This window comes from Arachis stenosperma, chromosome 7, assembly GCF_014773155.1.
Source record: "Arachis stenosperma cultivar V10309 chromosome 7, arast.V10309.gnm1.PFL2, whole genome shotgun sequence".
In the NCBI taxonomy this organism is placed as follows: Eukaryota; Viridiplantae; Streptophyta; class Magnoliopsida; order Fabales; family Fabaceae; genus Arachis; species Arachis stenosperma.
Genome location: NC_080383.1, coordinates 77,850,940 through 77,923,028, shown reverse-complemented (window position 1 = coordinate 77,923,028; position 72,089 = coordinate 77,850,940). Strand labels below are relative to the sequence as shown.

The window sequence follows — 72,089 nt, the reverse complement described above, 5'->3', positions numbered from 1 at the left end:
TTATTCTTTGTTTTTCTTGCCACATTGGCTTTTTCTTCTTCTTTTTCTTTCTGTTTTATTTTTGTTCTCAAGGGCTTTTACTTTACTGATAAGAACCTTTATAACAGCAAGCTAGCTCACACTTCAATGAAAATGACACTATGCAGCAATTATTTCATGAGTTATACATTTAATCAAACACATTCACCACCGTTAACTTCCATTCTAACTTATGCAACATTGGATATTTACTTTCTAATTCAAACAATTCTCTTTTATTCAAGCATATGGGAAACAAAACAAAATTCAGCTAGGTGATGAATGACAAGCATCATGCAGATCAGCATTCTTATCAAACAATTTCACTTGCAACTAGATAAACACTTTAACAGGACATACAATGGTTCCCAGATTCAAAACACTTCACAGCAGCAAGGATTAAGTTTAGATACAACCTTTGAAGTTGCAGCCCTTTAATTCTTCCTTCTGTTGTATCCTCTTTGAGTTAAGATGCACAATATCTTCAATGGCTGGCTATTGTCCTGCATAGTTCTCAAAGGTTGCTTGCTTCTCAAGCCTTTGTGCAATTGGTTAGTCTAAAAATGATTATGGCTTTTTGAACTTACTTTGGTGTATGAACACCAAACTTAGTACCTTGCCACTAGTTTTCATGCATCAACTTAACCATATGTGAAACCTTGTGTCCTTGCTAAAGGTTATGGAATTAAAACTAGAAAGCAGTTAGATAGTTGGATAATTTGTTTGATTGCTTGGAGCTTGCATTATGCAAGAGGTGAGAATGTACTTTTTAAATGAGATGTTGGTGGAACACCAAACTTAGAATTCTTCATTCTCCCTTAAATTGTTTTGGTGTGTAACACCAAACTTAGCTTCTTGCGATACATACTAATTATTCAACACTTTATTGAAAAAGCTATGAAAAGAAAACTACCTCAGGTTGGGTTGCCTCCCAACAAGCGCTCTTTTATTGTCACTAGCTTGACATCCTCCATTCTGTTGATCATGAAAATTGAAGATCACAGTGCCTTAGCTTGTCTTTCTTTACCGTGAATTTCCTTCCGGTTTCCTCTTTGATGACCTCTATGAGTTCCTGTGGAAGGATCTTAGTCACAGTATAGTGATCAGACAGCTGTGGAGACACCTTCATGGTTTGAATGTTTATCATTACTTTATCCCCTAGTGAAAATTTCTCAGTAGGGATTTTCTGATCTTCTTTAATTCTATCCTCTGTCTCTCCTTGTAAGACTTCCTTGTTGTGTTTTTCTTGGCTAGTACTTTCTTTGTCCAAGGTTTTCTTACTTTCCTCTATGATCTTTTTCCATCCTTCCCTCTTTGTAGCATTTTGGTTGTTAGTTGGTTTGTCTTCAGTGGCTCTGGGAAAGGTATTTGCCCTCTTCTCACCCATTTCTGCAAAGTGCTTAGCCAGTTGTTCCATCTGCCTTTCAATTCTTCTGATTGAAGTTTCCTGGTTCTTTGTTATCTCATCTTGGTGCTTCATCATTCTCTCTATTAAGATCTCCAGGTTAGTGATCCTCTGAGAGTCTTGTGAGATTGGTTGGTTGTGGGATGTTAAAGGTTGGAAGGGTAGGTGTTGTGGTGGTGTGTAGTGGTTGCTGTTAGCATAATGGTGTTTTTGCTGGTTTGTGAAGTTGGGGTTGTTGTAATTGAAGTCCCTTGGTACGTGATTTTGGTGCTCGGTCCTTCTCCAGTTGGAATGAGTCTGGAAGTGTATGTTTTGTGAGTATTGGCTTTGATTGGCATTAGTGGATGAGTGATGTTGGTTGTTTGTGGTCATGGGTTTGCCCTGGTTAAAACTTCTTTGTTCTTGATGTTGAGACTCCCCCATTCTCAGATAAGAATGGGGCCTCCATGGTGGAAATTGTGCATTCACTGCAGCAGACTGCAGGCAATCGATTTTTCTATCTCTCAGCTCCATGTGTTGCTGTGTTTGATGGTGCATTTGTTTGTTCAGGTTCATGAATGCATTCACTCCTTCAAGATTCATCACTTCTTTTTCTGAAATTGCATTCAGTGGTTTCTCGAATGAGTGTTGGTTGTTGACTCCTTTGTCATTGAAATTTTCAGTTCCTTGGGCAGTTGTTGTCGCTTTGAGTAAGCCATCTGAGAAGTAGTCCACTGCTTTTCTTGTTTCTGGGGTTAATCCTTCATAGAAAGCTCGGAAACCCACTTTGTCAGTTGCTTTCTTGTATCTTTCCCATGCCTTGAAGAGTGGTTCTTCTTCTCCTTGTGTGAATGGATGTTCCCCCTCTTTCAGCTTGATGATCTGTTGGGATGAGGAGAATTTGGCCAGAAATTTGGTAACCAAATCGTCCCAACTAGTAATACTTCCTTGGAGAAAGGTTTTGAACCATTGTGCAACTTCACCCCTTAGTGAGAAGGGGAACAACAAGATTTTATAAGTGTCATGATCTAGACCATCGGTTTTGACAGCACCACAAGTCCTCAGAAAAGTAGATATGTGCTGTTGAGGATCCTCCAATGGATTTCCGTCATAGGAACAATTGTTCTTGATTAGTGTAATGAGTGGTGGCTTCATGTCATGATATTTTTCGTCTGTAGAGACTTCTTTTCCAATGATACTCTTTCCTCTTACTTCTCTTCTTTCCTGTGGCATGCAAACAATCACAAGGAACAAACAGCAGCACTCTTGAGAATTGAGTGCAGTTAGTTGAGACTCTCAAACAGTTAGTGAGTTGATAGAGGCAAATTTTCAAACAGTTAGTGTGTTAGTCAAAAACTAAAGAAACAGAAAAGAAAAAAATGCTTGATCTAGACCTCCGCTTCACTTAATCATTGTCAATCTATTTCAATCCCCGGTAACGGCACCAAAAACTTGATGTGTGGAAAACGATCCAACACAAAACTCACCGGCAAGTGTACCGGGTCGCATCAAGTAATAAAACTCACGGGAGTGAGGTCGATCCCACAGGGATTGAAGGATTGAGCAATTTTAGTTTAGTGGTTGATTTAGTCAAGCGAATCAAGTATTGGTTGAGTGATTTTGTATCCAACAGTAAGTAAATAGCAGGAAATGTAAAGGGAGATGGATGAATTGCAGAAATTAAAGAGAATTGAAGGTAAAGGTGCTGAATCTTAAAGAACAAGAAATTAAATGACTAAAACTTAAAGTGCAAGAAATGTAAATTGCAGTAACTTAAAGTGAAAGAAATATAAATTGCTTGAATGGAAAAGGGATTTGAGGACAGGGAATTCAGAATTTAAGCAAGGGAAATTAAATTGCAGCAATTAATAAAGCAAGAGATGAATTGAAAGTAACTAGAATTCAAACAGAAAGTGAAAATGTAATTACAGCAGTGGTTCAGCAGAAGAACCAAAAAGAGAATTAGATCTCAGGACTCCAAAGACTAGATAGCAAAGTCTAGATCTCAATTGCCTTCCCAGATCCAAGTTCACAAAGCAATTAAAGAGAAATTGAAGATTGAAGCAGTAAAGGAAATTGAATTCAACTCAATTATGCAGTAGGAAAATCAAAGAGATCTTAAATGGAGATTGAGACAGAAGTTCCTCAATTCTTCACACTCAAGACTCAAACAAGAAAAGTAAAAAGTGCTCAAGCAAGAACAAGGAAGAAGAGAGATCAATTCTCCTTCCCAATTCTCTCAGATCTCAATTCAAAACTCTCAGAAAATGAAGTCTAAAGATGTAAAAATTCAAAAATCAAAAGAAAGGTTCTAATTACATCAAACTATCTCCTATTTATACACTTTCTATTCTTGAATTTTTGGAATTTGGATGGGCTTTTGATTTTGTGAAGAAATGAATTAAATTGGATTTTTAATCCAATTTTCAGCCCATGAGAAAGTATCTTCCAGGAGGCTGCCCTGCCCTTGTGGAGGATAGAGCAGGAATTGGTGCATGCGGCCTCATTGCGTGCATGCTTGGTGCGTGTGATGCGTCAGGATGCTGCCCTGCCCTTGTGGAGGGCAGGGCAGAGTTGCCATGGTGCGCTTGCCTTGCTGCCCGTGCGTGCTTGCTGTGCGCCAAGCTCATGCCCGTGCCAATTTTGTGCGCTGGTCATGCACCACAAAATGCTGCCCTGCCCTTGTGGATGGCAGGGCAATGTTGCCACTTGGTGAAGTCCCAAGTTCGAAACTTGGTGGAGGCACACGCTGCTCCTTTTTCCTTGGTTTTCTTGGCACCAAAGTAACGCCTAGTTCCTTGCTTCCTCATGGTGCCGTGTTCGATTCTTGGAGATTGAAAGCAAGCCAATTTTTGCTTGTTTTCCTTGTGTTTGAGCGCTACTCCTTTCCTCCTTGTTCTTGGGTTCGAAACCCATAGGAAACACTAGGAAGCAATTTCCTTTGAATTATTTTTCATGAAAGCCCGATATTGCTCTTGAGGAGGGCAGGGCAGAGTTTTTGCTTCCTTTGGTCCTTGGCATAGAATTGTGCTCTGCTCTTGTTGTAGGTAGGGCAGTGATGCTTTTAAAGGCTTGGTTCATTATGCTGCTCTCCTGGAGGGCAGTGTGCTCTCGTGGAGGGCAGTGTTTGCTTCCTCCTTCTATATTGCACCACACTTCTCCTCTCTTGGCCACACTTCTTAAGCCACGTTTTTCTTCTTTTCCTCCTTTCTTCTCCTACAAGAAACCAAAACAACCAATCAAAGTATCTCTAAACTCATAAGGTTTATAATTCATTAAAAATCAATAAATTTTAACTCAAACCTCATGATTTAGCATCAATTTAATGGTGGTTGTTTGATTTAAAGAAGTTATGCATTTTCATTCCAAATTACTTACTTAGGATGCAAGAAAGTGCATAAAGACTTGTGAAATAAGTGAAATTAGCTTGAAAAATGGGTATATGATGACTTGTCATCATTAAACGCCAGAATGTGCACCATTCTGGGCGTTTAACGCCAGGATGGCACAAGAGGGAAGATTTTGTTTTTAATTTAAATTTTTTCAAGATTTCAAAATTTTTTTTTCAAAATCAATTTCTTTCTTTTTCAAAAATACTTGCTAACAATTAATGATTTGATTCAACATTTCAGATATGTTGCCTTTTCTGTTGAGAAAGGTTTAATGTCTGAATCATATCTTTTCTTTTTAGTCAAGTCGTTGATTTTTAAAATCAAATCTTTTTAAATTATTTTTCAAATCATATCTTCTCAATCATATCTTTTTAATCACATCTTTTTCAAAATAGTTTTCAATCATATCTTTTTGATTTCTAATTTCAAAATCTTTTTCAAAAATTACTTTATTTCTTTCCCAATCTTATTTTTCGAAAATCAAATACTATTTTTCAAAATTTTTTTTTAATTCACTTGAATTTTCGAAAATTTCTTCCCCTCTTCTCACATCCTTCTATTTATGGACTAACACTCCTCCTCAATGCACAATTCGAACTCCATCATACTTGATAAGTTCGAATTCTTCTACCTCTTTCTTCTATTTTTCTTTTCCTCTGACACCTCAAGGAATCTCTATACTATGACATAGAGGATTCCATATTTTCTAGTTCTCTTCTCTTTCATATGAGCAAGAGCAAAGACAAAAGCATTCTTGTTGAGGCTGACCCTGAACCTGAAAGGACCTTGAAGCAAAAGCTAAGAGAAGCTAAGGCACAACTCTCTATAGAGGATCTAACAGAAATCTTCAAAGAAGAAGACATGGCAGCCGAAAACAACAATAATGCCAACAATGCAAGGAAGGTGCTGGGTGACTTTACTACACCTACTCCCGACTTCTATGGGAGAAGCATCTCTATCCCTGCCATTGGAGCAAACAACTTTGAGCTTAAGCCTCAATTAGTTTCTCTAATGCAATAGAACTGCAAGTTCCATGGACTTCCATTGGAAGATCCTCATCAGTTTTTAGCTGAATTCTTGCAAATCTGTGACACTGTCAGACCAATGGGGTTGACCCTGAGGTCTACAGACTTATGCTATTCCCTTTTGCTGTAAGAGACAGAGCTAGGATATGGTTGGACTCACAACCTAAAGAAAGCCTGAACTCTTGGGAAAAACTAGTCAACGCCTTCTTGGCAAAGTTCTTTCCACCTCAAAAATTGAGTAAGCTTAGAGTGGAAGTCCAAACCTTCAGACAGAAGGAAGGTGAATCCCTCTATGAAGCTTGGGAAAGATACAAACAATTGATCAGAAAGTGTCCTTCTAACATGCTTTCTGAATGGAGCATCATAGGTATCTTCTATGATGGTCTGTCTGAACTGTCCAAAATGTCATTGGATAGTTCTACTAGAGGATCTCTTCATCTGAAGAAGACGCCTACAGAAGCTCAAGAACTCATTGAAATGGTTGCAAATAACCAATTCATGTGCACTTCTGAAAGGAATCCTGTGAACAATGGGACGAATCAGAAGAAAGGAGTTCTTGAGATTGATACTCTGAATGCCATATTAGCTCAGAACAAAATATTGACTCAGCAAGTCAATTTGATTTCTCAAAGTCTGTCTGGAATGCAAGCAGCACCAGGCAGTACTAAGGACGCTTCATCTGAAGAAGAAGCTTATGATCCTGAGAACCCTTCAATGGAAGAGGTGAATTACATGGGAGAACCCTATGGAAACACCTATAATTCTTCATGGAGAAATCATCCAAATCTCTCATGGAAGGATCAACAGAGACCTCAACAAGGTTTCAACAACAATAATGGTGGAAGAAACAGGTTTAGCAATGGCAAGCCTTTTCCATCATCTTCTCAGCAACAGACAGAGAATTCTAAGCAGAGCTACTCTGACTTAGCAACCATGGTCTCTGATCTAATCAAAACCACTCAAAGTTTCATGACTGAAACAAGGTCCTCCATTAGAAACTTGGAGGTACAAGTGGGTCAGATGAGTAAGAAAGTTACTGAACTCCCTCCTAGTACTCTTCCAAGTAATACAGAAGAGAATCCAAAAGGAGAGTGTAAGGCCATCAACATGGCCGAAATAGGAGAGGAGAAAGAGGCAGTGATCGCCACTGAGGAAGACATCAATGGACGTCCACTGGCCTCCAATGAGTTCCCTAATGAGGAACCATGAGAATTTGAGGCTCATAATGAGACCATAGAGATTCCATTGGATTTACTTCTGCCATTCATGAGCTCTGATGAGTATTCTCCCTCTGAAGAGGATGAGTATGTCACTGAAGAGCAAGTTGCTAAATACCTTGGAGCAATCATGAAGCTAAATGACAGGTTATTTGGTAATGAGACTTGGGAGAAGGAACCTCCTTTGCTCACCAAAGAACTGGATGACTTGTCTAGGCAGAAATTACCTCAAAAGAGACAAGATCCTGGGAAGTTTTCAATACCTTGTACCATAGGCACCATGACCTTTAAGAAGGCTCTGTGTGACCTAGGGTCAAGTATAAACCTCATGCCTCTCTCTGTAATGGAGAAGCTAGGGATCTTTGAGGTGCAAACTGTAAGAGTCTCACTAGAGATGGCAGACAATACAAGAAAACAAGCTTATGGACTTGTAGAGGATGTTTTGGTAAAGGTTGAAGACCATTACATCCCTGCTGATTTCATAGTCCTAGAGACTGGGAAGTGCATGGGTGACTCCATCATCCTTGGCAGACCCTTCCTAGCCACAACAAAGGATATGATTGATGTTGACAGAGGAGAATTTATCATTCAAGTGAATGAAGAATCCTTTGTGTTTAGGGCTCAAGGATATCCCTCTGTAACCATGGAGAGGAAGCATGAAGAGCTTCTCTCAAAACAGAGTCAAACAGAGCCCCCACAGTTGAACTCTAAGTTTGGTGTTGGGAGGCCACAACCAACTTCTAAGTTTGGTGTTGGGAGGTTCCAACATTGCTCTGAGTATCTGTGAGGCTCCATGAGAGCCCACTGTCAAGCTACTAACATTAAAGAAGCGCTTGTTGGGAGGCAACCCAATATTATATTTATCTATTTTTCTTTGTTATTTTATGTTTTCTGTAGGTTGATGATCATGGGAAGTCACAAAATCAATTGAAAAAGCAAAAATAGAATGAAGAACAGAAAGAAATACAGCACACCCTGGAGGAAGACCATGCTGGCGTTTAAACGCTAGTAAGGGCAGCAAATGGGCGTTTAACGCCCAGTCTGGCACCATTCTGGGCGTTTAACGCCAGAAAGGGGCACCAGACTGGCGTTAAACGCCAGGAAAGGGCAAGAAGTTGGCGTTAAACGCCAGAAATGGGCACCAGCCCGGCGTTTAATGCCAGAATTGGCATAAAGAGCATTTTTGCTTGCCACTTGGTGCAGGGATGAATTTTCCTTGACACCTCAGGATCTGTGGACCCCACAGGATCCCCACCTACCCCACGACCCTCTCTCTTCTTCTTTACCCATTTACCAATCACCTCAACCACTCTTCCCCAAAAACCCCTCACCTATCAAATCCCACTATTCTCTTCACCACTCACATCCATCCTTCATAAAATCCCACCTACCTCACCATTCAAATTCAAACCACTTTCCCTCCCAAACCCACCCTTACATGACTGAACCATACCCCTATCTCCACCCCTATATAAACCCATCTTCACTCCTTCATTTTCACACAACCTAAACACTACTTCGCCCCCTTTGGCCGAACCACAAAGCCATCTCTATCTCCTTTATTTCTTCTTCTTCTACTCTCTTCTTTCTTCTTTTGCTCGAGGACGAGCAAACCTTTTAAGTTTGGTGTGGTAAAAGCATTGCTTTTTGTTTTTCCATAACCACTTATGGCACCTAAGGCCGGAGAAACCTCTAGAAAGAGGAAAGGGAAGGCAAAAGCTTCCACCTCCGAGTCATGGGAGATGGAGAGATTCATCTCAAGGGTGCATCAAGACCACTTCTATGAAGTTGTGGCCATGAAGAAGGTGATCCCTGAGGTCCCTTTTTAACTCAAAAAGAGTGAATATCTGGAAATCCGACATGAGATCCGAAGAAGAGGTTGGGAAGTACTTACCAACCCAATTCAACAAGTCGGAATCTTAATGGCTCAAGAGTTCTATGCCAATGCATGGATCACCAAGATCCATGATCAAAGTGTGAACCCGAACCCAAAGAATTGGCTTACAATGGTTCGGGGGAAATGCTTGGATTTCAGTCCGGAAAATATAAGGTTGGCATTCAACTTGCCCATGATGCAAGGAGATGAACACCCTTACACTAGAAGGGTCAACTTTGATCAAAGGTTGGACCAAGTCCTCATAGACATTTGTGAAGAGGGCGCTCAATGGAAGAGAGATTCAAGAGGGAAGTCGGTTCAACTAAGAAGGCATGACCTCAAGCCCGTGGCTAGGGGATGGTTGGAGTTTATCCAACGCTCAATCATTCCCACTAGCAACCAGTCCGAAGTCACTATAGACCGGGCCATCATGATTCATAGCATCATGATTGGAGAGGAAGTAGAAGTTCATGAGGTTATAGCCCAAGAACTTTATAAGGTGGCGGACAAGTCCTCTACCTTGGCAAGGTTAGCCTTTCTTCATCTCATTCGTCACCTCTGTTATTCAGTTGGAATTGACATAGAGGGAGACACCCTCATTGATGAGGACAAGCCCATCACTAAGAAAAGGATGGAGCAAACAAGAGATCCTACTCATCATGAAATCCCTGAGATGCCTCAAGGGATGCACTTTCCTCCACAAAACTATTGGGAGCAAATCAACACCTCCCTAGGAGAATTGAGTTCCAACATGGGACAACTAAGGGTGGAGCACCAAGAACATTCCATCCTCCTCCATGATATCAGAGAAGATCAAAGAATCATGAGAGAGGAGCAACAAAGGCAAGGAAAAGACATAGAGGAGCTCAAGCACTCCATAAGATCTTCAAGAGAAAGAACAAGCCGCCATCACTAAGGTGGATCCGTTCTTTAATCTCCTTGTTCTTTATTTTTCTGTTTTTCGAAAATTATGCTTATGTTTACCTATGTTTGTGTCTTATGGTCATTAGTGTCTTAGTGTCTATGCCTTAAAGTTATGAATGTCCTATGAATCCATCACCTTTCTTAAATGAAAAATGTTCTTAATTGAAAAAGAGAAGAATTGCATGAATTTTAAATTTTATAACAGATTAATTGTTTTGATGTGGTGGCAATACTTTTGTTTTCTGAATGTATGCTTAAACAGTGCATATGTCTTTTGAATTTGTTGTTCATAAATGGTTGGCTCTTGAAAGAATGATGAGAAAGGAGACATGTTACTGAGGATCTGAAAAATCATAAAAATGATTCTTGAAGCAAGAAAAAGCAGTGAATACAAAAAAAAACGAAAAGAAAAAAAGAAAGAAATAAAGTTGTGATCCAAGGAAAAAGAGTGTGCTTAAGAACCCTGGACACCTCTAATTGGGGACTCTAGCAAAGCTGAGTCACAATCTGAAAAGGTTCACCCAATTATGTGTCTGTGGCATGTATGTATCCGGTGGTAATACTGGAAGACAGAGTGCTTTGGGCCACGGCCAAGACTCATAAAGTAGCTGTGTTCAAGAATCATCATACTTAACTAGGAGAATCAATAACACTATCTGGATTCTGAGTTCCTATAAAAGCCAATCATTCTAAATTTCAAAGGATAGAGTGAGATGCTAAAACTATTCAGAGGCAAAAAGCTAAAAGCCCCGCTCATCTAATTAATACTGATCTTCATAGATATTTTTGGAATTCATTGCATATTCTCTTCTTTTTATCTTATTTGATTTTCAGTTGCTTGGGGACAAGCAATAATTTAAGTTTGGTGTTGTGATGAGCGGATAATTTATACGCTTTTTGGCATTGTTTTTAGTATGTTTTTAGTATGTTTTAGTTAGTTTTTATTATATTTTTATTAGTTTTTAGTTAAAATTCACTTTTCTGGACTTTACTATGAGTTTGTGTGTTTTTCTGTGATTTCAGGTATTTTCTGGTTGAAATTGAGAGACCTGAGTAAAAATCTGATTCAGAGGCTGAAAAGGACTGCAGATGCTGTTGGATTCTGACCTCCCTGTACTCGAAGTGGATTTTCTGGAGCTACAGAAGCCCAATTGGCGCGCTCTCAACTGCGTTGGAAATTAGACATCCTGGGCTTTCCAGCAATGTATAATAGTTCATACTTTGCCCGAGATTTGATAGCCCAAACTGGCGTTTCAAATCAGCTCAAGAATGCCCGGCGTTTAACGCCGGAACTGGCACAAGAATGGGAGTTAAACGCCCAAACTGGCACAAAAGCTGGCGTTTAACTCCAAGAAAAGTCTCTACACATGAAAGCTTCAATGCTCAGCCCAAGCACACACCAAGTGGGCCCGGAAGTGGATTTTTATGTCATTTACTCATTTCTGTAAACCCTAGGCTACTAGTTCTCTACAAATAGGACCTTTTGCTATTGTATTTTGTATCTGGGGATCATTTTAGATCTTTTGATCATCTTTGGATGTCTAGTTCTTAGATCATGGGGGCTGGCCATTCGGCCATGCCTAGACCTTGTTCTTATGTATTTTCAACGGTGGAGTTTCTACACACCATAGATTAAGGTGTGGAGCTCTGCTGTACCTCGAGTATTAATGCAATTACTATTGTTCTTCTATTCAATTTAGCTTGTTCTTATTCTAAGATATCACTTGTTCTTCAACTTGATGAATGTGATGATCTGTGACACTCATCATCATTCTCACCTATGAACGTGTGCCTGACAACCACCTCTGTTCTACCTTAGATTGAGTGGATATCTCTTGGATCCCTTAATCGGAATCTTCGTGGTATAAGCTAGAATTGATGGTGGCATTCAAGAGAATCCGGAAGGTCTAAACCTTGTCTGTGGTATTCTGAGTAGGATTCAATGATTGAATGACTGTGACGAGCTTCAAACTCCTGAAGGCTGGGCGTTAGTGACAGACGCAAAAGAATCAATGGATTCTATTCCAACCTGATTGAGAACCGACAGATGAATAGCCGTGCTGTGACAGAGCGAGTTGAACATTTTCACTGAGAGGACAGGACTGTAGCCACTGACAACGGTGATGCCCAACATACAGCTTGCCATGGAAAGGAGTAAGAAGGATTGGATGAAGACAGTAGGAAAGCAGAGAGACGGAAGGGACAAAGCATCTCCATACGCTTATCTGAAATTCTCACCAATGAATTACATAAGTATCTCTATCTTTATGTTTTATGCTTTATTCATAAATCATCCATAACCATTTGAATCTTCCTGACTGAGATTTACAAGATGACCATAGCTTGCTTCATACCAACAATCTCCGTGGGATCGACCCTTACTCGCGTAAGGTTTATTACTTGGATGACCCAGTGCACTTGCTGGTTAGTTGTGCAAAGTTGTGATAAAGAGTTGAGATTGCAATTGAGCGTACCATGTTGATGGCGCTATTGATGATCACAATTTCGTGCACCAGTGTCACAGATCATCACATTCATCATGTTGAAGTGCAGCGAGTATCATAGAATAAGAATAAGCTGAATTGAATAGAATAATAGTAATTGCATTAATACTCGAGGAATAGTAGAGCTCCACATCTTAATCTATGGTGTGTAGAAACTCCACCGTTGAAAATACATAAGTTATGGTCCAGGCTTGGCCGAATGGCCAGCCCCCATGAAGGTCTAAAATCGCATACACTGATTAAAGATCCATCAAAAAAACTAGACTACAATAGTAAAAATTCTTATTTATACTAAACTAGTTACTAGGGTTTACAGGAATAAGTCTAAATGCAGAAATCCACTTCCGGGGCCTACTTTGGTGTGTGCATGGGCTGAGCTTGAACTCTACACGTGCAGAGGCTTCTCTTGGAGTAAAACGCCAAGTTGTAACATGTTTTTGGCGTTTAACTCTGGTTTGTAACGTGTTTCTGGCGTTTTACTCCAGAATGCAGCATAGAACTGGCGTTGAACGCCAGTTTGCGTCGTCTAAGCTCGAATAAAGTATGAACTATTATATATTGCTGGAAAGCCCTGATGTCTACTTTTCAAAGCAGTTGAGAGCGCGCCATTTGAAGTTCTGTAGCTCCAAAAAATCCATTTCGATTGCAGGGAGGTCAGAATCCAATAGCATCAGCAGTAATTTTTCAGCCTGAAATCACAGAAAAACACACAAACTCATAGTAAAGTCCAGAAATGTGAATTTTGCATAAAAAATAATAAAAACATCCCTAAAAGTAGCTAGATCCTACTAAAAACTACCTAAAAACAATGCCAAAAAGCGTATAAATTATCCGCTCATCACAACACCAAACTTAAATTGTTGCTTGTCCCTAAGCAACTGAAAATCAATTAGGATAAAAAGAACAGAATATACTATAAATCCCAAAATATCAATGAATATTATTTTTAATTAAATGAGCGGGACTTGTAGCTTTTTGCTTCTAAATAGTTTTGGCATCTCACTTTATCCTTTGAAGTTTAGAATGATTGGCATCTATAGAAATTCAGAGTTCAGATAGTGTTATTGATTCTCCTAGTTAAGTATGTTGATTCTTGAACACAGCTACTTTTTTGAGTCTTGGCCGTGGCTCTAAGCACTTTGTTTTTCAGTATTACCACCGGATACATAAATGTCATAGACACATGACTGGGTGAACCTTTTCAGATTGTGACTCAGCTTTGCTAAAGTCCCCAGTTAGAGGTGTCCAGAGCTCTTAGGCACACTCTTTTTGCTTTGGATCACGACTTTAATCACTTAGTCTCAAGTTTTTCACTTGGACCTGCATGCCACAAGCACATGGTTAGGGACAACTTGATTTAGCCGCTTAGGCCTGGATTTATTTTCTTGGGCCCTCCTATCCATTGATGCTTAAAGCCTTGGATCCTTTTTACCCTTGCCTTTTGGTTTTAAGGGCTATTAGCTTTTTCTGCTTGCTTTTTTTTTTTCTTTTATAATTTTTTTTGCCATTTTTTTTCCGCAAGCTTTGTTCTTCACTGCTTTTTCTTGCTTCAAGAATCAATTTTATGATTTTTCAGATAATCAATAACATTTCTCTTTTTCATCATTCTTTCAAGAGCCAACAATTTTAACATTCATAAACAACAAGATAAAAAAATATGCACTGTTCAAGCATTCATTCAGAAAAAAAAAGTATTGTCACCACATCAATATAATTAATACTAATTTCAAGGGTGAACTCGAAACTCATGTACTTCTTGTTCTTTTGAATTAAAAACATTTCTCATTTAAGAAAGGTGAAGGATTCATGGAATTATTCATAGCCTTAAGATATAGTTACTAGACACTAATAATCATGTATTAAAGACACAAACATAGACAAATATGAAGCTTAAAAACCAAAAAACAGAGAGATAAGAACAAGGAAGTTAAGGAATGAGTCAATGATAAACGAATTTTTTGCCGGTATAGAAATTATCAAGTAATCAATCGTAGTATAGTCTAAACCGACGCAAAATCCATCATCAAACAATTCTACAATCTATAACCAAGAGTATTAATCCCGAGTCGTTCTTCCCTAGGAATGCTACAAGGATGCATGCTATTGGTTAAGTGATCTTTCGTGGCTTGAAGAGTGTGGTATAAAAGTGCTAATAAAAGAAAACAACAATCAATCAATATCAAAAGCCTTGGCCAAGGTTGAACTTTGGAAGTTCCATCACTATAGCTTCCTTCAATTGTGATAACAAAGGAGTGTTGCTTCACTTAGTTAACCCCTAATCATAGAGGGAAGTCAAGTGAAAGTAATTAACTCAAGTCACAAGTCCTAGTCTTACCCTAGGAAAGTCTAGCTTTAGTGCACTCTAAGTCAATTAGCAATTCTCAATTATTAATCAACAATTGACATCCATTATTCAAGTGTCTCCAATGACTCAACCATTAGGCCAAGTGAGGGAATGCTACTCCATATCTAAAGTTGGCATTTTCTCAAACATTTGGAGAGCAAGAATGAAGGACATAGTAAAATTGAGAAAAAGTTTAGAATCAAAGTAATTCAACACAAGAGATTAACAACAATCAACAATGAACAACAATGAAAATGAGATCTTCAATGAATTAATAGAATCCAAAACAATAAAGTTAAACCTAAGGTCTATGAGAATTGAACAATTACAAACACTAATTGAGATTAGAGAAGAGGATCTACAACATGAACAAAGTAAATTGAGTGTTGTAATAGATCTCACCAAGGAATGGTTGAGAAGTGAGAAAATGAAGATGAATTCTAGAGAGAGGTTGGAGTCTCTCTCTCTACAAATGTAACTAACTAAAAATATCTAAGAAAACTTGTAAAATGAGTCTATGGATGTGTATGTGTGTTAATCCCCTTCAATCCTTGGTTCTTATATGCAAATTGGCGCCAAAGTTGGTTGCTGAAACCTTCCAAAATCGTCAGGCACGTGTTGCAATAACAAAATCACGTGCGGACTACGACGCTTGCGCGCACGGTACGCGTGCGCGTCCCTGGCTTATTCCACAATGTGTGCGCGAGCGCCTTGTGCGCGTGCGCGTGCTTGGCCGAGATTAATTCTTTGGCTTTTTGTGCTTCTCTCCACTTGCATGCTTCCTTCCTTGCTCCCTTGATCCATGCCTAGCCTATTTCAACCTGAGATTACTAGCAAACACATCAAGGCATCTTATGGAATTAAGGATGAATTAGAATTCATCGAAATAAGGCTTAGAAAGCATGTTTTTACACTTAAGCACAAATACGGGAGAGATTACAAAACCATGCCAATTCATAGGTTAAATGTGAGAAAAGGTTATCAAAATACTCTAAATTCAGTACAAGATAAACCCTAAAATTGGGGTTTATCAGTCAACCTTAGTGATGGTGCCACCTTTTTCTTGAAGGACCAATGGTGTTCTTGAGCTCATCTATGTCTCTTCCTTGCCTTTGTTGCTCCTCCCTCATAGCTCTTTGATCTTCTCTAATTTCATTGAGAATGATGGAGTATTCTTGGTGTTCCACCCTTAATTGGTTCATGTCATGACTCAATCCTTCTAGAGAAGTGTTGAGTTATTTCCAATAGTTATTTGGAGAAAAATGCATCCCTTGAGACATCTCAAGGATTTCTTGATGATGAGCTTCCTCATGCGTCTCTTGAGATCCATGAATGGGCTCTCTTGTTTGCTCCATCCTTTTCTTAGTGATGGGCTTGTCTTCTTCAATGAGGATGTCTCCTTCTATGACAACTCCAGCTAAGTAGCATAAATGGCAAATGAGATGAGGAAAAGCTAGCCTTGCCAAGGTGGAGGGCTTTTCGGCTACTTTGTATAGTTCTAGAGAGATGACTTCATGAACTTCTACTTCCTCTCCAATCATGATGCTATGGATCATGATGGCCCGATCCACAGTTACTTCGGATTGGTTGCTAGTGGAGATGATGGAGCGTTGGATGAACTCTAACCATCCTCTAGCCACAGGCTTAAGGTCCAGTATTCTCAATTGAACCGGCTTGCCCTTTGAGTCTCTTTTCCATTGAGCTCCTTCCATACATATGTCCATGAGGAGTTGGTCCAATCTTTGATCAAACTTGACCCTTCTAGTGTAGGGGCGTGCGTCTTCTTACATCATAGGCAAGTTGAATGCCAACCTTACATTTTCCGGACTGAAATCTAAGCATTTCTCTCGAACCATTGTAAGATAATTTTTTAGATTCGGGTTCATACTTTGATCATAGTTCCTAGTGATCCATGCATTGGCATAGAACTCTTGAACCATTAAAATTCTGACTTGTTGAATGGGGTTGGTAAGAACTTCCCAACCTCTTCTTTGGATCTCATGTCGGATCTCTGGACACTCATTTTTCTTGAGCATTAAAGGGACCTCAGGGATCACCTTCTTCTTGGCCACAACTTCATAGAAGTGGTCTTGATGGGCTTTTGAGATGAATCTCTCCATCTCCCATGACTTAGAGGTGGAAGCTTTTGTCTTCCCTTTCCTCTTTCTAGAGGTTTCTCTGGCCTTAGGTGCCATCAATGGTTATGGAAAAACAAAAAAAAACTATGCTTTTACCACACCAAACTTAGAATGTTGCTCGTCCTCGAGCAAAAGAAGAAAGAATAGATTAAGAAGAAGAAGAGATAGAGGAGAGGGAAAGTGGTGTAGGTTTCGGCCAAAAGGGATAAGAGAGGGTGATATTGTGTGAAAATGAAGAAGGATGGGGGGTTTATATAATGGAGGGAGAGGGGTAAGGGTTCGGTCATTTAGAGTGGGTTTGGGTGGGAAAGAGATTTTAAATTTGAAGGTAGGTGGGGTTTATGGGGAAAAGTGGGTGGACGTGAGTGGTGAAGAGGTGATGGGGAAGAGTGATTGAGGTGATTGGTGAATGATGTTTAGGGAAGAGTGTTATGAAAAGGTGTGAGAGAGAGGGAGAAGGTAGGTGGGGATCCTATGGGGTCCACAGATCCTGAGGTGTCAAGGGTTTCTTATCCCTGCACCATTTAGGTGTGTAAAATGCCCTCTGTATGCAATCCTGGCGTTTAACGCCAGACTGATGCTTGTTTCTGGTGTTGAACGCCAGCTCTATGCTTATTTCTGGTGTTTAACGCCAGCTTTCCTCAGGGTGCAATTCTGGCGTTTAAATGCCAGACTGCTGCTTGTTTCTGGCGTTCAATGCCAGCTTCATGCTCTGTTCTGGCGTTAAACGCCAGCCAGATGCTCCTTACTGGTGTTTAAACGCCAGTAAGCTCTTCCTCCAGGGTGTGCTTTTTCTTCTGCTATTTTTTATTTTGTTTTTAATTTTTGCAATTATTTTGTGACTCCACATGATCATAAACCTAATAAAACATAAAAGAACAGTAGAAATATAGATTAATAAAAATTAGGTTACCTCCCAATAAGCACTTCTTTAATGTCAATAGCTTGACAGTGAGCTCTGATGGAGCTTCACAGAGGTTCAGAGCATTGTTGGGACCTCCCAACACCAAACTTAGAGTTTGAATGTGGGGGTTCAACACCAAACTTAGAGTTTGGTTGTGGCCTCCCAACACCAAACTTAGAATTTGATTGTGGAGGCTTTGTTTGACTCTGTATTGAGAGAAGCTTATCGTGCCTATTTTCCATGGTTGCAGAGGAATAACCTTGAGCTTTAAACACAAGGTAGTCCCCATTCAATAGAAGGACTAGTTCACCTCTGTCAACATCAATCACAGCTTTTGTTGTGGCAAGGAAGGGTCTTCCAAGAATGATGGATTCAGTCTCATCCTTCCTAGTGTCTAAGATTATGAAATCAGCAGGGATGTGAAGGCCTTTAACCTTCACTAACACGTCCTCTACCAATCTATAAGCTTGTTTTATTGAATTGTCTGCCATCTCTAATGAGATTCTTGCAGCTTGTACCTCAAAGATCCCCATCTTCTCCATTACAGAGAATGGCATAAGATTTATACCTGACCCCAGGTCACATAGAGCCTTCTCAAAGGTTATGGTGCCTATGGTACAGGATATTAAGAATTTACCAGGATCTTGTTTCTTTTTGAGGTAGAGTTTGCTGAACCCATGTATCTAGTTCACTAATGAGCAAGGGACATTCACCTTTCCAAGTCTCATTACCAAACAACTTGGCATTCAGCTTCATGATGGCTCCTAGATATTGAGCAACTTGCTCTTCAGTTACATCTTCATCCTCCTCAGAGGAAGAATAGTTCTCAGAGCTCATGAATGGTAAAAGGAGGTTAAATGGAATCTCTATGGTCTCTAGGTGAGACTCATATTCCTTAGGTTCCTCAGTTTGGAACTCCTTTTTGTTCAGAGGACGTCCCAGGAGGTCTTCCTCACTGGGATTCACATCTTTCTCCTCCTTTGTGCATTTGGCCATATTGATTATATCAATGGCCTTGCACTCTCTTTTTTTATTCTCTTTTGTATTGCTTGGGAGAGTACTAGGAGGGGTTTCAGTGATTTTCTTACTCAGCTGACCTACTTGTACCTCCAAATTTCTAATGGAGGACCTTGTTTCACTCATGAAACTTAAAGTGGCCTTAGATAGATCAGAGACTATGTTTGCTAGGCTAGAGCGATTCTGCTCAGCATTCTCTGTCTGTTGCTGAGAAGATGATGGAAAAGACTTGCTATTGCTAAGCATGTTCCTTCCACAATTATTAAAGCCTTGTTGAGGCTTTTGTTGATCCTTCCATGAGAAATTTGGATAATTTCTCTATGAGGAATTATAGGTGTTTCCATAGGGTTCACCCATGTAATTCACCTCTGCTATTGCAGGGTTTTCAGGATCATAAGCTTCTTCTTCAGAAGATGCCTCTTTAGTACTGTTGGATGTATTTTGCTATCCATTCAAACTCTAAGAAATCATGTTGACTTGCTGAGTCAACATTTTGTTCTGAGCCAATATGGCATTCAGAGCATCAATTTCAAGAACTCCCCTTTTCTAAGGTGTCCCATTACTCACAGGATTCCTCTCAGAGGTGTACATGAATTGGTTATTTGCAACCATGTTAATGAGTTCTTGAGCTTCTGCAGGCATTTTCTTTAGGTAAATGGATCCACCTGCAGAATGGTCTAGTGACATTTTAGAGAACTTAGATAGACCATCATAGAATATATCCAGAATGGTCCACTCTGAAAGCATGTCAGAATGACACTTTTTGGTCAACTGCTTGTATCTTTTCCAAGCTTCATAAAGGGATTCACCATCTTTCTGCTTGAAGGTCTGAACATCCACTCTAAGCTTGCTCAGCTTTTGAGGAGGAAAGAACTTGGCCAAGAAGGCCGTGACCAGCTTATCCCAAGAGTCCAGGCTATCTTTAGGTTGTGAGTCTAACCATGTTCTAGCCCTGTCTCTTACAGCAAAAGGGAAAAACATGAGTCTGTAGACTTCAGAATCTACTCTATTAGTCTTAACAGTATCACAGATCTGCGAGAATTCAGTTAAAAACTGATAGGAATCTTCTGATGGAAGTCCATGAAACTTGCAGTTCTGTTGCATTAGAGCAACTAGTTGAGGTTTTAGCTCAAAATTGTTTGCTCCAATGGCAGGGATTGAGATACTTCTTCCATAAAAATTGGAAGTAGGTGTAGTATAATCACCAAGCATCCTCCTTGCGCCTCCACCATTGTTATTGGGTTCGGCCATGTCTCTTTCTTTTTCGAAATTCTCTGTAAAGTTTTCTCTGGATTGTTGTGCTTTAGCTTCTCTTAGCCTCTTCTTCAAAGTCCTTTTAGGTTCAGGATCTACTTCAACAAGAATGTTCTTGTCCTTACTCCTACTCATAAAAAAAAGAAGAGAACAGAAAAGAAAGAGGAATCCTCTATGTCACAGTATAGAGATTCCTTTATGTGAGTAGAAGCAGAAAAGAATAGAAGAAGGATGAGAAAAATTCGAACATAGAGGAGAAGAGAGAGTTCAAATTTTTAGATGAAGAGAGGAATTAGTAAATGAATAAATAAATAGAAAGAGATGAGAGGGAGAGAATTTCGAAAATTGTTTTTGAAAAATAGTTAGTGATTTTCGAAAATTGAGAGAAGAAATAAAATTAATATTAAAATTTGAAACAATTAGTTAATTAAAAGAATTTTGAAAAAGAGTGAGGAATTTTCGAAAATTAGAGAGAGAAAAGTAGTTAGGTGGTTTTGAAAAAAGATAAGAAATAGTAAAACAAACAAAAAGTCAATTAGTTAGTTGAAAAAGATTTAAAAATCAATTTTGAAAAGATAAGAAGTTAGAAAAGATTTTGAAATTGATTTTGAAAAAGATATGATTGAAAAAGATTTAATTTTTAAAATTAAAATTGATTACTTGACTAACAAGAAACTAAAAGATATGATTCTAGAATTTAAAGATTGAACCTTTCTTAACAAGAAAGTAACAAACTTCAAAATTTTGAATCAATCACATTAATTGTTAGTAAAGTTTTTGAAAATTATGAAATAAAATTAAGAAAAAGATTTTGAAAATCAATTTTTTTAAATATTTTCGAAAATATAAAAGAAAAATGAAAAAGATTTGATTTTTGAAAAAGTTTTGAAAAGATAAGATTTTTAAAATTGAAATCTTGACTTGACTAACAAGAAACAACTAATTTTAAAAATTTTTGACTAAGTCAACCCAAAGATTTCGAAATTTATGAGAGAAATAAGGAAAAGATATTTTTTTGATTTTTGAATTTTCAATGATGAGAGAAAAACATAAACCTGACCCAAAACAAAAAAATTATGGATCAAAACACATGATGCATGCAAGAACACTATGAATGTCAAGATGAACACCAAGAACACTTTGAAGATCAAGATGAACATCAAGACTTATTTTTGAAAAATTTTCAAAAAAGGAAAACATGCAAGACACCAAACTTAGAAATTTTTCATGTTTAGACACTATGAATGCAAAAATACATATGAAAAACAACAAAAGACACAAAACAAGAAAATATGAAGATCAAACAAGAAGACTTATCAAGAACAACTTGAAGATCATGAAGAATACCATGCATGAATTTTTCGAAAAAATGTATAAATTAAAAAAAATATGCAATTGACACCAAACTTAAAAATTGACTCAAGACTCAAACAAAAACACAAAATATTTTTTATTTTTATGATTTTATAATTTTTTTGGATTTTTCAAAAATTAATTGTGGAAAAACGAAAAAGAAGAAAAAAAATTTTTGAAAGATTTTTTAGGACTTTTTGAAAAGAAAATTACCTAATCTGAGCAACAAGATGAACCGTCAGTTGTCCAAACTCAAACAATCCCCGGCAGCGGCGCCAAAAACTTGGTGCACGAAATTGTTATCATCAACAATGGCGCCAAAGACTTGGAGCTCTCAAACGTGAATCACACTTTGTTACAACTTCGCACAACTAACCAGCAAGTGCACTGGGTCGTCCAAGTAATACCTTACGTGAGTAAGGGTCGATCCCACGGAGATTGTTGGTATGAAGCAAGCTTTGGTCATCTTGTCAATCTCAGTCAGGCAGATTCAAATGGTTATAATGGTTTTCGAATATAAGGATAAATAAACAGAAAATAAAGATAGAGATACTTATGTAAATCATTAGTGGGAATTTCAGATAAGCGTATGGAGATGCTTTGTCCCTTCTGAATCTCTGCTTTCCTACTGCCTTCCTCCAATCATTCTTACTCCTTTCTATGGCAAGCTATATGTAGGGCGTCACCGTTGTCAATGGTTACTTCCCATCCTCTCAGTAAAAATGGTCCAAATGCTCTGTCACAGCACGGCTAATCATCTGTCGGTTCTCGATCATGTCGGAATAGAATCCAGTGATTCTTTTGCGTCTGTCACTACGCCCAACACTCACGAGTTTGAAGCTCGTCACAGTTATCCCATCTCAGATCCTACTCGGAATACCACAGACAAGGTTTAGACTTTCCAGATCTTAGGAGTGGCCACCAATAATTCTAGCTTATACCACGAATACTCCGATCTTTCGGAATGGAGGCTAAGAGATACGCGCTCGATCTAAGGTAGAACGGAAGTGGTTGTCAGGCACGCGTTCATAGGTGAGAATGATGATGAGTGTCACAGATCATCACATTCATCATGTTGAAGTGTAGCGAGTATCTTAGAATAAGAATAAGCTGAATTGAATAGAATAATAGTAATTGCATTAATACTCGAGGAACAGCAGAGCTCCACACCTTAATCTATGGTATGTAGAAACTCTACCGTTGAAAATACATAAGTGATGGTCCAGGCATGGCCGAATGGCCAGCCCCCATGAAGGTTTAAAATCGCATACACTGATTAAAGATCCATCAAAAAACTAGACTACAATAGTAAAAAGTCTTATTTATACTAAACTAGTTACTAGGGTTTACAAGAATAAGTCTAAATGCAGAAATTCACTTCTGAGGCCCACTTTGGTGTGTGCTTGGGCTGAGCTTGAACTTTACACGTGCAGAGGCTTCTCTTGGAGTTAAACGTCAAGTTGTAACATGTTTTTGGTGATTAACTCTGGTTTGTGACGTGTTTCTGCCGTTTTACTCCAGAATGCAGCATGGAACTGGTGTTGAACGCCAGTTTGCGTCGTCTAAGCTCGAATAAAGTATGAAATATTATATATTGCTGTGAAGCCCTGGATGTCTACTTTTCAACGCAGTTGAGAGCGCACCATTTGAAGTTCTGTAGCTCCAAAAAATCCATTTCGAGTGTAGGGAGGTCAGAATCCAACAGCATCAGCAGTCCTTTTTTCAGCCTGAATCAGATTTTTGCTCAGGTCCCTCAATTTCAGCCAAAAAATACCTAAAATCACAGAAAAATACACAAACTCATAGTAAAGTCCAGAAATGTGAATTTTGCATAAAAACTAATAAAATCATCCCTAAAAGTAGTTAGATCCTACTAAAAACTACCTAAAAACAATGCCAAAAAGTGTATAAATTATCCGCTCATCAATCAACGTATTGAGTTTGCAACTTATCAATTAGCGGGTGAAGCCCAATGTTGGTGGCAAGGGACGCAATGCCTTTTGCAGTAGGGTGATGTTGCTATACCCTGGGATGCATTCCAAACTGAGTTTTACAAGAAATACTTTCCTAACTCGGTCAGAATGGCTAAAGAGCTTGAATTGCTGCAATTGAAACAGGGTCAGATGTCGATCACCGAATACACGAACAAGTTTCAGAAATTGTGCCGATTCTCTAGGATTTGTCAGGAAACGCCAGAAGACTTTGAGGAGTGGAAGTGCATCAAATATGAAGGAGGACTTTGGAGTGATATATTGAGTTTTCTCAGACTTGGTTAACAAGAGCATGGTCGTGAAAGAATGTTTAAAGAAGGCTATTGTGGCAAGGGGTGAAAGCCGGGAGTTTCGCTGAAGGGACCACAACCAGAATTTTACACCGAGGGTCCAAGAGTTCAAGAGGAGTGGCAGTCGCCAGGAAAGTGATAAAGGGAAGCAAGTGATGCCTTACCCAGAGGATGTGAGGTGCCAAAGGTGCGAAAGTTTTCATCCGTATAGGCCGTGCTGAAAGGGTTTAGGTCTGTGGTATAGGTGCGGGGCACCAGGTCATATCTCCAGAAATTTCTCTCCAGAAAGGCTCAAGACGCTGATCAATCATGACCACAAGGTGGCAGAGGTAATCCTGAAAAATGTTAATAGAATTCTAATTGCATTATATGATATTGGAAATGCCACGTTTAGACACAGTGTATGACGGAGGTGAGGATTTAGAGCTGAAAGTGTTAAAACTTAGTTGTGACTCTAGTGTGCATATACCAACTTCTCAACTTATAATACCTAGACTCGAGGTTCCTTCTTGCTTGCCGCTGATAGGATTGGACTGGTTATCAATGCACCATGTGTTGCTAGATTGCTTTGAATATACAAATCGATTTATGTCCGAAGGGTCTGAAAAAGCTGATGGTCGCGAGGGGTAGTGTTTGAATTCTATGACGGTGAGCTATAGTGGAGAGAGATTGATTGTGCGATACTCTTAGTATCCATGGACCTTCATGACCCAATCGATTCTTTTTCCCTTATAACTTGCTTGAGGTTTTGTCTCGGATTCTTTATTTGTAAAAGATTTAATTGTCTCCCCAATTCTATTTCTTACTCGCATGTAATCATGCATAAACTTTGTACTCTCTGAGGTAAACCTAATTTTGTTTTGATATAACCGAGCGATTCTTGAATCTTTGAAAACTAGCAGTTGAATTGCTTTTCTCTATGAACTTGTGTTTCTTCAAAAATCGACGAAGACTTACTTAATTCAATAAGCCTTGCTTATTTCTAATCAGAGTGTTTGATTTGGCTTTGCTCTATGAGATACATCTTAATTCTAACCCTGTGTATTTTGTAAAATTTTCTACAACTTTATTAATTAGAACACAAGACATCCTTTTGATTTCTTGCAAACACTGATTGGGTTATTCGTTCATCTTTTGAGCTTAGAATCTTTTTGGAAATCAACTCGATCTTGATTTTGTATCACACATAATTCTTAGATATAACCCTCGGAGCGTTAGTTCCTTAGAATATGATTGGTGGATGCAGAAGATGAAGCTTGAGCGTGTGCAGGATCATAAGGAGTTGTGAAGTTTAATTTCTACAAATTGAACCGTAAGGATACACCGTTTATATGGATTCCTGAATGTGAATGAACCTTTCGAACCTTGAAAGAAAGAAATTAACTACAATGCCAGTACTCACGATTACCTAAACCTGGCGAACCATTTATGACTCACTACGATCATTACGAAAGGGCTTAGGAGACGTGCTGATACAATATTATGATCTATTGATGGATGCCTTGAGCAAGAAATTTCTGGGTATTATTTGAAGGACAATTAAGGAGAATGAACCGTTAAGTAAGTTTGGAATATTAAGTTGGAAGATGAGAAAGTGGACGGAGGTGTCAAACTGGATCAACTACAAATGTTAAACAATTGTGAGGCTGGAAATTCGGAGAACGCAGTAAGAGCATAATGAACTACCAAGAATATCTAAGCTTGTTGAGCAAGGGAATCAAGAAGATATCAATGCAAAATAGGAATGGAATTTAAATGTATAAGAAAAGACTTAGTGTGTCGAATGTCGAAAGTAGACACGCAAACTATTGTCCGAAGCACACATGAGCAAACCTTTGATTCACCTTAAAGTTACTAAGATATATCATAAAAGATAAAGTAACAGTGCATATAACTCTATTTGACAGGTTATAGAGAAAACTATTTCTTGGAAGTTTAGGCGTCCTAGGTCCCAAGTCGAAAGCTAAGACAACGGAGAAAAACTAAGCGAATTCAAGTTGAGATTTTGACTGAGCAAAGTCGATAGGAAAGTTATGCAGACTGGGAGAGAAAACCTAGATAGTTTAAGGAAAGAAGTTATGCGTTCTTTGAGGTTGCTTCAATAGGCTGGAATTGAGGGGTAATCAAGACTAAGGGGATAAAACTGAGGTGTATTAAGCCGTTTGAAGTATTAAGATGGATTGGTGGCCGGCGATGTATCAAATAATTTTACTACCGTATTAGTTAAATTAGAAGAAGATTTAACATTTCAAGTACTTCCGGTTAGAATGAACGATACTAGTGTTGAGCGACTACGCGGAAGAGTAGTACCATTAGTAAAGGCTTCTTGGAGTCGAGGTGGAATTGAGGAACACACTTGAGAGCTTGAAATCCGGAATGGGAAGTGACTTCCACACCTATTATCAAGTAACTAAATCTGAATTTTGGGGACAAAATTCTTAATTAGGTGGGTAGGATGTAAACTCTGAGAAATTAATAAATAATTAGCTAATAAATTAATTTTTGGTAGGATGTGGGAATATGTTAATGCTAGTAACCTTGATAGAAATGTGGAATTATATTATGAATGAGTTTATGAATAATGATTTTGTTGAGTTGGTTATAGGAATTGTGTTGATTAATTTTGTTGATGGGGGTTGATGAATGATTATTGATGAATGTGAGTATTGATGATGAAAGATTGAGGATTGAATTGATGAATAATGATTTTGTTGAGTTGGTTATAGGAATTGTGTTAATTAATGTTGTTGATGGGGTTGATGAATGATTATTGATGAATGTGTGTGTGTGTGTGTGTGTGTGTGTGTAGGACCTGAGAAGGATGACAAAATCTGAATTTTAAAGGAGATGATGTCGAAATTTTTATAAAAATTACAGATTTGGTTTGAAGTATTATTTAGACAAGTATGAATAAAAGAATTATATTATTTGACTTTGATTTATAAAGAAAAGGAATGCATTATGTTTTGTAACTTGACTTATTAAGAAAAGTATTATGTTGGAGTTTAAATTTATCAAGAAAAGTATTATGTTTTGAGTTTTACTTAGTTAAGAAGGGAACTCTGTGTTGAGTGAGAATTATTGATGAACGGAATGGGAGGTGTGATGATGATAATTGTTGAAAGAATTAAATAACGATGAGGATGAATTTGATATGAATATATTTTGTGGGGATCGTGGTTATTTACCGCCCACCAGTTTTTTTAAATCAATATATTTTGTGGGGATCGTGGTTATTTACCGCCCACGTGTGTGATGTTTTCCAATTGAAAACGTTTGTGGGAATCGAGGTGGTTTACCGCCCACAGATGGTGGGGATCGAGGTAGACCGCTCACCAGGTGAGGATCGTGGTACTGTACCGCTCATCAGTTTTCAAGAGGACGATGCCCGCGTTAGCTATCGAACATGTCAGATTGGCTGTATAACTGATAAATGAGACTCATCAGTCATAGGGCAAACATTTATCATATGCATATGTGTGTTTTATTTGATTGTGCATTAATTGGACTTGCGTATGTGGTTATTATGCTTACCTGCTATATTTGCTATCTGTTGTATCTGTATCCTACTTGTGTTTGCTTTGTCTGTATTGCTTGTCTATACACCAGAGTTTTGGAGGATTGGAGTAAGGCGGAAATTAAGGCTTAAGTTAGAAAGGAATTAGAAATAAGAACCTTAAATAACCTACCCTATTATGGTTTTTCATTTATAAACTTTAAGATTTAAATCTGAGTATCGAAGTTCTAAGATTGCATCTGGCTTTTCTGGGACCTTATATATTATGTATGTGAGCACCATTACCATGCTGAGAACCTCCGATTCTCATTCTATATCTATGTTGTTTTTTTCAGATGCAGGTTGAGTTGTGCTTTGATGAGCATCTAGAGGCTTCTCTAACAAGTGAAGTTGCGAAGTTTTTGGAATTGTTTGTTATATATTTTCTGTTCATAGATTCTCCTATGTATATATATAGATAAATGATGTTTAATCCTCTTAGAGGCTTTTTGGAGAATTAGGTGTTTTCTTTATGCACGTGGGTTATCTTGGGATATATACTTATGCTTATATATGTATTTATATTCTGGCCAGCTTTAACTTTGCAAGTTGCATCCGGAGCTTGATATTCTGGATTGTGGTACTCAACTCTTTGTATATACTCACCTCTTACCCTTATCCTTTCTTCGGTTTTACGTTTACGAGTGTAATGCGCTTTTTTTTTTGCGATTTTTGCTTTACGTATATATTTTAGTCTTAGAGGTCGTAATACCTCACCACCTTGGTTTTATGACTTAAGGGTGTGTGTGGTTCAAGTATTACTTTGTTATAAAGATTCCATTCCCATTGGAATCAAATATACCCGAGGGAAAAGTGAAAATTGAAATGATGGTATTTTGATTCCTTGGAATCAAACTTGTTTGAAAATAGCTTTTCAAACTTTGAACCAAACATGGATATATGATATTTCCATCTTAAAATTCCTAGGAATTATTTATAATTCCCCTAACCACACACCCCCTAAGTATAAAGCTCGGTATGGTACGGTGTTACACCAGGTCTCCTTCCTTATGGTTCAAGAATATTATATACTTCAAACTGTTCCATTTGCATTTTACTTTGAATAAGGATAAAATAACATATTCAGTATGTTTGTTATGGCGATAGTGTTATACTAAACTCGAAAAATTTATGATTATAAAATGTTATTTTACCAACTATATCAAATTTAAATATAAACTTGTGTATCGCACGGATTTAACATTAGTAAGATACAAAGGATCAATCTTGTAAAAGATTATTTTTGACTTATAAATGTAAACAATTAATTAATATATACAAATGGTTCTAATTAAACAATAATTTTAAATAACTTAACAAAAACAAAATCTAAATTATTTTTAATTTTTTATTAAATGATTATTTCTTATATAAAAGCTATATTATTTTAGTCTAGCGCGATCTAAATCTTAGAGCTGTCAAATGGGCTAGTCCAGCCCATTTAGGTCCGGTCCGTTAAGTTTGTGGGTTAAATGGGCTGGACCTTTTAAGCCCGCTTTATTTACGGGCCATAATTTTTCAGTCCAGACCGTTTATGGTCAGCCCGATGAATTAAACGGGTCAGCCCATTTATCTTTTTATTTTATTTTTTAAAAAATATTTTAATAAAAAATATCACTTTTAGGTCAAAAACCGTTAAAAAATAATATTTTTTAGTTGATGAATTAGATTTTCGAGTCGGATCGAGAGAAATGTCAACTAAAAGTGCTATTTTTTGAAAAAAATAAAAAAAAATAGACTACTCATTTAGTCTGCGGGCTAATCCGTTTAACCCGTCTTTTTTTTTTTGGATTAATCAAACTTAGCTCGTTTAGTCTAAAATTTAAACGGGTTTAATTTTAGAAAAAAAAAATTCGCCCATTTAAATAGATAAATAGACTGACCGATAAATTTAGCCCATTTTAACTGTGCTACTAAATCTTGTAGCAATATAAAAGAAAGCTATATGGGTTTAGAAGATGCAAGAATGCTTTTATTGTTTTAACAAGAAAAAACTAACAACGAGAAGCTATGCCATTTCCTAAAAGTGTTTGATGTGGCACCGTGGTCCGTGGGTAGGCATACATGTCAAATGCCAAGAGATAAGTGTAAAACTTATTTGTTTTATTTTATTTTATTTTATTTTGTTTATTTTTATTCTTTTTGTTTTTAAAAGAAGAGGGTAAAACGATTTATTTTCTAATTAAATATATTATAAAAGATTATTGCTTTATTTCAATCAGACCAACAAATAAAGCTCAAGATAATAAGAAGTAATATATTATTACTATTTTTCAATCTTTATGATAATTTAGAAAATCATGTGAAATGATAAATATGAAAGAAAAAAAGGTGCTACATAAAAAAGGGGTTCTCTTCTTTCTGCCATTGACCCCTTCCAAGGTCCAGGAATGACAAGAAGATCCCCTTTTTGCATTCAATAACAGTATCATCAATTTTCTCAATTCTATTTGTTTCTTAGGATTCTATGCAGATTATTGTTATGTGTATGAAGAAATTAAAACTTTGTCAAATTATTTGAGCTGAATCATGGAATTCGACAAGAAATTGTGAATATGAAGGGGTCATTGACGACTTTAATTCATTCACATGATCAAATAAAGGTTTAAACCCTTTTCGTTACGTTGTAATCATATTGATCCATATAATTTCTTCTTTTACCTTTCTAATTTCCACTTAATTTTTTTTGCCCTTATGTCCCCTATTTTTTTTGTATTTTGTTCTGAATATCTGATTTAACATGAGATGTCATGCCTTGCAAATAGGATACATTACATTGTTCGTTGCAAACTTCATATAATATCTTGTACCCTTTCTTTGATCATCATTATCATATTATGTTAGAGAATGTTAGTTTAATTTTTGTAAATTAAGAGAGAAATATTTTACTTGTAATATTGCCTAAGGAGATTAGATTAGAGTAGTAATTTATCACATACAATTTCATGATGTAAGAAACAATATTTCTTTTAATCTGTTTCACTGAGATGAACTCTTGTTTATTTGTTTCTCTTTACATATATATGAAACAAGAAGAAAGTATATTCTAGCATCAAGCTGCTTTATTTAGAACAAGGCAGCAGATAGAAACAACAATAATGCTTCATAGGTATATCTCTCTCCTTTGCATACATGTTATTATTTCTATTCACAATTAATAAGGATTTTATATGGAACGTATAAATACTAAAATTTCATTAATATAAACATGTTTAAAGAATGTTCAACCTTAGCTTTTGGATTTTTATGAGTCTAATAGAGCTCCTTGCATGTTTTTTTTTTTTCTTTTTTAATTTCTTAGGAGCCTGCAATAAGCTTATAATTTCTTAATGGGCTCCTTTTACTCCAAGTTGCCAAGCTCCAAGTTCCCAAGCTTCAAGTTTGCTTGTCCATCATGTTTTCTGTGCTGTACGGTAAATTTCTCTTTAATTTGGATTTTGGTATGGTTTTCTTTTGTTTCAGATTTTAAACTTGCATAAACACTTTAGCTCTTTTGGTATAGAAAAATTCTACGTGTTTAGAACACCAAATTAAATTCATAAACTATTAATTAGACTCTGGTATTTATATGCTTTTACTTTCACTTTATACACTTCTATAAATTATATAGACAGTCTTTTTGGCATCTTTTTATTATTTTAAAGGTTAAAATTTTTTATATAAATAAATAAATTAAATATTTTATTTATCAATATATATAATTTTGAGAATATTTATATTTTTAAATTGTATTATATCGTAAACAGAATAAGTAATAATATTTTAATTAACTAGATTTCATTTGCAAACGAGATATATATGAAGAGTTCACAACAAAATATATTCCGTATGTGTAATTGTATATATGTATCTGTAAATGATATATGTATACGGTATAAATGAGAAAAAAAATAGTGCTTATAATACGATTTGGATCAATTTAAAAAAATAAAATTGATATAATTTATAATGATTAAATTATATCAGTCTAGTTTTAATTTTGAATCTAGTTAAATTTATTTTAAACGATTGTTATATTTCAATTTTGAACAATTATTATATATCTAATTTAATTTGATTTAGTGTTAATCTAATTTAAAAAGGATAATCTACTGCTTCCAACCGTTGGCACTTAGAAATAGGATGGAATTAATAACCATGTTCAATTTCGATAATCCACTACTCGAACATGTACACTTTTAAATCTAGCATTGCAAAAAAAAAAAAAAAATTATAATTTAAATCTTATTAATATAAAAATTAATAAATTTTAAATATTAAAAATTTACTATAAAATATAAGTTTGACAAAAATTCAACAATAAATAATAAATATTGTAGAATTAGCCTTATATCCTATTTAGAGAAAACTTATAAACGATTTCTTACAATTATTTCGAAGACAACGAGATCTTTAACAAAAAAATACTCAACTTGATCTCTGAACTTTATTTTTATGGGACTGATTAGTCCCTGTGTCAGTATTTTTTTTTTTTTTGCACAGAGACTAATCAATCCCATAAAAATAAAGATCATGAGTCGGGTTAGATATTTTTTTATAAGAGTCACTCAGATAAAAACGTTTAAAACATCTTTTTTTAAAGATTATTTTTTAATAATTAAAATTCAATACATATAATTAATTAAACCGTGTTATTTTTGTCAAAATTAAATCATACAAATTGATTTGGCTAAAAAATCGATGAACTAAATATTAAATTTATCTAAGTTAATATTTTTATAAAAAATGACTACAATATTTTTATGATAAAAAATGAATAAAATATTTTTATTTTATATATATTAATATTAATTTTAAAAACTCTAAATGATAACCCTTCTCTTCTCTCACTGTCGATCATGGAATTAAGATTTAGGGATTTCAAAATTAATATATATAATGAGTATTTTAATAATTTTCTACAATAGAGATATTATAGTCATTTTTTATAAAAAATATTAATTTAGACCGATTTAAAATTTGATTCATAGATTTTTTTTAGCCAAATTGATTTGTCCAATCTAATTATATCAGAAATAATTCAATTTAATCGATTATATATATTAAATTTTAATTATTAAAAAATATTTAAAAAAAAAGATAATTTAAGTATTTTTATTTGAATGGCTTTCTTTTTTAATATGAGAGCCTGATAGTCTTTTTTAAGTAATTGTGAGGGACGGATTGAATATTCACCCTTTTATTTAAACATTTTCAAGTGGTAGAGGACTCAGGTTGCATGTTATTCACCCTTACTCTCTTTCTGTATCCTCTACACATTTTTACTGCACGATTTTAAAAGCTTGTGTCTCGTTAATGATATATATCTTTTTCAATTCAGTGATTATTCAATTCTTACTATTGTTTCTTCCATTAAGATATATTGGTTAAAGAGTAAAACCGAGGCGAAACTTTTCATAAAGCTTATAGAATAAAAATTTTCATGAATGTTATTACTTATCAAACTGATCCATAGTAATTCCCATCATACCAAAATTTTCAGTTAATTCCCATCATACCAAATTTTAATTTAGTTCTTGAAATTTTAATTGCTTCTATTTAGTTCTCAAACTTTATAAATGTACTTTATATTAGTCTCTAAGACGATTTTCAATACAAAAATATTAACGGAGTGTTGATATAGACAGTCGAATGTCACGTTTAAATTTGTAAAATGGTGCAATTTTAATTTTGACATTCAAATAGCTCAAAAACAGCGTCGTATCACTTATTTTGTTAGGTAAAATTTTAATAAATACTATTTATAAGGTTGTTTTTGAGTTATTTGAGTGCCAAAATTAAAAGACATCATTTTATAAAGTTTAGTATGACATCCTACGGTCTACGACAGTGTTCCGTTAATATTTGTAGGTTAAAAATTGTTTCAAAAATTAACATGAATTATGTTTGCAAAATTTAGAGACTAAATAAAAACAATTAAAATTTTAAGAATTAATTGAGGCTCAGATGTAAGTTGAGGGACCAAATTAAATACTATCTAACTTACAAATTACAATGTTCATTTTATTTCCATTCTGTATCTTCTGTCCTTTGTTATTAATTAGTCGATTTAATTGTGCAGGTATCTGAAGGTGATGGTGGTGAGAGCCATCCTGGAGAGGTTTCCTCCAAAAACGTGCATCACGTAACTTCCATGCAAATTTGGGAAACAATGCTAGCTCAGGCCAGCACAGACGGCAAGATTGTAAGTCTTTATATATATCCGTATGGAATAATTAACAATGAAAAATGCAAAAAAAAGTTCAGAATTTATTGTTTTTAGACGGTATTTAATTATTAATATTTAAAAATATAGTTAAAAATATATTATTAGATTATTAAACTAAAAAAATTGAATTAATAATTAAAAATAATAACAAAAAATAATAAATTTTAATAATTTTTAAGTATTTCTCATTAAAAATATTATTATTGGCGCAATGTATATAAAAGTAGAATTAATATTTAAATTGACTTCTGAAATATACTCTCAAATTTAAATTGACTCTTAAAATTTAAAGTGTTTTAATATGGACTTTAAATTCATTCTAATTCACATTAGCTCCTCAAATCATTTTTATTAACACCATGTTGACATGACATGCTTACATAAATAGTCAACATCATGTATTAGAACAACATTCAATGCAACTATGTAGAATAAAGAGATAGGAAACATTTCAAGTACACCGAGAGTATCGGTACACCAATTATTTTAACCGTTGATTTGAATTATAAAAAATATATATAATATATATTAATTAAAATCAACGGTTAAAATAACTGGTACACCGGTGTTCTCCGATGCACTTAAAATGTTTCCAAAGAGATAATATGTCTACTGTTAGTGATGATACGTGACATGCTGATATAAATAATAATACCATGTATCATAACATAGTTTGTTCATTACTCGTGACTCATAATATAAACCGTAGTTCTTAATATGTATAATTTTAAGAAATTAAAGTTGGCTCTTTAAATTTTTATTTATGACTCATTTTAATCTATAAAATTAAAAGAATACGAATCAAATTAGTCCATAAAATAATTTTTCTCATTTTTTTAGTTCATAAATTCAAAGGTATTAATATCGTTTTTTGTCTATTTTTTTTACATGTAAATTAAATAAAATTCTTGTTACATAATAAAAAAAAATTAAGAAACTTAAAATTAAATATGAAACTAGGAGCTGGCGATGAAAGACAAATTATTTTTTTGTTTCGTTTGTTTGTTTTCTTAATTAGTCGATCAGGCCATTAATCAGTTTTCAATTCCAATGATATATGTGGTTTATTGACAAAGCCTCGTGAGGGTTTGATTTTGATAATGAATTTGAGAAAGAGGAAAAAAAAAAAAAAAACAGAAGGTTATTAATGTTTATATAAATGATAAATTTAATCATTATATATTTTTCAAACAAATTATATTGTGATAATTTTTATATAAGTATTATTTTTATTAATTAATTAGTGTTAATGATAACATGCATAATTTAGACTAAAATAAAATAATACATATTTTAGTCAATTATATATTTATTTTATTAAAATAATATAATTATATGTTATAAAATTTATTAATATTAAATTATTATAAAAATTATATGATCAAAATAAAAATTATTTAAATATTTATAAAAAATTTTATATTTATGTAATGTGAAAAAAATAGAATAGAAATTAATAAATTTAAATAATTAATTTTAAATGTATGAAATAAAAATGAGAGAAATTATTTGAGAGCCAAATTTAATTTGATTCACGATCTCTAATTTTAAAGATTAAAATGAGTCATGAGTAAAAATTTAGATATTTATTTAAATTAATTAAAATAATAACATATTAATGACACATGAACAAATTATATTATGACAAATGATGCATAACTGACATGTGAATAAATCGTGTTATGATACTCGATACTATTACTGTTCACTATATATATAGTATAGATAGATATAGATATAGATAAGGGTAGTACTACATTAATAAGTTATTATGGGACCAAATTTTCAGTAAAATATTTTAAAGTTGTATTTTTTACTGTCTTAGAATAATGACAGAGACAAAAGATATATATACGCAACGACACAGATTCATATTATTTATATAGAATTTTTGTGTTTTTATTTAAATATTTTGTTTTTTATTTTTTTATTTATTATATATTTGTTTGGAACTTGGTTATGAATACACTTATTAGTCTAGTATTTTTCATTTAAAAAAAAAACATTTATAAAATTACTTTTGATACTGATAATTACTTTACCCACTTATTTTTTCTCTCATTTACTTATTAAAGGGTATGACTGATGAAAAATGAGAACTAATGTTAAATTGATTTATTTAAATAGTCAATTATTAAAAAAAAGTTAAAATTAGACCTTTAATTAAAAACGAAAGAAAGAAAAAGGTATATCTTAAATAATAAAGCTTTTTAGCTTCTTCAGTCCTTTACATATATTAATGATTATTTAACAAATTAACTTGGGTTATTAATATTAACACTTACTAATATTGTTAGGTGGTTGCAAATTTTGTTGCATCTTGGTCTCTTCCTTGCAAGGAAATAATGCCAAGCTACTGTCATCTTGCGGACACATATTCTTCTTCCCTTTTGTTTCTCACTGTGGATGCTGATCAGCTTGCTGTAAGTCATATATACATAAACCATCAATATATATAACTATATAAATTTATGGAATAATATTCAATTTGATCTCTTAATTTAGACAAAAGTATCAATTTAATTTCTAAAATTTTAATTATCTTTATTTAATACTCAAATTTTGTTAATATAATTTACGGTAGTCCTTAAACTAATTTTTTAACACACAAATATTAACGGAATATTGAGACAGATAGCCAAATATCATATTGAACTTTGTAAAACAACATTATTTTTGTTTTGGCACTCCAATAATAAAAAAATATCCTAAATAGTGTTTATTAAAACTTTTTTCTCCTAAAATAAGTGATTCGACATCACTTTTGAATTATTTAAATGCTAATATCAAAATCGTGCGTTTTACAAGTTCTAGCATGGTATTTAGTTGTTTATGTTAGCATTTTATTAACGTTATTGTGTCGAAAATTGTCCCAAAAACTAATGACGAATCTAAAAAATTTTAGAAGTGGAAACAAAATAATATAACAAATTAATAAAAAAATATTAACATTAATATATTTAAATATTTAAACCTTGAATATTAGTTATTCAAGTTTTTAATAAATAAATATAATTAATACATCTAAAAATATATTAATTTAAATTTTTTTATTTCAATATTTTAGTAATACTGCATAAGTAATATATTTATTATTAATACTAGTATTTAGTCAAGCATTTAATATTCGTTAAGTTATATTTTTATTGATTATTTTTTATATGATACAAAAAATAACTCAGTAGCTACAAAATTTATAAAGAGTATAATCCGAATCAACTAATTTAAAATTTTCACCATTTTTTCTTTGGTGTTTAGATTTTTTCCTAAAATTATGTGAGAAGGACAAAAAAAATTTATGAAAAAAAATAAAAATTTAAATCAAATAATCACAATTCTCATTATATATAAGTATAGATAAAATAATATTTTTTTATTTAGCAAATGTTTAAATAATTTTTTTATATTTAATTAAAATGTTGACATTTTATAATATTATGCTAAATGTTTTTGTAACGAAAATAATATTATATGTATAAACAAAATTAAATTAAACAAAACAATAAAAAGTAAATAAATGATATATATTATAAAAATATTAAATATTAGTAATCTCATTTATATTTAAAAAGTTAAGCTTAACTTGAAGTAATTAAATAATTAGATTATTGTTAGTTATTGTTATTATTTGTTTTAAATTTATATAATATAATAATTTTTATTATTGTATTAATATCTAATAGCATAAATATATTTTAAACGTGATTTTTTTTTTAAGTGTGGGGATAAATAAATTATTACAATAGAAGCAATTATCTATACATATATACTTGTTATTGATTTTTTAAAAATTTAATTGGGCCAATTGCTCTCACACAACTACATATAGATCCATCTCTACCAGGGATCAATGTGAGTCACCTGTTTGCAAATTTTAAAAACTCAAAACAAAAAAATTAAAACTGGAGGAACTAAATTAAGATCCACATATAAATTGAGAGATTAAATTAAATATTAACTCTAAATTTATCATTCTGTCTTTTTTTCTTTTATTTTGAATATTATATTTTAGATTTAGTGTTTGCTAGTCTCAATTTATTTTATAAAAAAATATTTCTATATTTTTATCTAAAAAATTAGTTTTAATAGATTCTGATTTTTGATATTTTTATCAAAAACTTCACAAAAAAAAAAGTAAACTAATATTTTGTTTTAAAATTTGTAATAATAACAACAAAATCTTATTTCATTAGGTGAGGTCGGAACTAACACTATTATATTCTATCATATATCATGTCTATAGTGCAACTGTTTACGCGTAAATTTTTTTTGTCCCCTTTCTAATTTCCATCCCATTCACCCTCCTAACCAGCGATTTTCTTCTCATACGTCCAAATCATCTGAGACGAGATTCTACCATCTTTTCTGCAATGCACTATGCTAACTTTCTCTATTTTTATTTCTTATTTTGTTTATTTATATCTTCACTCATTCATCTCAACATCCTTATCACTTTCACACTTAACTTATGTTTATGATTATTTTTTATCATCCAATACTTTATTTCATATAATATAGTCAGCACAATAAAATATTTTTTTAAATTTTAAAAGTATTTTTTTATCGCATATAAAAAATACTGTATTAAAATTTGTTAATCATACAAAAAGTTAAATTATAAAATCTTTGTTTTTCCAACATAGAAAACAAAATATCCTTCACCTTACAATCCTTAGAAAAGGGATATTTTTAGTAGTTCATTCTCTTTTTCTCTTATATCTTATTTGGTTTGAAGTTGTGTTCAGCTCTTAAATTTATTTCCTAAACCAACCCCCCCTTCCCTCCTTTCTTTTTCTCTCTGGCCTTGGTTATTTTTGGACTATTGTATTTATTCAATAAGATTTATTGTGTTGGTTAAATGCAGGAGTTAAGTACTTCATGGAGTGTCAATGCAACTCCAACATTTTATTTTCTGAAAGAAGGGAATCAAGTAGAAAAACTAGTTGGTGCTGACAAGGTAGAGCTTAAGAAGAAGACAGCTTTTGCCGCTGATTTAGTTACCAAATCTCGCAAATGACACATCATCGTAAACTAACTTTGCATACTCCATTAATACTTCTCTAAAACGAGAACTTGAGTAAAATGATATAGCGAGAAATTAATCATTCTTGGATCAATTCGCTAAGTACACTAACTTGCACCGGAAGTTATTGTTCTATTTAGTGGTTCATTTTTTCACTTTGCTTTTTGTAATGCATTGGATGTCTAAAGAGAGAGAAGACTTGAGTGGCCAATCCTTCAAATCCTCCATATAAAAAATGTCACTAATTATTTTGTACAAGGGTGGATCGATGCACTAAAAAAAATTGGAACGAGATTTACATGATGCCTTTATAAATAGCGAGTAGTGATTTATGTTTTGTGAAAATTTCCAGATAGCTATTTTATTTAAAGACACTATAAAAAGATAGCAAATTTACAAAATGATAAATAAATGTATTGATGTATCTATAGTTAATTTTGTGTCTCTAGAACTTATACTTGTTTTTTAGATTATTGAACTTGTTCTTGTACTTCTGTCATGTAGGACATTCTGTTAATTATTTAACTTTGACCTCACGGTGGGATTACATTGAAGTTAAATGAAACTTTTTTAGATTATACTAATTTAGTACTTTACCCTTTACATAAAGACACTACAAAAAGGATAACAAATTTACACTTTCCTCCCTCGAATTCACTATAGTAATTTGTTCATGGTTTTGAAAATTGAACCGAAGTTATCAGATTGACCGAAGTTATCAGATTGACCTAGTTAACCAAGAATCGGCTTTCACATCCGCTATTAGAATTTGTTTATAACAATGTGCATATGCAAATGTGGGTAAAATGAGAATAATAAAATAACAATTTCAAAGGCTTATCTTGGTAAGAAACGTTTGCATGGATTTCATCAAATCTTCTTGTACATCCTACAATACTCCAAACAAAACCTAGGAAAATGATCGCTGATAAAGAGACAAAAAGGGTTTAAATTTTTAAATGGAAGCAGCAATATCAAACAAGATAAGAACAAAGCCAATGCCTCAATCTTAGGGGCTAACTGATTGCAGCTTAACCACGTATACAAAATTACACACAAGAGAATGATTTATTTTTTCAACCTTTTAACATCAAACAATGTGATTTTCTTTAATACCAACGTTTTTTTTTCTAGATATATTCGTTAACTATGACAAATTTTTGCAGCTAATAAATCCAAAGTGAGTAAGAAACATACCTGAACCTGATTTATATAAACTAAGCATGCCATTACTCTGTCCTTTCGCCTACCTTCCCTGGTTGAAAACCATCCTTTGATCATCACCATGGCAACACCGACAAGCAAAAATGTTTTCTCAGCACTTGACAAAGCTAAGACACAAAGATACCATTACAAAGCAATTGTAATTGCTGGAATGGGATTCTTTACTGATGCCTATGATCTCTTCTGCATCACGGCCGTGGCGAAGCTTATAGGCCGCCTTTACTACTATGATCCTACTAGTCATGACCCTGGAAAGCTACCAAAGAATGTGAACAACGCAATAACAGGCGTGGCGCTGTGCGGAACGCTTGCAGGACAACTCTTCTTTGGCTGGCTTGGAGACAAGCTTGGTAGGAAAAAGGTTTATGGAATAACTCTTGTTACCATGGTTGGTTGTGCTTTAGCAACAGGCCTTTCCTTTGGTTCCACATCAAAAGGGGTGGTGGGAACTCTATGCTTCTTTAGATTCTGGCTAGGATTCGGCATTGGAGGAGACTACCCTCTTTCGGCCGTGATAATGTCCGAATATGCGAACAAGAAGACTCGAGGCGGCTTCATTGCAGCCGTCTTTGCAATGCAGGGAGTTGGAATACTGGTGGCTGGAGGCGTAGCCATGTTTGTCTCCCGTCTTTTCTTATCAGCATATCCGGCTCATGATTTCGCAGCCGATCCGGCTGCGTCTACTCAGCCTGAAGGAGACTTTCTGTGGCGAATTGTGCTAATGTTTGGTGCATTTCCAGCAGCATTAACATATTATTGGAGAATGAAAATGCCAGAAACTGCGCGATACACGGCCTTGGTGGAAGGAGATCACAAGAAAGCTGTCCAAGATATGGAGAAAGTTCTAGATAAGGACATACCTTCAGAAGAATCGAATTACCGGCTTGACGACGCTGCGCCTAGCACCTCTTATGGACTATTCTCATCAGAGTTTCTAAGCAGGCATGGTTTACACCTTCTTGGAACAACCAGCACATGGTTCTTGTTGGATATTGCATTCTATAGCCTTCAACTTGCACAGAAAGATATCTACCCTGTGATTGGACTAGTACACAAGGCTTCCAAAATGAATGCCATAAGAGAGGTTTATGAACTCTCTAGAGCAATGTCTGTCGTCGCCCTGCTCGCCACCGTGCCCGGATACTGGTGCACTGTATTCTTCATTGACAAGATTGGAAGGTACACAATCCAGCTTGTTGGCTTCCTTGCAATGTCTGTTTCTATGTGGTTTCTTGGACACAATTATGGAGAATACAGGGGACAATCTAACTGCAGCCCGGCCGTAACGACCGATTACTGTAACGGCAAGCCTCACATGTTTGCTCTACTTTATGGAGTTACCTTGTTCTTTGCTAACTTTGGACCCAATAGTACAACTTTTATAGTGCCGGCGGAGCTGTTCCCTGCTAGATTCCGATCGACCTGCCATGGTTTATCGGCCGCAGCTGGAAAATCTGGAGCTATAATTGGTGCTTTTATGGTCCAGGGTTATATTGATAATGCAGATAACAAAACAGAGAGAATGAAGAAAGCAATCCTGGGACTTTCAGTTGTCAATTTGATTGGATTCTTTTGCACTTTCTTGGTTCCGGAAACACGAGGTAGATCGCTTGAAGAAATTTCCGGTGAGGATAAAGAATTCCATAGTGTTATTGTAGATGATCCAGATATGAAAACAGATGATGAAACAAAGGAAGAAAGAAATGCCAGTATTGATGATTCTTCAGGTACCCTAACAGTTTAACTCCTTGGCAACCGAGAAGCATCATCAAGTGAGGGAAAAAAAAAAAGAAAAGGAAAAAGAAAGAAATAAGAGTGCATTGGTAATGAATAGAATAAGTGCTTCCATGTTTGTACAAAGTGTAGTTCTCAATTTCTGTCCTAGCCAATACTAAAAAGAACCAAAAGAATAATTAATGTCTGTTTTCTAGAGCTGCTAGAATAAGCAATTATCTGGTGTCTGTTACTGTGTATTCAAGCTCTCTCATTTTATTCTAGCACCTCTAAAGTACTCAAAAGAAATAATGCTTCTTGCTGTAACCTTTATTATGAATAAATGCTTCTGTTTTATGTATATATTCAGATGTTCACTTTAACGCTTAGTTTGTAAATTTTCCACCATAAGTGCTTCTTCAGTTCTTCATTATATATTTATATGTATATATGTGTATTTATTTAAGTCATTTCTTTCTCTTTTTTGCACATTCTCTAGAGAAGATAAGGCCCATCCCATGTGATACTATTCATCAAAAAGCACACAGCACACAAAGGCAAGTCAAGACAGCAACCAAGAGATAATATTGATTTGGTTTATTCGATACAAAATCATGTCATTGATACTTCTGTGAAAAATGATACGCTTCAGAGTGAAAAACATTTTTTTTTACTTGCAATAAAAGAAATGTGGCTTCTATGATGGCTATTATTTCGGTTGATATAACGGTTATAAAAATTTGACATCACTTAAAAAGAATAACTAAAAGGTGCATACCACTGTACTTATGTTATACAGATTATGATTCCTTAAAAAGTATTGCTAAAGTTAAAGTAATATTTTTTTACTATTTAACAACATTTTTAATTTGAAAATTAAAAAAAAGTTACCAAAATATAAAAAAAATTTTTAATTTTAACAACACTTGTATAATCACCGTAATCATAGGCATAATAGACTCTACCTAATTAAAATTATGGTTATATCTTCTTACTATTTGACAGCACTTTTTATTTTCTTTTTTTCAAATTTAAAAATATTGGCATATGTTTAGAATTGTAAAAGTCACCAAAAAAAAAAAGAGAATAGTAAAGAAGTGTGGTTTTAATTTTAGTTAATTTTTTTTAAGTGTTTTTAAAATTTCATAATTATATCAAAATTCAACTAAAGCACAGCAGAACTGCAGAAGAACACATTAAACATAACAATGTACTACTTGCTTGTATAATTACCAAAAAGCATACACAAAGAGGACGTATGGAACTGTTACAATTTTCTCAGCCATCATATGAATTACAAGAGTTGGATTCTCTAACTGAACCTTTTGTAGAATTCAAGCATCTCCCACAAGGCACAGACTGGGAGTACCAATAAAGGAGAACTTCTTGAAGGTATTGTCATCCTTTTTGGGACTAGCAGCTGGAGAATCCAGCAATGGCATGTTAGTCCACCGCTCCTCGAAGTTCGCAACACAGTGCTTTCCGGAAACTTCGGGTACAAAACTCGGTCTTATTTCTCGAGCTTCCAGCTTCTTCCAGTTGACTGATTTAAACCATTTGTGGCTTTTTATCTCCTCGCTGCCTCTTGCCCCGCTGCCGAGGCGCTTCCTGGCATCTTTCTGCAAAAGCTGTAGAGGGAAACTTCATTAAACTGCTGCTGTCCAATATATGACAGTTGCAGAGACAAGAAATACAACAAAAGAGTGAAATACCAAAATTATCTAAGAAAGATCATGTTGCTGACAAAATGACCAAGTGAAGGATGAAAATTCACCTAGTATACACAAAAGGCTTGGTTTGTTTCACAATCTACTAAGGAAAGGTGGTAATTTTGTTGGTGACATGATCTTTCATGGTAATATTGGTACTTCTCTTTAAAAGATTTGGTTCTTTAAGGGAATGTTTCAGTAGCATAAAAGCAGTGGATTTTTCAGACCATTAGGAAAAAACAAGATTTTTGCATGAGTACAATAAGCAAAGCATGTGCCTAGACAGCTAACTATAAGAGAGTGAGGGTGAAAATTTTGTACCCCTTTTAGCAGTGAATGTGCTTCGCTTGACAAGAAAGCCGGGAGCTTCAGTTTGTCTTTTATTATCTTCTGCTGAATCTTCTGTCTATTTCCACCCGTAAAAGGAGGCTGCAATTAAACAATAAGATTTAGTTGAGGGAATCTATAATGCAAGTTACAGCAACTTATGAAAAGATCAACAAATAAGTGTATAGGCAATAAACAATTAAATAAATCAAGGTGATTCAAGATTTGGACCTATTTAGAACTGAATCCCACCAAATTATAGAGGCAAATCTTTGCAGACCAAGAAATTACAATGAATAGTTAAGAAAATTGCTAGTAGAGGACATCCTTTAGTTTTGGCTGAGATTTTGCATACTATTTTCACAAAGCACTACATAATCTAACCAAAGAAATAAGGCCCAATAAATTGATATTACTCATTAGTCATATCAACTGATAATGATTGCTTAAAATCAGGATATGCTATTATTCATATCAATAAAACATTATTTGAGATAGACTTCTTAAGTTATAAGGCTGATTGTTACTGTAGACCATTATCTAGCAAATAGAAATCATCCGCCATAATCTTAGATGAACTCAGTTGGATGTAGATATCATCAACCAGTTTTCCTTGTTCACATAAAATTTCATATTAATTTCTATTACTTGATGCAGAAACAAATAAAAATCCAGGCTTAGCATGAAAACTTCTAATTTCCCAAGTCATCAATTCAAAGTAATTCTTTTAGCCAAGATTGAAAATAGTGAACTTCCTCTAACATAATCATCAAGTTAGTAAATCAAGTTCAAAGAAATTCAAGCTCTATCTTAAGCAGCGTATTCTGAAAGGAACATGACCAATTGATATGGAAAATAAAAATAATTAGGTAACCCCTATTTCTTACTAATAGATGATGCAAACACACCAAGGATACTAACTTTCCCTGTAAGCATTTCAAATAGCAAAATCCCCACACTCCACCAATCTGCTGCCTTATCATGACCCTTCCCTATAAAGATTTCAGGAGCTATGTACTCTAAAGTTCCGCACATAGAATTTGACCTTGCGAGCTCCGTGAATTCCTTAGCCAGGCCAAAATCCGTTAACACTAGCTGGTAAAAAGCACAGGACCAAAGTCATAATACAGCAAGACATGAATCAAATACAATTCTTAAATCCCTTATGAAACAAAGAAGTGTGAAAATCCTACTGCAAAATTACAGACAGATATGGTCATGGGGATCTTACATGACCATCTGCATCGAGAAGAATATTTTCAGGTTTAAGATCCCTGTGCATTATACCATTTGCATGAAGATGAGAAACAGCACAAACAATCTCTCCAGCATAGAAGCGTGCCAAATCCTCCCTGAAAGAAGTTGCATCTTGTGTAAGATATATTAGCATTTCATAGTGTAGTCACAAAATATAGCTTGCCACGCACCTGAATAGGCCTTGGCAATAGAGATGAAAGAAAACATGACCACCATTGACAAAATCAAGCACCAAGTATAGCCTATATTTTGTCTGCAAATCCCAAATAGGTTGTAAGCTTGTAATTATGTAAATATGAAAGTATTGTACAATTTACGTAGCTTTCACATATAATGGAAAGTGTTAAGACCCAAATAATATGAAACACAAGATATGGCAATTAACTTTATTTAGGCAAAAGAATTACTTGGAATGCGTATCTGAGCCGCACAATAAAAGGGTGTACCACCTTTGTCAATATATCTCTTTCAGATTTTATATATTCTGCATGATTTTTTTGTACAATCTTATCCTTGCGCATCACCTTCATCGCATATATTTCCGAAGTACCAGTCCTCCTTACTTGGTACACCTTACCAAAAGCACCTTGACCAACGACCTTCAAAACTTCAAAATCCTCAACTCCAATACTCTGATAATTCATGCAACAATCATTAGATTCTAAATTATTTTCCTTTACAGCATCATCATTAACTGAATACTCTTCAAGTTCTTCCTTTGCTTCTCTATACTCCTTCTCTGCAAGAAGTTCCAACTCATCACCTGTCTCGTGTAAAGTGAGTTTGCTACGCACTGAGGATGGATCAATATATGCTCCACTTGAATGTAATGAATGTGAGCGGATATGAATGACAGAAGGATAATCATTGCAAACCTTTCCACTTGAACTTGTTGCAACTACCAAATTCCCAATTGAAGCTTCAATGGGAGCAGGACCAAACACATCAGAAAATGAATCCACATAATCAGATTCACAAGTAAATAGATCAGGTGGTCCATTTGGTAGTTTCAATTCCAAATGGTTCACGAATGGCTTGTGTCGAGCGAAAACCATGGCTTATCAACAATTGAAGATCACAAATGCAAGAACAAGATGAGATTCCAACAGCTGAAGTTAAAAATTGGAAAAATAATGAACATATAATTTAGGAGCTCCTAGAGAACTTGGTAGCAAGCAAACCAAAATCCAGAAAAAGAAATTGTTGTTGCTTCCCGGTTCACAGGAAACAGCAGATGCAGCAAAATTTCCCAAATTCATGAAGATTAGGTTTTCTGTGCTGCAAATTCAAGAAACTAGAACAGTTATTTTCAGTTTGCATTAAACAGAAAGCGCAGAACAGCATGGATTACAAATATACACTTGAAATTAGAGAATCCAACTAGAAATTTAAACACATAACTACATAAGAGAGTAGTTAATTTCTCAATTAGAAGTAAGTAGTTTCAAATTATGCACAACCGAGACAAGTTTAACATTCAAAGTTCTCTTTGTTCATGAATCATGAAAGGGAAAACATGCCACCAAATCATAATAAATAAAGGAAGACATATAGTAAATAAAATAAACTAAAGGCGCAATATTACAAACATAGAAGAAGCTTTACAAAGAGGAGCTGATGGTTCACTTACATAGATTGAGGAGAATGGAAGCTGCAATGGCAGAAAACCGTTAATAAACGAAGATATAAAATTGGCGGTTTTTTTTAATTAGAAATAAATATTAAAAAGAAAGTTTCAGTTTTGGAATTTGGCATTTGCCAACACGTTTTGTTTCGCCGCTTCCGTGAACAACGAATATTTTGTTGTCTTATTATTCCCTATCACATCAATGATTAATCGTTTTTTATGTTTAAATTTTTTTATGGAATTTAATTTTGATGCCAATATAAACACGTTTTATACGGTATTCAATCATATTTATTATTTTTTATTAAAATAATATTAAATAATTAAATATATTATATAAAATTATTTTATATTAACAATATATTAAAATTAAATTTTATTTTATTTTTAAAAGGTGAAATATTAAGTGAAAATGCCTAGAAATACAAACTTAAATATTCACTTGTGTTATATACGTAGTTGATTAAAGGTTTAATTATTATATTTTTTTATAATTTTACTAAATTTTTAGTTGATTTTTTTTAAATTGGTTCTTAAATCATTTTTTTTTCAATTAAATTCTTTTTTACAGCAAATATAAAGAAGAATAAATTAACTATTATACCTATTGTTTACTCTTTACAAATCTCCCATACTCAATCTGATTCTAACTTTCCTTGCTTCTCTCTCATTTTTTCCTCATTTGTTCACTTCTCATGCTTTATGAACACTCATTGATTCAAGTTAATGACTATTGAGTGTTCCACCTCCAAAAATTTCACCATAAAATTCACATGGCTCAAAATTACATCAACAACAAAATCAACCACCAACAAAAATCTTCTCTTTGATCACTCATCTTCTTAATTTACATTTACACCGATCCCTACCACGTCGATCCTCTCCACCTCCATGATTTCTACGACACGTGCCACCACTTTTTTCATAAGTTTCCAAGCCACGTGGTAGAGAATTAGCCTCTCTTTCCTGACACTCACAAGTTTCACATTGCTCTCTCCTACAGTGTTGTTATTGTCTGTCTTCTGAAAATCTCATCATGTTCTTGCTGCTGATGGTGGTGATGATAAAAGTTTTGGGATAGACAATTTAGTTGAGTGTGTGACATTGGTGACTCCATCTAATGGTGAATTGGTGGGGTTTGGCTATGTCTTTTCAACTGCAATCTCACTGCTTCAATTCATTCTCTGATGGTAACACTTGCAAAAATAAATTAAAAAGATGAGCTTTACCTCTTTTATAAAATGTCCATGAGCTGAGTTCGATTGCATTAAACATATGAGAGTTGTAACATTGGATTTTTAGTTATTTGTTTTTAAGTAAATACTCTATTTGACTCCTGACTTTTTCTTTGTGAGACATAACGTATCTTAATCTATCTTAAATCTCAACCAAATTCCCACCCATTAAAAAAAAATAGATAAATAGATTTTTGTTACCGGATGACAATCGGTTGTCCGCTGACATGTCAGGTAATAGTGCCAAGTGTCACATCTAAAAGGTTGCAGGGACTAAAAACTCTGTCTTTATTTATTATTCTTCTTCCTCTTTCCTTCCTTCATCAATGGCGAATTTCACTGTCATCCCTTACATAATAACCACTAAACCTCATTTCCCATTCATCTCAAGGATTCACTATCCAAAACCTTTTTAACCTTTACTATCCAAAACTCTTCCAATCCATTACACAATCACTGTTTCACGTTGCTCTCCCACTCTTTCCTTCACAAGCCCTTGACTTTGTAAGCCAAACCATAGCCTCAAATAGTATCAACCAATTGAATGAAACTAAAAAAATAAAAAATAAAAAAATTTGTGAAAGATTAAATCAATTAGGATGATGACGCACTTGACCTTGATAGTGTTAGGATTTTGTTGGCGGGAGAAAATATTATGGAGAAAGTGGTGGCGGACAAGAGGATGCAGACGGCAGAATGCGAAAAGCTTCAGGTGGCAGCAGAGCTCTGTAGGTGGTAGAGAGCAGAGAGCTATCGGCGATGGAGAGAGAAAGAAATGGTGGCAAATATGACAGAGAGCGATGGCATCAGGCAGCGGTGAAGCACCTCACATGAGAAGAAAAAAAGAAAAAAAATTATAGGTTGAGATCGTTTCTGTGTGTGATGAAAGAAAGTATATTGAAGAAGAAGAAAATGTAAAGAGGAGGTTGTGTAAGGGGTTGGAAGGGTTTTGGATAGTAGATTTTTAAGGTGAATGGGGAATGAGGTTTAGTAGTTGTGTAAGGAGTGGCAGTGGAATTTGCCATTGATAAAGAAAGGAAGAAGGAATGAGAAGAAGAGATACAGAGAAAGTTTTTAGTCCGTGCAACCTTTTGGAGGTGACACTTGGCAGTGTTACCTGACATGTTAGCAGGCAACCGTTTATTATCCGGTAGTAGGAGTCGATTTGTCCATTTTCCTTAATAGATGAGCTTTGGTTGAGGTTTAAAAATGATTAAAGTACGCTATGTCTCACCAAAAAAAAAATCACGGATCGGATAGAATATTTACTCTTTATTTTTTGGTTATTGGGTTAATTTGGTGAAATATATATATGAATAAACTGTACAATGAAGAGACGAAAGAAGACGTCAAAAAGTGTTTTTGTCTAAGCGTGAAGAGAAAGAAGGAGAGAATTAATTTTATCTTTATAAAAATAAAAACGCGAGAGACAAATAAAAATTAAAAAAAAGATATATTTAATTTGTGATAGAATATTCGATTAATATTTTTGTCACGTTAAGAATTTAATTAAAAAAGATAAATAATTTAAAAATTTAATTAAAAAATATAAAAATTTAATTAAAAAATTAATAAAAGTATAAGAATTAATAAAATAATTAAACCTCATTTAAATAGTGATTTAGTTGAATTAAGATGAAAAAAAAAACCTCGACTGCTAAATATTTGTAAAAATAATTGGATATTTTTTTTTGGATTAAGCCCGCTACAGATAACATATCTCAATATTTGAGACTGAATTTTCATATGAAGATAATTTTGAGCATCTTCCCTACTTGAAATAAATACCTACTCACTTCTTTCCTCTTCTTTCCTTGATTTGTTTATCATTATGGACAATATTATATTGTAAGTTAAGTGATTTACATATCAATTGCTACTTTAATTTGTTTTTTTAACTAACTAGTACACAATACTCAGCTATTTATTTACTTTTTACTTTTCAGAATAATATATAAATACTCTCTGATCTCTACAAAAAATTTTAATATGGCTATGTTATAATAGCTACGTAATTATATAAATATTATTAAAATTAAATTTATATTTTTTATATTTTAATAATATTTTTTATGTAATGTTTTTTAAAAAATATTATATAATAATAAAAAATATTACTTAAATTTTAACAATACTTTTTAAAATACTATAACTTTTATAATTATTGTGACATACATATATATATAACAAAAGGGAATAACCTTTTCTAAATTATAATAAAAACAGGGAAGGTAAAAAAATAAAAGTTAAGCAACGTAATATCATCTTTCTAAAAATCAAAACATGCATGCATGATACTTTTTCTTGAACAAATAATATATATATGATGATCTCTTTAAATCTTATCTTTCTAAAATCGAAGCTTCAGTTTTCTACTTTTCTTAGCTTATTATTACTTTGCATGATTTGATGCAATATTTCATTTCTTTTTAAAATAATTGAAATAAACGAATGTATCTCAAAGATTATTTAAAAATAAATAATTGAAATAAATAAAGGAATAAATCCTCCGAGCCTGGCTTGGCGCGCTTGGGATGAGCTACAATTCAAGGAACCTAGGAAAGCAATAGACAATTTAGACGAGATAGCGTGGATGCACCTGTACGCAATAGTTTAAACTTTAAACTTTCTTTTAAGTTGCGTAAGCATAACAAATTCCACATTATTCCTTTGCACGTCCGATCCATAACCTTTTAATGTTCACCAACCTCTAAATTATTGAAGGGAACCATATTCTTCGATCGTTGAAATCAACCGTGATTTGGAACATCTATCATATATCATAAACCTTTTCATCGGTAATGTAGGAGCATGTATCTTTATATTTGTGTTATTAGCTAAAATAATCTAATTTAATATATATTATTATATTGTATTATGAATTAGTCTTACATAGTCTGAATTATGAAGATTCTATATCCCTACTAGTATAAATATGTATATGTACCCTTTTTGTTTATGTGTTGAATTGATTGAATTGATTGAGTTATATGTTTAAATAAGTTGTGTGTTTATTTTTCTCTAGGCTCTTTGAGAGTAAGAGGTGTATCTTTGGCTTAGCCAACCAAGGAGGATTCTTGACTATTTTCACCATAATTTGGTATCAGAGCAAGGTTGGTCCTTGACTTGCTCCAGTAAAATGTTTTTGGTTCGTGGGTGTGGTCTTTAGTGCGGTTCTCTCGTTGTTGGTACGAGTTGTTGTTAGTACGGATTGTCTGCTGCGAAGTTTTGGGTAATATCGTTCTTTTCTCTTCTTTTGGTGACTTTTCTCTTGGTGGTTATCTTCGTTCATTCTCATCATTATCATCATTGGTGCATTCTCATCATCATTGTGCATCATCATCATAACATCGATACCCAAGCATCAACCTCATTGCATAGTAATAAGAGATGGCTCCAAAGCGTAAAACTACTCAAGAGATTAAAATGGAGGAGTTGCGCTGTCAAGTTAAGGAGTTGCAAGAGCAACTTGCAAAATATGAAGCTGCTAAAAATATTCGTGGCAAGCAGAATGATGTCAGTTCTTCTAGCGAAGATGATAATGAAAATCCATTTCATTATTCTTCTTCGTCTGAAGATTTGTCCATACGAAGAGCACGACAAACAACACGAAAGCTAAAGACTTAGGAATCAAAATTGATATTCCTGAGTTTGAAGGGAGACTCCAACCTGATGATTTCATCGACTGGCTTTGCATAGTGGAAAGAGTGTTCGGGTTAAAAGACATTCCAGATGATAAGTGTGTGAAGCTTGTAGCAATCAAGTTGAAGAAGCATGCGTCAGTATGGTGGGAGAATCTCAAGCGTCCGCGAGAAAGAAAAGGAAGAAGAAAGATCAAGACATGGGATAAAATGCATCATGAGCTCAAGCGCAAGTTCCTTATTGAACATTACAGGCAAGATACCTTCATCAAATTTCATAATTTGAGGCAAAAGTCATTATCTGTAGAAGAATATACAATGGACTTCGAAGAGTTGCTTATGAAGTGTGACATTCAAGAGCCTGAATAACAAACAATTACTCGTTATCTTGGAGGACTAAACACAGAAATTTCTGATGTCGTTTAGCTGCAACCATATTAGACCTTGGATGATGTCATTAGGCTATCATTAAAGATTGAAAAGCAAAGAATACAAAAGAATAACACTCGATTACCGAAGGATAAAGAAGTCATCCTTGATGTTCAACAAGAAATGAAAACAGAATCTTATAGAAGCAACAAGGAGTATGGATTATCAGGTAAGAAATGCTTCAAATGTCAAGGTTTTGGGCATATTGCTACTGATTGTCCAAACAGAAGGGTTATCACTCTTGTCGAGAAAGAGGTTAATGAAGAGCCAATTTAGGAGCAAGAGGAGGAAGGTGAGGTTGACTATGTTATTGAAGAAGTTCCAGCAAATTGTGGAGAAGTTTTAGTAGATTGTCGAAGCTTGAATACTGCAAGGGTAATAGAAGACGAGAGTTGGTGGTGCCACAACATCTTCCATACAAGATGTACTGTTGAAAAGAAAGTTTGCAAGATCATCATAGATAGTGGAAGTTGTGAAAATGTTGTCTCAAATTATATGGTAGACAAATTGAAGCTTCCAACCGAGTTACATCATCATCCTTACAAGTTGCATTGGTTAAAAAAGGAGAATGAAGTTAAGGTCACAAAGCGAAGTTTAGTCCAATTTTCTATGGGAAGTAAATACAAAGATAAAGTGCGGTGTAACGTTATTCCGATGGACGCGTGTCACTTACTGTTAGGACGTCCTTGGCAATATGATCGTCGAGCTATTCATGATGGTTTCACGTGTCGCAGCTTCGTAAATATACTCCTGATGCAAGCCATGTTCTAGAGCCGGAATCAGTCCAAGTAAGGGAAGATTTGACGCTTCCAGTAATCCCAGTTAGAACCGATGACACCAGCATCAAACGTTTGCGCAGAAAGGAGGTTTTTTTTAGTGAAAGTAGCTTGGAGTCGGGCTGGTATTGAAGAACATACTTGGAAGCTCGAATCAGATATGCAGAAGGACTACCCACACCTATTTTCAGGTAACTAAATCTGAATTTTGAGGGCAAAATTCTTAATTAGGTGGGTAGGATGTAAACTCTGTTAAATTAGTAAATAATTAGTCAATAAATTAAATTTTAATAAAGAAAATTAGAAATGTAAATTTTATATTAAATCATGATAGAGCTTAGTAAAACGAAAATTTTGACACTAATTTTAAAGAATTTGGCCTATAATTGAGCCGAACGGACTGAACCGGGACCCAAACTGGGTCTGTGGGCCCAACCAATCCATCAATTAAATGAGTTGAAGCTCACTCTCCTCCCCATTTGGCATGCAACACGCTGAGAAGCTCAGCATGAAGGGGAAGAACATGTAAACTTTCAAACCCTCATTCAAACACTCAAATTGCTATATCTTCTCACTCCGAGCTCCGATTGTCGCACCGTTTATGGCCACATGACTACCGCGTCGAGCTTTACCAATCCATTGAAACAATTTCATAAGTAAGCTACTCTATCAGTCTTAGCCTCTCCTTCCCCCAATTTCTCAAAAATTATGTAAGTGGTGTTGAGTTTTTGCCTCTTTGATGTATTAGGATCCGACTAGCTTGAGAAAAATATTCATTCTTTCTCATGCGATGCTTGGGTAAGGTGAGAATACTAGAACTCTAATCAATTCCTTGAATTTGTGTATTGGGTATGTATATGTGATATATGTGAAATTAGGTGTATATATATGTATATGTTGGACCTTGAATTGTGAGCTTTGGAACTTGGTGGAGGTTGGGTACTTGTGCCTTGGTGATTTTGGACATCTTGGGGCTGTATTCGGTGCACTAGTAGGTTGTCTCGGGAAATACGTGAAAAGAAGTCAAGGTATGGTTTAGGTTTCACGTATCTAATATATACTGTTTTGTGAAAACTTAGGCTAGTCGACCATAGGATAGGTTTGAACGTAAATGAATGTTTAATGCTTAGTATCCTTGTGATGATTTGTGATATGAGTTGTGTATTTGACTCGGTGACTGCTACTGATGATAATATTAGGATGTAAATTGATGAATTGATGAGTATTGACTTAATGATATGAATGGACATGTCTAGGATAGGTGAATTATGATTTTGTTGATGTATTTAATTGATTGATGCATGAAATTGTTGAATTGATGTATGGTAAGACATGGTGGTTGTTGTGATGTTGAGGAAGATGTGTTGTGTTAATGATTTACTGGTATGGTAAGTTGGATTGAAGTTGAGTTTTTAAGAAAGATAAGGTTTTGAGGTTTTGTATAAAACTGATTTTTTGTCGAACTTTGCCGAGTCATAACTTGGCTTCTGAACCCCTAAGTGGTTTCAAACTTGTTTCATAAAAAAATTGGGCTCGTGAAGTTTACGCCGTTCGAAGAACAAAAAAAATGATTTAAAACGAAAAAGTTATGCGGGTCAAAGTTTGGTATTAAAAACTTAAATTCTGCAACTTAAACATTTTTCTGGATTCTGCATAACTCGCGTATACGACCACCACACGTGACGCGGCCATTCCATTCAGGTTGGACGTTTCGCGTACGCAGGGTGGTGCATGCATACGCGAGCAAATGTGCGTGCGTACGCGACCACCTGCACGCGACGCAACCAATCCTTACGGATTGGGCATCTCGCGTACGCGAGCTAAGTGCGTATGTACGCGAACAATGAATTTGAGGGGTTGCGTACACCACCACCTGCACGCGACGTGACCAATCCCTATGGGTTGGGCATCTCGAGTATGCGAGCAAGAGGATGCGTACACGAGCAATGGAGAGTCAGTTCCATGCGTACGCGAGCCCTTGTTTTCAGTAAAAATAAGTTCTGGTGTTTTAAAGTTAAATCTCAAACTTCTAAACCTCAATTATCATTCCTTTGGACCTAGAACTTATTAGTAGCCTAGTAATAAGTTGAAGCTAGAAAATAAAGGTAACTCGGAGTTGAAGTAAGGTTGAAAATTAATGAGATATGAATGAAAGGTGAATAGGTGAAGTGCAAGTGTGGTGCTATTATATATATGACATGAATATGAAATGTTTATAGATGATTATGAATATTATTTGGCTTATGCACTCAATTATCTGAGATACGAGTTTCCTTGGGTAAAGTACCGTGGCTTGCCACCATGTATTCCAAGTCGAGACTCGATACTCTATTGACCCTACGACGTAAGATGTAACCGGGCACTCTAAATTCTCGGGAAGGTAGACCCCTATTGAGCAATTTATAAATATGAGAAAAAGCTATGCATAGACTCATGGGGATGCGCATCGGGGGACAGTCCATGGTTTAGCAAACCAGACTTGTGGATTGGCTTGATAACCGACAGATGAGTCTCATCAGTCATAGGATAGGCATACATCATGTGCACTTTGTTTGTTTGTTTGCTATGCGTTACTTGGAAATGCCTAACTAAATATATTATGTTATTTGCTATATTTGCTACTTGCATTACTTGTCTCGTACCTGTGCTTGCAATTGTTTGTTTGACTGTCTTTGCATACTCACCAGAGATGGAGGAACGGAGGAAAGGTAGACAGGTTTAATGTTAAGATTGAGTTTAAGCTGAGTTTAGATTTCCCTAGATAACTACTCTTTCTATGGTTTCTGTTTACTGCTTCAAGCTTTATAATTCGAGTGTCGGCGTTCTAACATTGCATCTGGCATTCCCAAGACCTTATATCTTATGTGCATGGCACCTTTATCAGGGGCCGAGCTAGGCTAACTATTTAGGGGGGCGGTGTTATATTTTATATTACTATTTCTATTGATAAAATTAAAAAATAAATATATATATATAATCTCAATCAAAGTAAGACAATAATATATAAAAATTACCACTTACAGATTTGTATCATGAAAAAGCTATTCGACGTTTTTTTCTATTTTCAAAATCATCTATAATTGAATTTGTGTCGAAAATAGCTGCTAATTCTTTTTCTATATAGATGACCAAGTTGTCTGCAAGAAATTCATCAGCCATTTTACTTCGGAGTCTTGTCTTAACAATTTTCATTGCTGAAAAAGCTCTTTCTGTTGTTGCTGTAGACACTGGTAGAGTCAAAACAAGACGTATTAATCTATCAACCATGTGATAAGTTCTTGATTTTCCCGTTTCTTGCAACTTGTTGCACAATTCAGAAAGTGTACCAATGCCTTTCAAATGATTTGGTATATCATGCTGATAATGTTGCAACTAAGATTTCAAAATATTTAGCTCATTAGAAGGAAAGTCAAGGGGATAAAACTTCTCTTCTAACTTGCTGATTTCTTCAATATTAAATGATTTGAAATTGTCCTTAGGATCCAAAGCACAACTCAAAGTCAAAAGCTCTATTGTTTGCTCATTAAATCTACTATTCAACTCTTGTATTTGAGAGTCAATTGTTGCCAAGAATACATCTATTCGATAATGATGCTCAACTGTCACACTTGGTTGACGAGATCGACCTCTTCCAAAAACATATTGTGCCCTCATATTAGGGACTTCAATTTCATATTTTTCACAAAAATCTTTAACATTTGCAAGAAAATTGCACCATCCACCATCTCTTAATTGTTGAAGAAGTAACTTTGATGTAGAAACAATATGCATTGCATTAAGAATATCTTGAGATTGTTGTTGCAGTGCTTGGCAAAGAACATTAGTGATTCCCATAATCTCTTTCATCAAGTGCAAAGTGAAAACAAATTCAAATGACAATAATATTTTACTAACACCATAAGCCTCACTTCTTTGTGCATAAGTTGTCCCGTCTTCAATGATATTATTGAGAACAATATTGGTAGCAGTAAACATTTTTACCAAACTGCAAATAGAATTAAAGTGAGAGCTCCATCGAGTATCCCCAGCTCTTTGTAAAGTGCTTATTTGATTCGCACCTTTGCCTGTTTCTAATTCATTTTGAGCAACCAAGTTTGCATTTTCAATTGCTTGAGCTTCTTGTAATTGATCATGTCTTTTTGAAGAAGCACTAACAATAGTGACAATAGAGTTTAATTGAGTAAAAAATTCATGAATTTGAAGTACATCTCTTGAAGCTGCCACCAATGCTAATTGTAACCTATGAGCAAAACAATGCACATAGTATGCTTGTGAAGAATCTTTAAGAAACAAAGCTTGCAAACCATTCCACTCACCCCGCATGTTACTAGCACCATCATACCCTTGAACCCTAATATTTTCAACTTGGAGATTATAATGAGAAAGGATAGAAATCAATTCTTTCTTTAAAGTTGTTGCACAAGTATCAGTGACATGCACAAGATCAAAAAATCTCTCTTTAACAAAACCATCTAGAGTAACAAATCTCAAAACAATGGCCATTTGCTTCTTTTTAGATTCATCTCTAGCTTCATCAACAATAATACAAAATTTGGCATCTCCAATCTCTTCTCTGATTGAATTTCTCACCTTAGTAGCAATAATATGTAGAATTTCTTTTTGGACATCATTTGAAGTATACTTAGCATTTTTTGGAGCATTTTCCAAAACATTCTTTTTCACTCTTTCATTGTAAGATCCCAAAAATTTCAACATTTCCAAAAAGTTACCTCTGTTGCTTGAACTTTGGCTTTCATCATGTCCTCTATATGCACAACCTTGAAATGTCAACCATCTAATGCAATCTATAGATGCTCCTAGTCGAATTCGATTCTTTTCATTCTCTTCTGATGTTTGCTTATGAAGAAGTCTGTCAATATGTTGTGATTGTTTCATCAAATCATCACATGATTTCAGCGCCTTATGATGGAATGAGTTAGGACCTTTGCCAATGTGATTCAAAAGAGCACATTCTTTTCCACTATTTACTTTCTTCCAATTCCTGAAACCATTCTCAATAAAAGCATTTGAACCCGTATTGATTGAAGTTTCCTTAGCAAAAAGAAAGCACGGAAAACAATATATAGCATCATCTTCTATAGAATATTCTAACCAAGATGGAAACAATTTAAACCATGAAACTTGAAAGCGACGATGACTTTTATCACCAGAAAATAGATAATTATCAAGAATTGGTTGATTTGGCCCAACTTTAATATAAGCCCGACGGATTTCATCTCTTTTATTTGGAGGAAACTTCCAAATCATTGGTCGCATTCCAGGATCTCTTTCCAAACGAAAAACATCCAGTTGATTTGGAAGAAGTCGTGGACGCTTTGAGCTATTCAATGAAGAACTTGAAGTAATGAAATTTGATGACCCCTCAAGTATTTGAGTAGTAATAGTAGAAGCATCTTCATTCTCTTGATCTTTTCTTTTAAAAAATGTATCAATGGTTTTGAACTTACTCATAATTCAAATGGCCAAATAAGTTCCTATAATTAAAAATATATTTAGCGAAAAGTGTAAATTACAGTTTAAATCTTTATAAAATATAAAAATTATATTTCAATATAAAATAAAATATTAAAATTCAGAACAATAATACCAACATCCTAGTATAAATAATATAAAATTGTAATTAAATAGTTAACTAATAAAAAAAATTAAATATACAAATTAACATATAATAACATAAACTTAATTAACAAATAATAATAAATTAACTAATTAAGTAAATAACTAAATATATAAAAAAGAATAAAAATAGAACCTTTTTTGAGAAAGAGGAGTGAAAAATCACTTGTTAAACTACTATCTTTTTTTTAATTTGCAAAAAACAAAAAAAAATAAAAGTCAAAGAGGTAAAATTATAAAAGATAAGAAGATTAAAAAGATAAAAAAGAAGAAGAATAGAAAAAGTTGTTACCTGAAATTTTGGAAAGCCAAGGCAGGAAGGGGAAGAGGGTGAGACTCGTATGCTGGGAAATAAAAAAAGGGGATGGGAATTGGGGAATGATTGTACGTTGAGAATTAAAAAAAGGGATAGGAGTTGGGAAATAAAAAAAGGAGATAGGAATGGGCTATTGGGCTGGGTTTTTTTTAAGGAATTAAAGGGAGGGGGGTTTGGAAAAGATAGAACAAAAAGAGAGGGAGGCTGAGAAATAAAGAAAGGGGGGGGGGGGGACTAGACTAATTTTTTTATTTTTAAATAAAAACTAAAATGTTGGGGGGCCATTGCCCCCCTTTTCTTCTATGTACCTGCGCCCTTGACCTTTATCATGCTAAGAACCTCCGGTTCTCACCCCATACTATGTTGTTGTTTTTCATATGCAGGTCAAGAGGCACCCCGCTAGACGTTTGGACTTCTGAATATATATGTATATATATATATATTCTCTGGCCAGCTTTAGCTTCGCAAGTTGAGTTAGGAGCTTGTTATTTGTACTTTTGGCCCTCTATTCTCATTTTCTGTTTATTTATACCTATGATCTCTAGTTTTCTTTACACGCAAGTAATCTCATTTTCTGAGCGTTGCGCTTTCTATTTTGCGATTTTGTTTTACCGTTTTTCAAGGCTTCTAATATATATCTCCTTTTTATTATTATTATTATTATTATTATTATTATTATTGTTATTATATATTTTATTTTAGAGGTCGTAATACCACAGCACCTCTATTTTACGGTTTAAGCATAAAGCTCTGTGTGGTAGAGTGTTACACTTGCCGCACCATTTAAAGACTCAATAGCACTGTTGACATCTTCAGGGCTGTGTAAGTCACAAATCCAGAGCCTCTTGATCTTCCACTTTTCTTGTTATAGATTACCTTGGCCTCCAAAACTTTTTCTTGTTCACGAAACAAGTTTTCAAATGCTAAATGGTCAACACCTCATGTAAGATTACCAACATGAATATGATTTCTGTTATCTAAAGAAAAACTACCCATAGAAGGAGATCTAAAACGAGAACTTTCATTCTTAGCACCGTCACAATATTCGTTGATAATTTCTAATGACAATATAATAATTCAAATAATAATATGTAAAAAACATAATCACACCAATCACATTTTTTTTCTATATATTAAAGAACACTAACACAGAATAGAAATATGGTCACCCAAATAAATTTTCAATTAAGAAAGATAACTTAAGAGTGACCTGGAGGACAGTATTAAAACTCTCTTTCATATTTATTTTTCAAAAGCCACTTCATGTGTATAACGTTTAAACATTTTAAAAGCACTATTTTAAGAATACTCTTGAGGTATGTTTACTATGGTTTACTGAAATTAACTTGGGAATTAATCCTCCTCCTCTTTTTTATTTTTTTGTTTCACATTTGGCTTGAGTAGGTGCAGTAAATAATTGGAGGATATCCTTGAATCTGACCCTTTAAGATAAGGTTTAATGATTTTATGAACAGATGATGTATTGGCTGCTATTTGTTAGTTGCTTAATTGAAAGGCTTATTAAGATTTATGCCATTTGTTAGAGAGCTTCTAGTAGGACTTCTAGATACAAATATCTAGCTTTATCTTTTAATCTTTGGTGGTTAATGTTGTTCTCTTGTTATAGTTGCTTGACCTAACAATATTGTGTTGTCTCTGTCTAACATCTTTTTTTAGGCTTCTTTGTTATGTATTACTCGTGTTAGCGTTTTAGGAAATAAGCATTCTCTTAATATACATGTCTGCTCTTGTACTCATATCTTTCAGGAATCAAGCGTTTTAGGCTTCTTTGTTATTTTACTCTTGATGTAAGTATTTTTGCTTTGAAAAGCATTTATTGTCTTCCGGTGAGTAAATGATAATCTTAAACTTGTTGGTTTTGTTTTTAACTTGACGCATTATGCATCCCAAGAACTCATTTTATTTATTTATTAGTATAAGAAGAATGGGAGAGAGCGTACACGTGATGGAGGTGGATGACGCATTGTATTTATATTAAGTTTGAACTGTTCCTAATATTAATGTGATTAGTGATTATTGACCTCAATGTAACAGTTCTTTGAACTTTAAGTGCATTACTCTAATTTCATTGGTCTAATTTTATTTTTCATTGTTATTGTTATTGATGTACAAATAACTCAATGGTAGAAATAGAATGAGAGGTTTAATTGGCCTGATTTCATTTTTCAGTGCTAAAACAGTACTAGAAAAATATTGAATACTATTAGATTTAGTGTCGGACATTAATATTAAATGTATTGATAAATTTCATAATAAATTTGTTGGATTAAAAAGTTGTCGTGGAATTCGATTTTTCAACGGTAAATTAAATGATAATATTTAGAGAAAAAAAATATTAATTGACACGATTATTACTGTCAGAATTATTGGTAAATTTATCTGTCAGTAAAACTCAATTAATGAAATGATGTGTTTTGATCACGTGCAATGCATTATCGTCGGACGGTAATTTTACCATAAATTTGAATCGCGCGCCCTCTCCCCTCATTTTGGAAGATCACTCTCTCTCTATACATCTCTCTCCCGCAAATCACCTCCGGCGACAACCCCTTCTGCCAACGCCGGTGCCACAAACAGCCTCCAAAGGATCTACTCTTCAGTCTCACTCTTCACAATGCCGAAACACTCCACTCCCACTCTTCCAGCGCCGAATTCCCTCTCACTCTCTCAGTCTCTCACAGCGATATAGCTCCTCCTTCTTCTCTGCCGTCGACACCGTCCCATAGCACCCTGACTCGCGTCCGCGGTAGCGTGACCCTTTCTTCTTATCTCCATCCCCATCTTCGAAGCGCTTCTCTCTCTGTCTTCCACCACATCGCCACGCACCAGCAGCTACCGTCGTCCTTCACGCAGCAACAGCCACCATCGTCCTCCACGCACAGCAACAACACACTAGACAGATTCGATTTAGGATTTTTTTAATTCTGTTTTGATTTAGAATTTTGTAATCTATTTTGATTTAGGAGTTTTTTTAATTCTATTTTAATGATTATGTATTTAAAATTTTCTTTATGATTCTGATTTTGAATTCTATTTTGATGATTTTGTGTTTTAAATTATGTGTTTATTATTCTAATTTTAATTCTATTTTTATGATTTTGTTTTAATAATTCTATTTTGAATTTAGGTTTTTTTAATTCTATTTTTATTTAGAGTTTTTTTAATTTTATTTTGATTTATGATTTTTTTAATTCTATTTTGAATTTTTGATGATTTTGTGTTTGAAATTTTGTTTATGATTCTGATTTTAAATTCTGTTTTAATGATTTTGTGTTTCAAATTCAGTGTTTAATATTCTAATTTTAATTTGATTTTTATAATTTTTTTTAAATTTTGAGATAATTATACAGTTTGATATCAGTTTAAGTGAGAAGCTAAGAAGCAATATGACCTGGTGTTACTCGTCCGAATGAATCTGTAAGTATAAAATTTTTAACTGCATTGTTTTAATTTGTTCTAATGTTGTTTGAGTTAATTATTTTTTGAATTAATTAGTTTATTATTGTTAATTATTTGAGTTAATCTTAACTTGTTTATTTTTTGAGTTAGTTGTTGACTTATTATTTATTGTTGTTAATTTTTATAAGTTTATTATTATCCGAATTAATTATTTTCTGAGTTAATTAGTGTCGTATTTTCTGATTTATTAGTTTAAAAATTATTTAATTTAAATATTATATATTGAATTTTTAAATAATTTTTTTGAAAATTTAAAATTGAAGTTACTGTTAAATTTGTTATTAGTTAAATTTGCCAATAATTATTAATTTAATTATTAATTAATAATATATTATTATCGGATTTATTAAAAAAATCCAACGATAAAAATTATTAACAAAATTTTTTTTATGGTAATTAGAGATAGACAAAAAATTTTACTAATAAATAATTCTCGTCAGATTTATTTCAACAACAATAAATATATTATCGATAAATATTTTTTGATAAATCTATCGGTAAAAGCTGATGGTATCCAATAAATTTTTTACGGTGAAGATTATTTGTAAGAAATGAAGCTTTGTGTGGAAACGAAACTGGCTACGGTAGTGTCCTAGTATTAAATGTAGAAGTACTTTACCTAGTGTTCTGGTGTTTTAAAAGTTAAAACATATAGCTTGCTTTATTTCATTCATCGGTCAATTTGGAAATCTCATGACGTGGATTATTATTCCTAAGATTATTGATTTTACACTATATACGCCTGAGAGCCTAATTATAATACTTTTTAAAATTACATTATATATGACAAGGTATTCTTTAACAACCATTCTAATATAATGTTGGGTATATATAAATGAAGCCAACGCTGCTGTCTTTCTTTTGTTTATTGTCTCAGGTTGTTGTACCTAAAAATAGGAGGTACCTTCTTAAGATGTAATAATTATCTATATACGGTAGTAAATAAATCTTGCTTCATTTAATTTCTCTCAAATATTTAATATTTTTTCCGTTTGATCTTTCTTAGTCCTATATCCATATATTATTAATTAGTGCTAGGGTATTAATTAACAAATGATATTTATATCATATTTTATATTTTTTTTCAATCTGGTGACAAATAATGTGAATGTGAATATTACTAATAAAATATTTTTTTTTCGTAAGCAGTGAGACATGATGTAAAGAATTTTGTTTTAGGATAAATATTACGATGAGTCATATATATACCCTAGTTATTTAATTGTAATGTATGTCTTGATATTTTTTGATTTTTTGTTATGTGATTTTACTGTATCATCTGTAGTTGATAATATAATGTATTTTGATTGGTGTTGTCTAAACTAAAAATATATTTAGCATATAATGTAAATTTTATTATTTGATTGATTTGAATTTATTTGTCTTTTTTAAATTAATGTATTTTGTGATGGATCATGTAAATTATTGAAAATAAATTTCATATATTATATATAAATTATAGATTATTAGATAAAATTATGATCATAGAGTATTAAAATTGTGATCATAACTTATTCTATGATGATTACAGTTTAAAAGGGTGATTATAAAAAATTTTATAGTTATAATTTTAAACAAGCATGGCTATAGATTAAGTTATGGTCATGAATTAAAAGTGTGAATATAGAATAATTTACGGTCACCATTTTAAAATAGTGTAACTATAGAATAATTTATGGTCATAATTTAAAACTGTGATTATAGAATAAACTAGGATTATTATTTTAAACTATAACCATAGAGAACTGTGATTACAAAAGAATAGGTCACGAATAGAAAACCATGATTAAAAATAAAAAATAGTGACCATATATCTATACTCATCATTTTTACTGGTTATGGCCATGTTTTTAGAACGAAACCATAGACTGAATATGTTCTAGTGTTTCAGAATCTAAATTTGTTTTGAACGACATGAAGTTGCTTTTTGAATGACGCAGTATGAAAGCAATATATACACGCACTAATGCTAATTGAAGAAAACTTTTTTTAATACTATTATACAATAAAAATTTAAAAGTTTTTATATTTGCATTATGACCTAAACGTACCTTTAATGTAAATATGAGAATTTTTCAAGTCTTATAATAATTGTATAAAAGATTGTTCGTCTCGCTAGTAATGTTGGATATATATATATATATATATATATATATATATATATATATATATATATATATAGTTGATATGGAAGTATAAGTCATACACATGAAAGGTTTGTGAGAGTACAGGGAATAGAGAAGAAGAAGACAACAACATTGAGTGTGAAAAATGAGAAAATAATAATTTGATTTAATTTATAGAATACAACTGAAGTTTATATAGATCAGTTGCTATAACTAACAGATTGATAAGAAGGAATGACACGTAACTGATCACATAAAAATAGCAGTTTTATTCTATGAAATCATTTAATTATATGCACAATTATAAGAAAAAAAATTAAACGCTCCTTTTGATAATCAAACCCATTAAAATAAAAAAATAAACAATTACAGACCACAGAAAAGGGTTAGATGTAATTATATTTTTATATTTTTTAAATGCTCTTTTATTATTTATAAAATATAAAATAAAAAAATGTTACGTACTTTTTTAATATTTAAAAAATGTTATAATTTTTATACCTATTTATCTATCTATTCATATATAATTTGTGAATTTTGATTCAAGTGAGTTGACATTTTCTATAAGTTTGTTTTTCAGTTTTTTTTTTAACATCACACGTATGATGTACAATATAATACATGTACATAAAATTATTTTTCTAATGTATATTAATATATTAGATGATGATATTACATCAATTCTTATATTAAATCATCTTTCTTCTATGTCTTTTCTTCTTTCAAATTTTTTTATTTAATTTTATAATTTTCATTTCCAAAATAATTAATAATCACCAATAATATACATAAAATATATTTTTAATATAATTTTTATTTTTAATTAAAAATATTTTTTATTTTATTTTAAATTTTTTTAGCAACAAATAATTAAAGTTACAATTGAATTGATAATTCTTCTCTTTTAAATTTTAAACAGTAAATTGTTGAATATAATTTTTATTATATGTTTTATATATAAATATACTATTTTATTATATCTAGTTCAAATCCAGTTGAATCTCAATTGAATTTTTAAATCATTAAACTTCTAATTTTATTAGTTTGATTTTCAAAACTAATATTAATTATTATTCTAAATTTTCATATCTTTTGGCTTTCATTCATTTTAGTTTGAAATATGCACAATCTATACTTTTGTTTATTTTGTTTATTTTTTATTTTTCTATTTATATTATGTTTTTCGTCTTTATTTTTTAAAACACTTTCATCTTTAAATTAATTTAATTATTAAATTAAATTTTAATGCTTTATTTTATTAGACAAATTTATTTTTATATTAAAGTTAACATACATAAATTCACCTATTTTATATCATACATATTTTTTAGATTTTATAATTTAAATGAATTATTATTAATTGAAGTACTATGATGTATATCACATTCTTATATATAATATGACATATATATTATAGTAAGAATTAAGCAATTAAGAATACCTCACACACACAAAAAAAAAAAGATATAATGATATACGATTAAGAGTTAATTTTTTTCTCATATATATACAATAAAATACATCCATTTTAATCTCATAGTTTTAGAATATGAAAGAATTAGTGATAGTTTAATCAATACAATATTAAATTAAATTTATAAAACTTAAAATCAAATAAATAATTCTAGAAACATATTTAACTTATTAATGCAAAATATTTGAATTATTTTAAAAAAAGAATAATATAAATAAGTGAGTTGAATATGAATGATCGATTGGATTATTTTTTAACATACTAATTATTTACTTTGATTACTAAATAATAATAATAATAATAATAATAATAATGATGAAATGATAATACAAAATTCTCTTTTGATAAGTAAGTCCAATGACACATCACAAATATTATTTTTTGATAGACAATTTTATTTTATTAACATCACAATAACGTTCACACTCACTCAACCAAATAATTAACGCTTCCAGTAATAATTATCTTACCGAGAAATGCTAAGTAAACAAGGATCATTTTAAACAACATAACAACCACCAATTAAATAAAAATATACTATATTTTAATTTAATGTTATTAATACACTACATTTTAATTTAATGCTATTAATTAAATTTAAGATTAATTTACTCTTTTGAACCCTATTAATTCATATTATTTACACATTGTTCAAAAATATTATTAATTATCTATACTTTTTCTTACCCTCATATAAAAATATTTTTAGCCAGTCAAATTATAATCATACTTAGTCATCAATACCTATGTCACCAGAGAACTCACCTACTTATTATATATTTTGTGATCACACATACTAGAAAATTGAAAAGAGAACGTCATTATATTACTCTTATATATCAATGAGCAAAAACATAAAATTGAATTAACATATCAAATATTCTTTTATTTCATAATTTTCAATTACAAAGGCAAGTGATAATAACGAACTTACAATATGACCAAACTAGAGAAGGAAGTAATATATTATATAACTTAACAAGAAAATAAGACTTAGCACACGGGAACAAATTATATCCATAAAACCATCATGGCAGATGGTGTTATTTAATTTAGGACATATAACATATAGCAGTGTTTTTAGTTTGCATTATTAGTTCTTTATTGTCTCCTTATCAACCTTGTCATTCATATTGAGCACACCATAACCTACTTTGCTATCTCTTGGATCTTCATCGGGTGGAGAATCTGCTCGGGCAGTAGAATAGGCATAAGTCACTTCTCCCTCATCATCATCATGGCCACGCGAATAAACAACAGATTTGCCTTTTACTCTTCTTTCTTTAGCATCACGTTGATCCTCATCATCAGGAGGTTCTGCTCCAAAGAGATTGCCATAATTACCTTCTTTGGCACCACGTGGATCAACAAGAGGTTCAGCTGAAGAGCCATGGACATGACCTAGCTTCAAGTCTTCTTCGCCGTCATCTTCATCAGGAGGTTCTGCTCGGAAGAGATTGCCGTAATAACCACCGGCTTTGGAACTATGTACTCCTTCGCCATCATCTTCAGGAGGTTCTGCTCTAAGGACATGGCCATAATAAGAACCTTCTTTGGCACCGCGTGGATCAATAATAGGAGGTTCGGCACGGGAAACTTTGAAAGATTTGGTTTCTGTTTTTGAAGGCTTCATCATTTTGCGATGCCAGAGTACTACTGCATCCTCATCATTGTTCTCCATTTCTGTATATTTTGAAGGCTTATTAGTTACTACCATATAGTTAGCTTTCAACCATGCTAAGCTTATAACAAAATAGCCACTAATTTAAAATACAAAAATGTTATTTATACATTAAAATCAGTCATTAAAATTAGCTACTAATATATTTGTATATAAATAATACACATGTGGTTTAATTTAATTTTAATGTGTATTATATTTTAATATATATTTTATATTTTGACCAATTTTAGTAGTTAATTTTAGTATATACATAACATAATCGTTTAAAATATATATTAAAATATAGAGTGAAATGACAAATAATTCTTAAAAATTTATATTTTGAACATATTAATTCCTAAAAAATATCAATAAAAATTTTCACATAACAAACGTATATAGGTTAGTTTAAATTAAGACCTTGTATCCTAATTACAAGAGTTAATTTAGAGGTAGTATATTCATATCTATTATCTTAAAAATTTTTATTGATATTTTTTAATTTTTAGGAACTAATATGTCTAAAATGAAAATCTTTAAGAAATTTTTTTATAGTAATTCTCAAAAATTTATTTATCACTTTATACTAAAATATAAAATACATAAAAATAAATTAAATAATACATATATTTATATATAAATAAATAATAACTAATTTTAGTAGGTAATTTTAATGTATAAACTATTTTTTATTAACTTTATAAGAATAATTTTGTAATGATAACTTTCTTTCATTAATAACAAACAAAAATCTTAGAAAGACAATAAAAAACTAGTTAAAAATAATTTTATATTTTTAATTATTATTAGGATAATTAAGCATAATTTTACATGTAATATTTATTAATTATAAATATTATATTTATAAAATTATAAATATTAAATTAAATAAAATAATTTTAAGTCTCTCTTATATTACCTAATAACATATTTCTTTGGGAAGAAGAAAAGGGGGCTCTATAAATATATAGTTCTTTAAAAATGTTACATATTTACACATCAAAAAATATTTACTAAATTAATTATTATATATTTGTGTATAAATATATCTATAATTTAATTTATTCTTAATATATATTTTGTATTTCAATATATTTTATACTAATGTTAATTTTAGTGTAGATCTATAATTCTTGTTAAGTTATACGTTAATAAATAGACAAAAAGAAAATATAATCTCTGTATGTTTATGTAATCCTTCATTTCAATAATATTGAATTGGAGTTGGATTCTTAATAGAGAGCATGAACAATAATTATAGTGATTGTTGTATGAAATATATAACGCAGTAGATAATTTAATTTGTTCATATAAACATTAATTACGAAACCATTAAATTATTTTTGTGAAAATAGTTACACTTTAGCATTTTATTATATGCATGATTATCTGACTAATCAGGGAAAAAAAAAAAAAGTAGAAAGGTGCTTTACCGATATATTTAGACCAGCCATCAATGGCGGCTTCTGGGGGCGGGGTTGTTGTCGTTGTAGTAGGATTGTAACCAATAGAAGGATAAACCCAGTCATTTATTGAATCTTTTATCTTTTGAACTTTCAAATTATACTCTGTTTTTCTCTCTTTTAATAATGAATCAAGAAAATATAATGCAAAATCATGTTATAATCAAATGGTGAAATATATAATATATACAACGTACTTTTATAACATATGCCATGATAAAAGCAACTTTTTATTATATAATATCAAAATTAAAGATCATAAAGAATAAAACTTAAAAATCCAATTTTGATTTACAACACCGCCATGAACTAAAGACTTTATTCATAAGCAGAGCAGGCACAGTGACGGATCCAGAAATTTTAGGTCGTGGGGGCAAATATATATATATAAAAATAACAAAACAATCGTATAAACATATCAAAACATATAAAAATAAATAATATAAAAATATTAAATAATTTTTATTTATTAATTATCAATATTAATATATTAATAACTAATAACGTAGTTATTAATTCAATTTTTTATAAATTAACTACATAATAATAATAATAATAATAATAATAATAATAATAATAATAATAATAATAAATTTTGAGTTAAAAAATTCAAGGATATAAATTTTAATTAAATAAATTCTTAATTTATAATGCTATTGCTAGTAATATTTTATTTTTATTAAATTGATTTAATGAATATTTTTATTTTATACTTTTAGATAAAAATTAGAGTTTAATTTTGATATACTGACGATATAAAATATTTTATATGGTTGTTTAATTACGTATGTTTTTTTAGATAATTATTTACACGATTAATATAAAAAATATTTTTTTTATGATATGACATTACGTAATTGGATATACGTGTAAATTTATTTTATACTAATAATATATCAAAATTCAATTCTAAAAATTATATATATAAAAAGAGTTAACTAACTTATATCTTAAGAGAACATGTTTAGAGTATAATAATAAAATGTTTTTAAATTTTTAATATAATTAATATATTGAAAATAAAAGAAATCAATAATTTTTTGTCAAACATTTTTTATGGTATTTTTAAAATTGACTCTTATGACATATGTTAACAAAATTCTTAAAATATTTTAAAACAAAATTTAATAGGTAATTTTTTTTAATGTGGAGGCAAGTATAATTTTTTAATGGGGGCATATATATATTTATACATATACTTTGGCATATTTTTTCAAAATGTTAGTGGGAGTACTTGCCCCAACAAGTTATATAGTGTATCCGTCCCTGAGCAGGAATATCAGTTGTAATGTTAAAATTGTTTAGATAACTACTAGTTACGTACATAATCATATTTTTATGAGAGTAGACTCACCTTGGGGCAATTCATGATGAGCTAGAACATGAGAAGACAAGAAGAAAACCCAAAGAAAAACAAAGGAAAGATATGCCTTTAAATTATCCATATCACCGATCTTTGGTAGAGATACAAAAAAGGGATATGGTGTGCAGGTATAATGGAATTAGGCAAATATATATATAGACTGAGATATAATGATGATGATCACAAATCAAACTTGCATGGCCTCTTGGCCAATATAGAAAGTCAAGAGTCAATTATGTTAGTTAAATATGAATTAAATTACTTAGGTAACCAATATTGTTAAGTGAAGAGTCAAGTATTGATGAAATATGAATATAATTAAGGTGATTAGGGAGAACCACACTGATATCTACTCTTGAAAGATCAACATATTGTTGATGTGATCCTTTTTTTTTTTCTTTTAAGGTGCGTAGTACCCCGATGAAAGATATTTAGAATTAGAGATTAGTTTATAAGTGTTTGTCTTTTAAATGTGAGTTTTTCGGTAGTTAAAATCTTTAAATTTTGTAAGGTTGTGAGAACTGAATTGGTCATTAAATCGGTTAAATAACTGATTCAATAGTTTAATGATTTAATTGTGGTTAAATTGTGGTTGAACTGGTTTGTTAAATATAAAATAAAGTTATTAAAGATATTATATAAATCTTTTAAAATTTAAATTCAATTATTTATGGCATAAAATTCTATATCCACATTCAATCAATAATCACCAACAAATAATAATAATATCAATAATTATTTAATTAGACAAAACTCGCTCAATTGATGCCAAATTACTAATTAAAAATAGCTATGAACTAATCTCAACAATAAAAATGGATACAACCTCAAAGAAGAAAAGTCTAAAACCCAACTTCATGTTTCATTTTTAGTTGCAACATAGCATACCTTCAACGATCATAAAACAAAAGGACTAAACAGAACCAAATTATAAATGTACATACAACAATTATAGCAAAATAAAACCTCAGCAATTACAGCAATTACAGAAAAATTCAGAATTACAGCAATTCAAAATCCAAAACTATATCAATTTTGTCACCATTATAAAATTATATCAAAATTCTATTCAGCATTCAAAATCCAGAATCCAAAATTATATCAAAATTAGGAGGATTATTAGAAGAATACATTACAGAATATAGAATTCCACAATACGTGATCACTAGTTTTCAACATTTATTCTCTATACCCTGTTACCCCTATATTCCGTTAATAGAAACATGGAGAAGATTTCGAATTTTCATAAATAATGTAGTGAAGCAATGCATATAGCACTATCATCTGATAATAAAAACAATCAGCAATAAGCAAGTGAAACACCTCAGAAATCAGAATAAATAAAAATAACGAATAATCAATGACTCGTTCCACACACAACAGAGAAAACAAATCAAAAACTAAAGTGAAAAAGGAAGAAATAAGTGGAAATAAAGAAGACCACGAAGAAGATGTTGAGGGACATCGAAGACTGAAGAACTCACGATGACGGCGAATCGTCCACGGCGGCACGGGTTGCACACACACACACACACACAGAGATGGCTCGGAGACAGAGGAGTTTTTGACAACGAGAAAGAGTGGTCGACGACAGCGAGGACAAAGGCGGGCTTCACGACGAGCACAGAGACGGTGAGGAGGAGAAGAGTGGCAGCGACTGAGACTAAGAGAGAGAGAGAGATTGGGGCATTTTGTAGCTTGTTTTGCAGTAACCATGAGAGACACTGCAACAATGGAAGAAGCCATGCACATCAATCTCAGAGACAGCTCCACCGCCTCCATCCTCCGCCATTGCCGTATCCGACAAGGGCTCCGCCCATTCTTCTGCTGCTCTTCAAAGCTGCCACCTTTGAAATTAGGGATTTAGCATTTTGGTGAGACTGAGAGTGAGAGAGAAGAAAAAGGGGATTCGGGCATTTGGGGGTGCACATTTTGTTTTTTTTTTCAAACCAAAACGATGCCGTTTGGTGCTGGATGGGAGAACCGGGCCTTCAAAAAAATTGTCCAGTTCGTCTGGTTCACCGGTTAACTACCGGTTCGACTGATTTTTTATCGATTTTTTGCAGACCAGTTTGACATTAACCGAACCAGATAAATGACCGATTCCCAATTAATCCGGTCAAACTGGCCGGTTTAGTCCGGTTTTCAGAACCTTGAAATTTTGATTAGTTTTCTTGTGCGGTTACTTTGAAATTATTGATTTGAAAACAA

The 72,089-nt window shown here is 32.9% G+C and overlaps 5 protein-coding genes and 1 non-coding gene across 9 annotated transcripts; 2 read left to right on the top strand and 4 right to left on the bottom strand.

Moving 5' to 3' along the window:
• Positions 1 to 6,059: 6,059 nt before the first annotated feature.
• LOC130943116 (small nucleolar RNA R71) lies at positions 6,060 to 6,167 on the bottom strand. The gene has a single exon (XR_009071649.1). It is a non-coding gene; the product is annotated as a small nucleolar RNA R71 (small nucleolar RNA).
• A 23,401-nt stretch (positions 6,168 to 29,568) lies between these two features.
• Positions 29,569 to 38,423, top strand: LOC130940426 (thioredoxin H9-like). Its single transcript, XM_057868557.1, has 6 exons — positions 29,569 to 29,790; positions 30,224 to 30,296; positions 30,489 to 30,600; positions 33,249 to 33,371; positions 35,693 to 35,818; positions 38,260 to 38,423. Exons 3-6 carry the CDS (start codon positions 30,517 to 30,519, stop codon positions 38,410 to 38,412), a joined length of 486 nt encoding a protein of 161 aa, XP_057724540.1. The 5' UTR covers positions 29,569 to 29,790; positions 30,224 to 30,296; positions 30,489 to 30,516; the 3' UTR covers positions 38,413 to 38,423.
• A 1,180-nt stretch (positions 38,424 to 39,603) lies between these two features.
• On the top strand, positions 39,604 to 41,677 carry LOC130942100 (low affinity inorganic phosphate transporter 8-like). The gene has a single exon (XM_057870789.1). It carries the CDS (start codon positions 39,704 to 39,706, stop codon positions 41,384 to 41,386), a length of 1,683 nt encoding a protein of 560 aa, XP_057726772.1. The 5' UTR covers positions 39,604 to 39,703; the 3' UTR covers positions 41,387 to 41,677.
• Positions 41,678 to 42,551: 874 nt separating this feature from the next.
• Positions 42,552 to 46,377, bottom strand: LOC130942101 (serine/threonine-protein kinase AtPK2/AtPK19-like). 2 transcript variants are annotated; one of them, XM_057870790.1, is made up of 7 exons: positions 46,279 to 46,377; positions 45,056 to 45,926; positions 44,819 to 44,901; positions 44,623 to 44,743; positions 44,313 to 44,486; positions 43,386 to 43,493; positions 42,552 to 42,983 (listed from the first exon to the last, which is right to left on the bottom strand). In XM_057870790.1, exons 2-7 carry the CDS (start codon positions 45,701 to 45,703, stop codon positions 42,690 to 42,692), a joined length of 1,428 nt encoding a protein of 475 aa, XP_057726773.1. In that variant the 5' UTR covers positions 45,704 to 45,926; positions 46,279 to 46,377; the 3' UTR covers positions 42,552 to 42,689. The 2 variants fall into 2 exon arrangements, with proteins under 2 accessions (XP_057726773.1, XP_057726774.1); XM_057870791.1 differs by lacking the exon at positions 46,279 to 46,377 and adding an exon at positions 46,254 to 46,275.
• A 9,351-nt stretch (positions 46,378 to 55,728) lies between these two features.
• LOC130939972 (uncharacterized) lies at positions 55,729 to 57,828 on the bottom strand. Its single transcript, XM_057868032.1, has one exon. It carries the CDS (start codon positions 57,826 to 57,828, stop codon positions 55,729 to 55,731), a length of 2,100 nt encoding a protein of 699 aa, XP_057724015.1.
• An 8,421-nt stretch (positions 57,829 to 66,249) lies between these two features.
• On the bottom strand, positions 66,250 to 70,014 carry LOC130941622 (uncharacterized). Of its 3 annotated transcripts, none has more exons than XM_057870182.1 (3): positions 69,870 to 70,014; positions 68,486 to 68,632; positions 66,250 to 67,072 (listed from the first exon to the last, which is right to left on the bottom strand). In XM_057870182.1, the coding sequence occupies exons 1-3, from the start codon at positions 69,958 to 69,960 to the stop codon at positions 66,483 to 66,485; spliced, it is 828 nt and encodes a 275-aa protein (XP_057726165.1). In that variant the 5' UTR covers positions 69,961 to 70,014; the 3' UTR covers positions 66,250 to 66,482. The 3 variants fall into 3 exon arrangements, with proteins under 3 accessions (XP_057726165.1, XP_057726166.1, XP_057726167.1); XM_057870183.1 differs by having other exon boundaries at positions 68,486 to 68,518; XM_057870184.1 differs by lacking the exon at positions 68,486 to 68,632.
• Positions 70,015 to 72,089: the final 2,075 nt, after the last annotated feature.

What these genes read in the sequence shown, in the direction of transcription:
- LOC130942100 (XM_057870789.1), top strand. Translation starts at nt 39,704, where the DNA reads ATGGCAACACCGACAAGCAAAAATGTTTTCTCAGCACTTGACAAAGCT.
- LOC130939972 (XM_057868032.1), bottom strand. Translation starts at nt 57,828, where the DNA reads ATGAGTAAGTTCAAAACCATTGATACATTTTTTAAAAGAAAAGATCAA.
- LOC130940426 (XM_057868557.1), top strand. Translation starts at nt 30,517, where the DNA reads ATGGGCTCCTTTTACTCCAAGTTGCCAAGCTCCAAGTTCCCAAGCTTC. An exon ending in CCAGCACAGACGGCAAGATT is followed by an intron (nt 33,372 to 35,692) that starts GTAAGTCTTTAT and finishes TAATATTGTTAG; the next exon opens with GTGGTTGCAAATTTTGTTGC. An exon ending in TGGATGCTGATCAGCTTGCT is followed by an intron (nt 35,819 to 38,259) that starts GTAAGTCATATA and finishes GGTTAAATGCAG; the next exon opens with GAGTTAAGTACTTCATGGAG.
- LOC130942101 (XM_057870790.1), bottom strand. Translation starts at nt 45,703, where the DNA reads ATGGTTTTCGCTCGACACAAGCCATTCGTGAACCATTTGGAATTGAAA. An exon ending in GGCTCAGATACGCATTCCAA is followed by an intron (nt 44,902 to 45,055) that starts GTAATTCTTTTG and finishes TGGGATTTGCAG; the next exon opens with ACAAAATATAGGCTATACTT. An exon ending in TTCTCGATGCAGATGGTCAT is followed by an intron (nt 44,487 to 44,622) that starts GTAAGATCCCCA and finishes GCTTTTTACCAG; the next exon opens with CTAGTGTTAACGGATTTTGG.
- LOC130941622 (XM_057870182.1), bottom strand. Translation starts at nt 69,960, where the DNA reads ATGGATAATTTAAAGGCATATCTTTCCTTTGTTTTTCTTTGGGTTTTC. An exon ending in TCATCATGAATTGCCCCAAG is followed by an intron (nt 68,633 to 69,869) that starts GTGAGTCTACTC and finishes CATTATTAAAAG; the next exon opens with AGAGAAAAACAGAGTATAAT. An exon ending in TGGCTGGTCTAAATATATCG is followed by an intron (nt 67,073 to 68,485) that starts GTAAAGCACCTT and finishes CAAAATATACAG; the next exon opens with AAATGGAGAACAATGATGAG.